This window comes from Pinus tabuliformis, chromosome 8 (genome assembly GCF_031772625.1).
Source record: "Pinus tabuliformis cultivar Carrire ecotype Pingquan chromosome 8, CPIR1, whole genome shotgun sequence".
NCBI classification, from domain to species: Eukaryota; Viridiplantae; Streptophyta; class Pinopsida; order Pinales; family Pinaceae; genus Pinus; species Pinus tabuliformis.
Genome location: NC_142294.1, coordinates 1,722,169,856 through 1,722,241,944, shown reverse-complemented (window position 1 = coordinate 1,722,241,944; position 72,089 = coordinate 1,722,169,856). Strand labels below are relative to the sequence as shown.

General features: G+C 35.5%; 2 protein-coding genes and 2 pseudogenes across 3 annotated transcripts; 2 read left to right on the top strand and 2 right to left on the bottom strand.

Moving 5' to 3' along the window:
* Positions 1 to 45,197: 45,197 nt before the first annotated feature.
* On the bottom strand, positions 45,198 to 50,948 carry LOC149242953 (uncharacterized). The gene is made up of 2 exons (XM_089371076.1): positions 49,566 to 50,948; positions 45,198 to 49,430 (listed from the first exon to the last, which is right to left on the bottom strand). Exons 1-2 carry the CDS (start codon positions 50,946 to 50,948, stop codon positions 45,198 to 45,200), a joined length of 5,616 nt encoding a protein of 1,871 aa, XP_089227202.1.
* A 2,697-nt stretch (positions 50,949 to 53,645) lies between these two features.
* LOC149242952 (protein CDC73 homolog) lies at positions 53,646 to 56,046 on the top strand (annotated as a pseudogene). The gene is made up of 3 exons (XR_016245753.1): positions 53,646 to 54,627; positions 54,815 to 54,897; positions 54,995 to 56,046. The product of XR_016245753.1 is annotated as a protein CDC73 homolog (transcript).
* A 7-nt stretch (positions 56,047 to 56,053) lies between these two features.
* On the top strand, positions 56,054 to 57,547 carry LOC149242951 (protein CDC73 homolog). Its single transcript, XM_089367732.1, has 2 exons — positions 56,054 to 56,458; positions 56,664 to 57,547. Exons 1-2 carry the CDS (start codon positions 56,357 to 56,359, stop codon positions 56,763 to 56,765), a joined length of 204 nt encoding a protein of 67 aa, XP_089223858.1. The 5' UTR covers positions 56,054 to 56,356; the 3' UTR covers positions 56,766 to 57,547.
* Positions 57,548 to 72,032: 14,485 nt separating this feature from the next.
* Positions 72,033 to 72,089, bottom strand: part of LOC149242950 (uncharacterized) — a 763-nt pseudogene continuing 706 nt past the window's right edge.

Below are 72,089 nucleotides of genomic sequence, written 5' to 3'. Positions count from 1 at the left end.
CTAAGAAATTTTAATATAAGAAGGATTTTATCATGTTTTTTGTTAATGAACATTTATTATATTATAGATATATCTTAATCATAGATTTAACATGTTGCAAGAGGGATAAATCTCTTTGGATGCAAACCTCTTTTAGAATGTAAAATATGAAAAAAGTTACATCGTTTTATAGATCCCAATGAATTTGGTTTTCTCTCTCTCTATATATAATGTGTATTTTTTCATTGTTTAAATTGTAATTTTGAATGCTATATTAAACTCATTACTACAAATAAAAATTATTGGATTTCACGGAAAATTGGCAAAAATATATATACACCTAAAAAATATGAAAATGTAAAATAGTGAGACTACTTCAAACATTTTACCCATAAAATTTATTTTTTGTTGTTGTTTTATAGGACATATACAAAAAAAAAATAACACATTTTATCTATAGACTACATTGTCCACATTAGCTTTTTTTGGTTATTAATATATTTTTAAGTCTATGTCAATATTACTTGATCTTAGATATTAAAATATTTTATGAGTAACCCACAATAAATTTGTTTATTATTATGAATATTTTTAAATGTCACATATTATTTTTATATTAAGAATTGAATGAATCACATATCTCCTTATTATTCTTATTAGGAATTATTTGATATTTTTAATTTTATTTATCAACTTTTAATTACTTATTTCTCTGAACATTGAATATCTTATTTTGTACAACATTAAAATATTTTCTTTATATATATATATATATATATATATATATATATATATATTCAAAAAATTTATTTAAATCCTTGCGTGAAATATTTTAGAATGTATAAGGTTTAAATATTTTATTTACATTTTTTTTCACTTTTAATTATTTTATATCTTTTTAAAGTTGATAAGAAATTATGTTACGTCTTATGATTAAGTGTGAGTGAAATAATTTACCACATTGGGTTGTAATATTAACAAAAGGTTGAGTGAGGGTAGTGAGGTTGGGATTATTGATGGGTAGTGAGGTTGGGATTATTGATGTTTTGTAATGCTTTCAATTAAAACTAACTAAACATGTGTTTTTGTTTTCTATTATAATTGACATTGCTTTCCTATATAGAGAATATTTTATTTTTATTTTAAGAGGAACACATGTCAACTACAAATTGAGCACAAAATCACATATTGCTCGTGTAATTCACTTCTTGGATCTAGAATACTTGAGCTAACCTTTGGGGCAATAGAATTTTGAGCATTTAGTATACTCACTTAACATCACAACATAATTACTCTATTCTAGATTGTCAACATATTAACTTACAAGATTTAATCTTTTAGAACGAATAACAATTATTCCACCTAATTACTCAAGCTAAACTCAATTTATATTGCATATAAATAAATAAATAATATACCTATTTTGTTAAGGAGTTGTCTATAATGCGACTTTTTGAGATTCCGGTGACGGAATCCGGCGGAAGAAATTGAGCTGAAATCATGATTTGTTGCAGTTAAAATGGTTTTTTAACTGCATATTCGGATTCAGCACCCTGAAAAACCCCTGGGACAGTTTCATTGTGCAGAAATTAGTTATCAAACTTGGATTTCCATAAATCACGGCCGGATTTTCACCGGAAAAAATCGCCAGAAAAGCTTTCAAAAAGTCGCGTTAAAGACTACGGCTTTTGTTAATTTTGAATTGAATATATATAAATAAATTTATTAATTTATTTTGGTTCAAACTTGAATTTATATTTTTTATTAAATTTTTTTTTTAATAAAAAATATAAATTCAAGTTTGAACCAAAACAATAGTCAAATTAATGTGCCCGAAAACGCTTCCACGAAGGAAAACAAAAGATGTAGTTATACCTCCCTTTCTGTGATTATCGGAGGGATGAGCGGCGCAATCAGTGACCAAAACCCCAAAGTCTCTGGCGTGCTGAGACAGAACGGAGGATTGGGAAGGGTACGTCAAAGTTGTAATTATTTACGGAAACTCCATAGTTTCGGCGGGGCGGACACAAATGTAACTGGAAGGATGAGTGGAGGGTTTTCTTTATTTTGTATAACATTAAAATATTTTTTTTCTAAAATTAATTAATATAGATTTTCCAATAATTTATTTAAATTTTTATGTGAAATATTTTAAAATATATAAAATTTAAATATTTTATTCACATGTTTTTACTTTTAATATATATATAATTAATATAGATTTTCCAACAATTTATTTAAATTTTTATGTGAAATATTTTAAAATATATAAAATTTAAATATTTTATTCACATGTTTTTACTTTTAATTTTTTTTTTTAAATATATACCCCAAAGTCTCTGGCTTGCTGAGACAGAACTGAGGCTTGGGAAGGGTAGGTTTGGGCGTGTCGGACACAAATGTTTCGTCCGCTTATTGGAAGGATGAGAGGAGGTGTAATTCTTGACGGAGACCGCTGAAGACGAAGTGGTGTCCTTATTCGTCCGCTTCTGTGATTGTTGGAAGGAGTAGCTTTAATTCTCCACGGGTTCCAAAGTTTCCGCGAAGTTTTCTGCGTGGTGAAGAAAACTGTACAGAGGTGGCCTAAATGTAACCATTCGTTTCCTATCTTACAATAGGAAGAGGTGTAATTACCACATCTACATTAATAAATTTGATAGGCCATAAAAGTATATCAACCATATATACAACCATATTCATAAATATAATTACAGCAAATATATTAATAATTATTAAATATCTCAAAATAATTTAATATATATTAATATATAATTATAATAATTAGATTTTAGTATTATATTATAAATAGGATTATAATAAATTAAATAAAGTCTTCTTTAGAAATTATATAAGAAAAAATTTTGGCGGACGCGTTTGGAACCAAGTCCAACAAGTGTGGTTCATCATCAAGTATAATATCAGTGTTAGGTTTTAGGTATTAATACTTGGTTTTAATATTGGGTTTTAGTATAGGGTTTTAATATTGTGTTTTAATATTCAGATTTTAATATAAATAAGAACAAGTAAAGATTCATCTAAATAAGTAAGTTTTAATTAATATTGAAATTGTATTATTAAATCTAATATTATAAATTCTAATATTACAAATTTAAAATTAATATTAAAGTCACGATTAATATTATAAGTCAGTTGAGCGCAATCGTTGAGGATGGTTGAAGGAGACATGCAAAAATCCAGTCAACTTAGGGTTGGGCCCTTAGAGTTGGTGTGACCCACGAATGCGATCCCAATTTGACAGGTTAAACGCATTATTTATTTTGACAGTTTAGATGCCCAATGTCAAACCTAGATAAATACATATCACTTACAAACAAAACATTAATATTAATATTATAATATTAGTATTAGGTTTTATTGTAATATATTAATATTAATATTAGGTTTTATTAGTATTATATTAATATATTAATATTATATTAAGTATAATATATTAATATTAAAATATTAGTATTAGGTTTTATTATTGGGTATTAGTTCTTGGTTTTAATATTGGGTTTAGTATAGGGTTTTAATATTAGATTTTCAATACTGTATTTTAATATTTGAATATTAATATAAGTAAGAATAAGTTAAGATTCGACTAAATGAGTAAGTTTCAATTAATATTGAAATCTTAAGATTAAACCTAATATTATAAATTGTAATATTACAAACTCAAGATTAAGATTAGAGTTCCAATTACTATTATAAACAATAAGATTAATATTATAAGCCAGTTGTCAAGTCCCACTAGTACCATGGGTTGAGGATGACCTTGCTAGCAATGGATAAAACCTTAACTTCATGGATGTTGTCGCACCCTTGCTAGGAGAAGGAGACATGCAAATATCCACTCAACAATTTAGAGTAAGTAGAATATAATAATAAAATAAAACAACCTTATGCTCAACCCCATAGTCCACAAGATCCCTTGTTCTATGGAACGTTTTACATAGAACCAACTAGGAGATCCTTCCAATCCCAACTTAAAAAACACATGGCTCACACCTACATAATTTCATATCCAAATCCTCCATGATCAATCAAGATATCCTTCCAATCCCAACTTAAAAAACACATGGCTAATGCCTACATAACTGTATATCCAAGTCCACCATTACTAAATACTCCCATAAAACTAAACTCCATATTTGTTTTGATAAGATCTTGGTCTCTGCCCATTTTCATTCAAACTGAGTCATTAGGTAAGCCCTTGAAATCCAAACCACCGTGACAACTTTAATCCAGATAATAGATATCAGTTAAGCCACTCTTCGAAACCTACTATCCATTTTCTGTATTCCAAACCACCTTGTCATTCAAACCTTATTCTCTGAAAATTATAATCCTTCCCCCTAACCTTTGTTCCATTCCCTTTAAATGATTTTCTTTCTTTATGATTTTTAATTATTATTCCTAAAAGAAATTAATACTATCTTAATCCTAATTAATTTAATATTTTCCTTAATAAAATTCAAATTTAAAATAACCTCTAATCCTATATTAATCCTAAATTCATTCTACCCATAATATTCCTTCTATATTTCACTCCGCTTTCTTAACCTATTTAATTTTAATTTTATTAATTTTTATTCACACCATTATCATACAAATTATTAAATCTCTTTAAATTAGTATCGTTAACGCTTTTAATTCAAATTATTAATTATCCACTATCAATTCCCTTTAACCAATCTATTAATTTTTATTATTCTATTTTTCCTTTCCAATATTTTATTATACATAATTAACCATGGTAAATTATTCTTTTAGTTTTTGAATTTGACCTTGATTCATTTTCACCTGTAATCTTTGGATTTTATTTATTTAGTTTAATGAAAATATTTTGTCTTATTTTATTAATATTTTTGTATTTTATTATATCAATTTATTATTTTATTAATAACATTTTTATCATTTTAAAATTATATAATTAATTCTAATCTCTCTAATATGATATTTTTTTGACCTAATCTATTATTTTTTATTATTATATTATTATAGACTATTCTAAATTATTGGTTCGCAATTTCAATTTATCTATTTTTTTAAAAATGTTTTTATTTTATTCATTTATTTACATTATATTTTTATTTTATTTTATTATTTTATTATTGCATTTTGCTTATTCTAATCCATTTATTTTATTTTATTTTATTTTATTTTTTTCAAGTTTTGATCCATAATGAATTAAACAGAACCTTTCGGTAGAAATCACGCGAGATTTCAAAAATTTCTCTTATGTGATTTCTACCGAAAGACTTTGTTTAACTAATTCATCTTTCCTAAATTATTAATTAATATAATTTTAACATTTTCATTTTTCTCACATTTCCTAATAGTCATATATTTTTCTAATGGTCATATCCTCTCTACATTTAATCCTAGTCTTGTACTCTTTGTATCAACATTCTTATATTTTTTCGTGAAGTGAAGTGTTCGCCCAAAACATCACACACCTCAATGAGAACACACACTGTTCCAGAAAAATCTCCCAACATCAAAATGTTAACTATGAAAATCTTCATGCAATTTTTGTTTTGTTTCTACATAATATTTATCTTAACATGTGATTGAATTAGAAAATACTACTAACTTTATGTAAATGATAAAGAAATAATTTTGTTTTGAAACTTAAAACATATACATCTATTTAGCCCAATGGGTGTGAATCCCACAAACCGATATCACAATTCATGATGAGCCACAAAGGAAAGTGGAGGGAGGGGCATGAGACACCCAAAAATTTCGAGTAGAAACTTTGGCTATTTATATTTTAGATGGTGGCTTACCTCCAACAAGTAGTCCATCTGGTTATGCCAAAAATTGGAAGTTGGTGACAGGAACATTGTGTATGCACAGGCCGCCAACTTGTGCATGCCTGTTAACTTAAGCATTGTAGGGAGGAAAATGCATGTTGTATGGTGGAGTGGTTCTCCTAGTGAGTTCGAGACACTGAGTTGCAAAGTTTGAGACCCTAGTGAATGGTTATTAGCTTGTTGGGGCCTGACCTAGGTTCGTAGTTAATTAGCCAAGCAAATCCCTATACTATTGGCCCTTTCCGCAACAGTCCATGGAGCGCGGACTGAGGTCTCACGCGAAGTAGTATGGGGGGTGCTAGAACCAGGTATGCGCACCCTTGAGATGTCGGAGAGGTTGAATTGGTCCCTGCTAGTCCCTGTGGGGCTTCCGCACTGCTGGAGCAATGCTCTGTATTATTCCCATAAATCACACCCAAGATCTTACCTATCTTCTTTTGCGTCAATAAGAGCCTTGTGTTATATTTAATTATACAACACATTCATATAAGTTCGCACAGCAAATAAACAGTAAACTTGCAAATTATACCCAATAATACATAAAGCAGGAAAATATACAAAGAAATAGGGTAAAACTTCTCTTTATTATTTCTTCCCACGGTTACAGACTCGACTTGCCCTGCGCACTCAGCTACAGGGGTCTGCGCACTCAGCTGCAAAGCCTTCTCCTACTCTACGACCCAAGACACACTTTACACTTCGATTCAATTTCTTAGACTTATCATGCCTATCTTCTCTATTCCTCTATTCCCTTCGCTATCTTCTACACTTAGAGCCTCACTCTATTTATACAATCCCATGGTCTACAGACCATGAGTGGATCTTTCAAGCCGACATTACATTTACAAAAACAAGGGCAGACAACCCTATGACTCTGTTATGACTTCGCGCTCCGTGCCCACAAATTGCAGAGTCTTTACAAAGGACTTGGTCAAAACTTGGGCTTTAAGCCCCAAAACATGCCTTGGGGGGGATTCCATGCCCAACAGGCCCCCAACACAAACATCGTGACTCGCCCTCGAGTCACTCTGTTGATGCAAAGATCTATGCGCGGAGTCCCTCCAACTCTGCTCAAACCGATGTAAGGTCAGCAATGCACTGAGTGACTGCCTACTGAATCTTCTGTACCCACTGTTCCAAGACCGCAGTGTCGGAACTGCTTCCCTGGATCTATCCCCTGTCTCCGTTTATAGTCCCGCGCCTTCGTCCGACTATTTGGAGTGCGAAGACTGTGCTTCTATGTAGGGCTTCAATCGACTGCCATTTACTTTGCCTGGGAAAGGTCCCCCATTTAGTCTTACCAACTGGACCGCACCTCCATTTGTGACCTCCTTAACAACGCATGGTCCTAGCCAATGCATTCTGAACTTTCCCGAGAATTTATCTAACTTACTGTCATATAGTAACACTAAATCATTTACCTTGAAGGTGCGCAACTTAATATGGCGATCATGCCAAGCCTTCTTGCATTGCTTTTGTACCTACTGATGGAAACCAGCGAGGAACCACTCCTCTTCCAGTTCTTCCAACTTTGTGATCCTCTCTTCCAGGGCTCCACGGTCCATCATGCTTGTGAGTGCTGTGATGCGCAGACTAGGCACGATATACTCCATTGGTATGACAGCTTCCACACCATAGACCAACCAGAAAAGTGTCTGGTCCGTCAGTTTCTTGCAAATTGTCCTATAAGCCCATAATACTGCAGGAACATGTAAAATATTTTATTCAATTTTGTTACTTTTAATTTTTTTTTATATTTATATATATTTTTTTAAATATATACCCCAAAGTCTCTGGCATGCTGAGACAAAACTGAGGTCAAAGTTGTAATTATTTACGGAGACTACAGAGTTTCGACGGGTCAGACAAAAATGTTTCGTCCGCTTATTGGAAGGATGAGAGGAGGTGTAATTCTTGACGGAGACCGTTGAAGACAAAGTGGTGGAGAGGGGGCGTTGAACACAAATTATTCGTCCACTTCTGTAATTATTGGAAGGATGAGAGGAGGTGTAATTCTTGACGGAGACTGCCAAAGTCTTGGCGTGGTGAAGACGAAGTGGTGTACTTATTCGTCCACTTCCAATAATTACAGAAGTGGACGGATACCCAAAAATTTGGCCGTGGTGGAGAGGGGGCGTCGAACACAAATTAATCGTCCATTTCCGTAATTATTGGAAGGATGAGAGGAGGTGTAATTCTTGACGAAGACCGCTGAAGACGAAGTGGTGTACTTATTCGTCTGCTTCTGTGATTGTTGGAAGGAGTAGGTTTAATTCTCCACGGATTCCAAAGATTCCGCGAAGTTTTCTGCGTGGTGAAGCAAACTGTACAGAGGTGGCCTAAATGTAACCATTCGTTTCCTATCTTACAATAGGAAGAGGTGTAATTACCACATCTACATTAATAAATTTGATAGGCCATAAAAGTATATCAACCATATATACAACCATATTCATAAATATAATTATGGCAAATATATTAATAATTATTAAATATCTCATAATAATTTAATATTAATATATAATTATAATAATTAAATATTAATATATAATTATAATAATTAGATTTTAGTATTATTATATTATGTTATAAATAGAATTATAATAAATTAAATAAAGTCTTTAAATTATATGAGAGAATTTTTTCGGAGGACGCTTTTGGAAGCAACAAGTCCAACAAGTGTGGTTCATCATCAGGAATAATATTAGTATTAGGTTTTAGGTTTTAGTACTTGGTTTTAATATTGGGTTTTAGTATAGGGTTTTAATATTCAGATTTTAATATAAATAAGAACAAGTAAAGATTCATCTAAATAAGTAAGTTTTAATTAATATTGAAATTGTATTATTAAATCTAATATTATAAATTCTAATACTACAAATTTAAAATTAATATTAAAGTCACAATTAATATTATAAGTTGGTTGTCAAGTCTTACTAGCACAATAAGTTGAGGATGGTTGAAGTAAACATGCAAAAATCCAGCCAAATTAGGGTTGGGCCCTTAGAGTTGGTGTGACCAAGGAGTGTGATCCTCGGGTCCCAGTTTGACAGCTTAGATGCATTATTTATTTTGACAGTTTAGATGCCCAATGTCAAACCTAGATAAACACATATCACTTACAAACAAAAACATTAATATTAATATTATAATATTAGTATTAGGTTTTATTATAATATATTAATATATTAATATTAATATTAGATTTTATTAGTATTATGTTAATATTATAATATTATATTAATTATAATATATTAATATTAAAATATTAGTATTAGGTTTTATTAGTGGGTATTAGTACTTGGTTTTAATATTGGGTTTTAGTATAGGGTTTTAATATTAGATTTTTAATATTGTATTTTAATATTTGAATATTAATATAAGTAAGAATAAGTTAAGATTTAACCAAATGAGTAAGTTTCAATTAATATTGAAATCTTAATATTAAACTTAATATTATAAATTGTAATATTACAAAGTCAAGATCAAGATTAATGTTTCAATTACTGTTATAAACAATAAGATTAATATTATAAGCTAGTTGTAAGTCCCACTAGCACAACCAGTTGAGGATGACCTTGTTAGCAATGGATAGAACCTTAACCTCATGGACATTGTTGCGCCAGTGCTAGGAGAAGGAGACATGCAAAAATCCACTCAACAATTTAGAGTAAGTAGAATATACTAATAAAATAAAAAAACCTTATGCTCAACCGCATAGTCCACAAGATCCCTTGTTCTATGGAACCTTTTACATAGAACCAACTAGGAGATCCTTCCAATCCCAACTTAGAAAACACATGGCTGACACCTACATAATTTTATATCCAAAACCATCATGATCAATTGGGATATCCTTCCAATCCCAACTTAAAAAACATGCAAAAATCCACTCAAAAATTTAGAGTAAGTAGAATATACTAATAAAATAAAACAACCTTATGCTCAACCCCATAGTGCACAAGATCCCTTGTTCTATGGAATGTTTTACATAGAACCAACTAGGAGATCCTTCCAATCCCAACTTAAAAAACACATGGCTGACACCTACATAATTTTATATCCAAATCCACCATGATCAATTTCGATATCCTTGCAATCCCAACGTAAAAAACACATGGCTAACACCTACATAACTGTATATCCAAATCCACCATCACTGAATACTCCCATAAAACTAAACTCCATATTTGTTTTGATAAGATCTTGGTCTCTGCCCCTTTTCATTCAAACTGAATCACTAGGTAAGCCCTTGAAATCCAAACCACCCTCACAACTTTAATCTAAATAATAGATATTAGTTAAGTCACTCTTCGAAACCTACTATCCATTTTCTGTCTTCGAGACCACCTTGTCATTCAAACCTTATTCTCTGAGGGTTGTAACCCTTCCCCCTCACCTTTGCTCCATTCCCTTTAAATGATTTTATTTCTTTATGATTTTTAATTATTATTCCAAAAAAAATTAATACTAACTTAATCCTTATTAATTTAATATTTTCCTTAATAAAATTCAAATTTAAAATGACGTCTATCCTATATTAATCCTAAATTCATTCTACCCATAATATTCCTTCTATATTTGACTCCCTCTTAATCTAATTTATGCTTTCTTAACCTATTTAATTTTAATCTTTATTAATTTTTATTCACACGATTATCATACAAATTATTAAATCTCTTTAAATTAGTATCATTTTAATGCTTTTAATTCAATTATTAGTTATCCACTATCAATTCCCTTTAACCAGATCTATTAATTTTTATTATTCTATTTTTTCTATTTTTCCTTTCCAATATAATTAACGATAGTAAATTATTCTTTTAGTTTTTAAATTTGACGTTGTCCCTTTAACCAGTTCTATTAATTTTTATTATTCTATTTTTTCTATTTTTCCTTTCCAATATAATTAACGATAGTAAATTATTCTTTTAGTTTTTAAATTTGACGTTGATTCATTTTCACTTGTAATCTTCTGATTTTATTTATTTAGTTTAATGAAAATAGTTTGTCTTATTTTATTAATATTTTTGTATTTTATTATTTTATTATATCAATTTATTATTTTATTAATAACATTTTTATCGTTTTTAAATTATATAGTTAATTTTAATTTTTTTAATATTATCTTTTTTAACCTAATCTATTATTTTTTATTATTATAGATTATTCTAAAGGATTGGTTTGCAATTTCAATCTATCTATTTTCTCTTAAAATGTTTTTATTTTATTCATTTATTTACATTATATTTTTATTTTATATTTATATTTTATTTTATTATTTTATTATTGTATTTTACTTATTTTAATCTAATTCATCTTTCCTAAATTATTAATTAATATAATTTTAACATTTTCAATTTTCTCACATTTCCTAATAGTCATATATTTTTCTAACAATCATATCCTCTTTGTATTTAATCCTGGTCTTGTACTCTTCGTATCAACATTCTTAGTTTTTTTCCCTGAAGTGAAGTGTTGGTCTTGTATTCTTTGTATTAATGTTCTTAATTTTTTCCTAATGTGAAGTGTTCGCCCGAAACTTCAGACACCTCAATGAGAACATACATTGTTCCAGAAAAATCTCCCAACATCAAAATGTTAACTGTGAAAATCTTCATGCAATTTTTTTTTTTTGTTTTTACATAATATTTATCTTAACATGTGATTGAACTAGAAAATACTACTAACTTTATGTAAATGATAAAGAAATAATTTTGTTTTGAAAATTAAAACATATACATCTATTTAGCCCAATGGAGGTGAATGAATGCGTTGAATTAAATGAGGAGGGTGGGGGTTGGTTAATCCCACAAGCCAATATGACAACTCATTATGAACCATAAAGGAAAGTGGAGGGAGGGGCATCAGACACCCAAAAACTTCGAGCAGAAAGTTTGGCTATTTATATTTCGGATGGTGGCTTACCTCAGACAAGTAGTCCATCTGGTTATGCCAAAAATTGGAAGTTGGTGACAAGAACGTTGTGTATGCACAGGAAGCTAACTTGTGCATGCATGTTAGCTTAAAGCATTGCAGGGAGAAAAGTGCATGTTGTATGGTGGAGTGGTTCTCCTAGTGAGTTCGAGAGACTGAGTTGCAGATTTTGAGACCCTAGTGAATGGTGGGGTGAATAATTTCTTGGAGGTTGAGTTATCAAGGTGCAAAGCGGATATCTTTAGTGCGGTCCCGCTATGGATACCCTAAGGGTGGGATAGTTTCTTCTGGTTTTTTTGGGAAGTATCATTGCACTCTATCCTCTCTCTAGGAATCCCAAGGATGTTGGATATTCCAGGGTGGTGGCCGTCAAATTCTTCTATGTTTTCTCTATTATGCGCTTGTGGATATCATATGATTTTTAGTAGTTTCATGTGGGGCATGTTTTTGATTTTCACCTGGTGGTTTCCTTGATTTTAATTGCGGGCTTTTGAGAAACTATGTCTTTGGCTCCCACCCCAGAACATATAATTCTCTAGTTGTGTGCCGGTGGTGTTTAGGGTCCCTGAAGTGCGCATGCCCTATACCATTATGTCATGGTTGTGCTGCATGGGAGGGGTTTCAAGGTTCTAAGAATTGCATGGAGGTTTCCCTAGTAAACTAAGGTGTCTAGGGGGTGGTATTTAACTAATCTTGGTGTTTGAGATCCTTTAAAGGAATGTTTCATCACAGAGGGCAAGCTTGGCATGGTGGATTTCTCCATGGGGAACTGGCGGGTTGCGGTGGCAGGGTGGGTGTAGTAGACGATGAATAAATGTGTGGACACGGGTTTTGAAGGTGAATTAGCATAAGAAAATTTACCAACACCTATTATTGTGAGTAAGCTTCCTACTTTGTAGTCAATGGAAAGACAATTGCATAATGTAACTGCACTCCTAGTGAAACTAGGGTAACAAATATATGTTGACCGGAATGAGGTAATCACCTTTATGAATGACTTACAAAACTATAAATGGGAAATATTGGATATGAGGATTCAAAGGCATATTCACAAAAGGCTGGACCTAATTGAGGGCATGATTGATCAACTAGAGTTTCATGTACATGGGGGCCCTAGACCCCCAAACCATCTTAACATCGAACAAGCTCCAACTCCTCCCTAGAATCAATGATAACAATTGGCTATATATGTATTCCTTTTGTATTTTTGAGACTTTGTGTGTTCTTTATAGGGACTTGCTATAGTTTTTGGCAGTTGGATATCAGTTTTCATTTATCTCTCCTAGCCAACAAATCTAGTTAGAATGAGGTCGAGAGAGAAGGGTGTTTCTTTAAAATCTTATGTAATATTTTTGCAAATTAATAGAAGTGGTTTGATAAAAAGAAAAAAGAAAAAAACTTAGATATCTACTTATATAAAAAAATTTGCATTGACGATGTCAAAAACATGATTTTGTTAGAACCAGCTTAGATCCATCTAACATCAGATCTATCATGCGTCGAGAGGGATCAAATCCCTCGAGGTGAAAACCTTCTTTTTGGAATGTACAACTTGAGGAAAGGTTTGCACCTCAAGGAATTTGATCCCTCTTGGCACATGATAGATCCGGTGTTAGATGGATATAAGTTGGTTCCAGTTGAAGGCAACAATCTCACATTTTTTTATTATCATTATGTATATGTTTGAGATTAACTTCAAAATTCGCATTATGTTTTCTTTGCTTGGCATGACCATATCATTCTCTTCTCTAATTTAGTTTGTGTTGCTTGAATGGTTTGTACATCTTTGTTTGAATGCTTTGAGTGGTTTGTTTGCTTACGTGTTTGGATTTGGATGGTAGCGTTTGTGAATGTTACAATTGTTATATTAAATTTTTATATGTGTATGTAATTGTCTATTAATAATTAGTTGGTGATGAAGAAAAGAGTCAATCCTTTCAATAGTTTGCAAGAGGATTGATACTACACACCTATTTGATTTAATTTTCGGTATCACAACTTCTCACATCTAATTAATTCTAATAGTGTCCCTCTAGGTATTACTAAATATATCTTGATGAGTAGTCGTAATAATTTACTCAGTTACTCTTGGAATAATTTGTTTCTTTGTTAATATTTGAAATAATTTATTTCCTTCAAGAATATTTTGATGATTCTTTTTTATCTATAGTCTATTTTGCAAAGTCAAGAAATAATTCTTTTTTGATTTTTTTAATGAGTGGCCAAATTAAAAAATATTTACATCCAAACAATTATCACATATCTTTCAAGAATATTTTGATTTGTTTTGATTTTTTATAAATATATATTTTCCTCTTATAAATATTTTGAATATATTGTTGTATTATCTATTAGTAATTTTGAATATATGTAATTGTCTATTAGTAATTAGTTGACGAAGAAGAAGGGAGACGATCTTGTCAAGGATTAATTTTGACTTTGCAAGAGGATTGGTTCTTCACATCTAATTCATTTTAATTCTAGGTATTGCAACTTTTGATAGCTAATTAATTCTTGATAGTGTCCCCTTAAGTATTGTTAAATATATCTTGATTTTTTTTTTAATAATCTATAACCCCAATGTTAACGTCAAACACATCTAATGTAAGCAACATAGTTATCGATCAATCAATAAAATTACCTAATACTCCTCAAAAAATCATTAATTTTGAAAAGTGGTGATTCAGAATATAGCCTTTTTTTTAAGCATATTTTGGCACTTTAAATTTTCTCATGAACATTTTTTTTAAATGTAAGTGATTTTCATGTTGATTTTGGAAAGTGTTGATGCAACATCAACCCCTTATTTTAGAGGGCCTATTTTTGACACTTTAAATTTTCTAATGTATTGAGTGTAGATAAATTTTTTTAAACGCTTGTGATTTGAATGAGAATTTTGAAAATCATCATTTTTTTAGGCATATTTTTTACACTTAAAATTTTCTGTTGTCCCAAGTATGCATTGTTCCAGTTATCTTATTTTTCTTCTTGTTTATCATCCTAAAATGTTTTTTTTAAAGGATTTTGAAATATGTGTTTTTTGTTTTTTTTATAATGAAATTTTTAATTATTTCTGCAAAAAAAAATCATGACATTAATATTTTGAGAATAATATTTTTTCATAAATTTGTATATAAATAAATATTTTAATACACAAAAAAAATAATTGTTCCTACAATAGTATGTATATATATATATATATATATATATATATATATATATATATATTATAAAAAATGATAAAAAATAAAACAAGAGAAAAAAAAAGGTAATTTAAGGAAAAAATTTACAAATTTAATTAAAAACACAAACAAATAAAAGTGAATTACATCATTAAAAAAATAAAATCTAAAAACTGTTTTTTTAAATGAATAAATAAAAAATATATTTAAAAAACCTTTAAAAAAATATAAATAATAAATGATTAAAAATTTAAAAGAAAATGAGTTAACAAAAAAATTAAATTAAAAAAAAAAAATTGTAAAAAAATATAGAATATAAACATTATTAAAAAAAACAATAAAAAATATTATTTAAAATTTTCTTAATTTTTTTGTTTTAAATTAAAAAAAAAAAAAAAAACTTAAATTTTAAAAAAAAATTACAAATTAAAATTTAATGAAATATAATTAGAAATTAACATCCACCCTAAAATAAATGCATTTAGTGAAATAAATCAAATAGGATTAGAAATCACCATCTACATTGAAATAAATGCATCTAGTGCAAGAAAGCTTGTCCCCTCACTACCCCATCCAAAAATATTTTTAATAATTTACAGCGTAAATATTAATAATATCTAATCCATCTAATGCAATCAATCAAACAAGACTAGAAATCATCTATACTGAAATCAACGCATCTAATCCAGGCAATCAAATAAACCTAGAAATCAACATTTGCGCACATCTAATGCAAGCAATCAAATAAAACTAGACATCAACATGTACACTGAAATCCATGCATCTAGTGCAAGCAATCAAATATAATTAGAAATCAACATCTATGCTGAAATTAATGCAATCAAATATAATTAGAAATTAGCTTCTACGCTGAAAATTTATTATTTGAAATTATGATATTAAGTTTTTTTTGTATAAATAAATTATATAAATATTTTAGTATTTTTTAATTAAATATACATTATATTTAATTTAAATGATATATATATATATATATATATCTATATATATATATATATATATTTCTATTTTGCATGGTGTCGTTTTCTGAGTCTCTTCCTTTCATGATCAATCTTTGAAACAATCTCACTTAAAAATACGAAGGAACAGTTTTACATATGTTTCTCTAGTTATTTTTAGGAGAAAAAGCAAAGCAACTCTAATGTTTAAGCGTTGACTGCCATGCACTATGCACACACAATCTTTTGTGATATATATACATATACAACAAAAGAAATACTCATTGTCATGACATCCCAAATATCGCACTTACCTCAAGGTGTCACACGCTTCGTTAACCCATCAAGAGATTGCTCCAATTTCTCAATTAAGGATAACAGTGTTAAAGATGTCTTTGGCCTTTCTTCGAAGGTTTTAACACAGGCTCATGTTTTGTGGGCCCATGGAACTTCGAAGCTCCCACAACCTAACCCTTGAAAAAGTAACGTTTCCATACAATTCCAAAGTTCCCAAAAACACTCATAAATATTTTTTTACCTGAGAGATATTTTTGAATAAAAAATTATAAATTCAAATTTCAAAAAAAATAATAGTAAAATTATTTCACAAACAGAGACAAAAGATGTAGTTATTCGTCCCCTTCTTGGATTATTGGAGGGACGCAAGGAGTTTCCTTATTCCACAAATAAAAACAAAATAGGTAGTTATTCGCGCGCTTCTTTGATTATTGGAGGGTTGAGACAATGTGTAATTATTGACCGAAACCCCAAAGTCTCGGCGTAGTGAGACCGAATGGAGGCATGGGAAGGGTAGGTGTAATTATTGACGGATACCCAAAAATTTGGCCGTGTTAGATAGGGGGGCGCCGAACGCAAATTAGTCGTCCACTTCTGTAATTATTGGAAGGATGAGAGGAGATGTAATTCTTGACGGAGACCACCGAAGTCTTGGCGTGGTGAAGACGAAGTGGTGTACTTATTCGGGCGCAAATGTTTCGTCCGCTTATTGGAAGGATGAGAGTAGGTGTAATTCTTGAGGGAGACCGCTGAAGACGAAGTGGCGTACTTATTCGTCCGCTTCTGTGATTGTTGGAAGGAGTAGGTTTAATTCTCCACGGGTTCCAAAGATTCCGCGAAGTTTTCTGCGTGGTGAAGAAAACTGTACAGAGGTGGCCTAAATGTAACCATTCGTTTCCTATCTAAAAGAGGTGTAATTGGAGAGATGAATGGCGTAATTAGTGACCAAAAACCCCACATAATTGGAGAGATGGATGGTGTAATTAGTGACCAAAACCCCAGAGTCTCTGGTGTGCTGAAAGTGATTATTGGAGCGATGAGAGGCGTAATTAGTGACCAAAACTCCAAAGTCTCTGGCGTGTAATTCTTGACGGAGACCGCCAAAGCCTCGGCGTGGTGAAGACGAAGCAGAGGCCCGGGAGGAGATGTAATCAGTGATGGAGAACTGAAAGTTTGGGCGTCGTGGAGGCGGGGCGGACACAAATGTAACCAGAAGGATGTGTGGAGGGTTTTCTATTTTCACTGTTTCTATTATTGGCCAGAAAGAAAGTCAAGATAAATCGTGCGGAGCTTGGTTCTTAATGGAGGGTTTTCTTTATTTTCTTTCTGCTCCAACCGAGAATCTAAGAAAAAGTCAATATAAAGTCTCCATAGTTAAGATAAACTTTAAAATCAAAGAAAAAATCAATAAAGTCAAAGATAAATAGTACAAAGGTCGCCCATGAAAGCTTGAGACCTTTTGTCTTAAAAAATACAGATCTGTAATAAGTTGGAGATGATTCCTCCTGAAATTATAATTCTCCCAGATGGTCAGATTCTACAATAAAGAAGAGAAGTCTTAGAAATAAATATTCAAATTAACAAAGTTATGGTTGAAAATAAAATTCATTAAATAAGTCTTTTTTCATTTCCAATTAAATATATATCATATTTATATTAATTTTTACATATTATTTTCATAAAGTATTAATTATTTGTTGAATTTAAGTTTTTGTGATCTATATCAAGTTTTTGAGAAGATTTTTTTCCCAGAGATCACATTATAATACTTTTGTCACACACCAATGAGTGTGGTTCATATTTATTAAAAAAAAATATTTAGATATTTATATAAATTATTGCAAAAAAAATTAATTAAATAAATATTTGAATAATTTCCAATTAAAGATATATCATATTTATATTATTTTTATAAAATATTAATTATTTGTTAAAAAATATTACATAGATATTTATATATATTTAATAATTATTTATTAAAAAATATTATTTAGATATTTATATATATTTTTGTTATGGATATCATTTTTATATTTAAAAAAAATATCTAAATAATATTAATATTATTTAAAAATTTATAAAAAAACACTATTAATTATAAATAATTTATTATAATAATAATTTTAAAATATTTGTAGCTTAAGAGGGCGGTGTAGTTGAGAAACACAATGTTATGAAGTATTATGTAAATCATGAAATTCATAAGATTCAAGGTTCAAATCCCCATAATCAAGCTCACTAGCAATGACATGCTGTTTTGTTAAGGCACCCCATGGTGAAAATGTGACCGGTTCAAAACCTCGCAGGCAAAGATCTAGGGTGTTCTGTTAAAGCACTCTGTGGTGAAAAATTCACCACTTCAAAACCTCATGCGTGAAGATCTAATGATGCTAAGGGTTGGTGTAACCTGGTCTAGGTGCGATCCCTAGGTGATTTTGATGGCTTAAATGCCCCTAGGTCGTGGCTATTCAAGCCACAACTTAGGTCCCTAGTTCAAAACTTTGTGGACAAAAATTCATCCATGGTAATGGTTGGTGTGTCCTACGCTCATTTCAATCCTCGGGTGATTTTGACGACTTAGATGCCCTTAGCGTTGGAAAATGTAACTAGTTTTCAGTCTTCATGGTTGTCATTTGACTCATGTATCTATCAAATGGAGAAAGAAAATGATGTAATAACAAAATACAAAACTATTTTTGTAAAAGCATTGATTTCATGCTCAAAACATTTGTCATTAAGTCTCTTAGGGTTTCCATGAGTCAAAGTTTCCTAGTCATAATATAAAAGACCCTTTCTGGCATTTGTATCAAGAAAAGAAAAATGGTTTTTATTTGGAAGTGTCTAGAATGCTCCCAAGACCAAGTCGACCAACTAGGAAGAAATCGGCCTAGAGAGGGATATGGAGCCTTTTGGAAAGGCTATAAAAAGAAGAGCTTCGAGCTTATTTAAAGAGAACAAGCAAGAACATCTTAGGTTCAATCTACAATAGAAGGAGACATGTGAAATTCATGGGAAAGTCAGAAGAGCCTAGCGAAGGAGGAGTCAAGCTCTATTCTATTCAAAAATCTATATTATCTCTGTAGCAACTCACAAGTGCGAGAGGGCTAGGTTTCTAGTCTTGCAACAGGTCTAAAAACTTTAGGAGGGTGTTGCAGAATTTGTTGATGAAATGTAAAGGCTATTATGCTTTGCTTACATTGAAGAAGGAGGAAGGTTGATTGGCTTGGTTCTTGGTGGTAGCCTCGGTCTAAGATTTGGTCTTGGAAGTCTCCTTTGAAGTTGATTCTATAAGAATAGTAGTTCTTTATGGGTTTTTCCCTAGCTTGGAGCCTATATATTGTGTTCATTTTTGTATGGTTGTGATCTTTATTGTTCTCGCACTTATTTGATGATAATAACATAAACATAATCATGAACAATAATAATATAATATCACAAGTGAATGTCATGTAAGGAAAAGTGAATTAAATGTTTCCCTTATGGATTTTCCAACATGGTTTTAGAGCTAAGGTCAAGAGTATGGGCAGTTGGAAGATCACAGGAAGAGTTTTTACAATGCTCTAAAAGACAAAAAGAACAGAATTTTTTTGAATACCTTGAACGCCAAAAAAACCACCAAAAGTTCATACATCATTTGAGAAGACAATATAAAGCAACTGCATACTTCGAGAAAGAAAATCAAGTAAGGAAGGAAGATGTCTTAGCATCTTTCTAAGGTTTTTTATTTCCATAGGACAAAGAGGAGAAAGGCTAAGTTTGAAAGGGTTGAACTGGGCACCTTTATGTGGAGAAAACCTTCAAAGAACAGGAGCACGGTCTTTTATACTATGTTAGGAGTATCCGAGACTTATTTTGGGTGCTAATATGTGGGTACAACAACTATTTAGAAGGTTGCAGTCATGGGCTTGGATTCCAAAATTTCTGAGGTATCTAGAAGGGTTGGATAAGTTCATTTCAAGAGGTATGAGGTACATAGAAAGAGACCCATTCTAGGCCGACATTTCCCAGAGTCTAACACATAAAAAAAATGGATAAAGAAGGAGGATTTTGCACAATTTTGGAGATTAGATATGGCTGAATTAGGGTAGACCTATAGAAGTTATAAGCCTAATAGGGGGCCAAAATCCTTAGAGTATCATGCTTAGATCAGAGTTGGTTTGAATTTCTAAAAGAAGCATGCCGCCTGTCTTCCAAGGTTTTAGTGTTAGAATGAAAGACTGAAGTTGGAAGAAGGATCCTAGACTAGTTTTGGAAAGTTGTTATAGTGAGTATGAACCTCTAGAACTAGTCCAAACTCCTGTGCAAGAAGTTCATGGTTTCTGAGGTGATTATAGAAGCAAGTGTCTCATCTGTACAATAAGGCTATTCTAGGCACATCTATGATAACATTGGAAGCAGATTTCTTAAGGAAGCAGGTCAAGAGGTACAAATATCTATGAAGGAAATGTCAAGCTCATGTGGTAACTGTTGGGAGGGATGAATAGGCATAAATAAGGTGTTGGAAATTTCTTATAGGGAAACGAGTTTCATAATCTTATAGAGAAAAAGAGGCCGTTGATTTTTGAAGGAGGTTTGACCATAGATGGAAGATTGATGCAGGAAACATGTGTGCCCTAACCAGCAATCAAACTTCAGAAGGTACACACAACAGTTTGTAAGGTATGTATTTTTTTTATATAAATAAAGGGTATGCAATGCATTATGTTTTTGTTGCATGTTTTGAATGGTAAAAGAATCTAGGGTTTAGAGTCTTCACCTTGTTGAATATTTTTGGTTTCTAGCGATTGTAAACCTTAGATAGGTATTGGATATGAAAACCTAAACTAAGAGAAAAACCATAACCCTAATTTGTGTGTTCTCTCATAGAAACCATAGATTTTAACATCTAGGGTTTGTAAAAAGAATCTAAGACTTGGTAAAGCCTAACGAGGGTGGAGTTGGATGAAATCTAGGATATGACATTAAAATCCTAGGGTTGATGTTTCCTAGGGAAAGATCAAGGAATTTAGGGTTTGTACTTGAGAACCCTAGGAGTCTACCCTCTCATAAAACCATGGAAATGCTATATTGACAAAATAAATTCCATGCTCTTGTATTTGTATATTTTTCTTGGTTGTACTTGCTATTAAAGATTGCATGTAAAAGGAAGATGAGAAGGAGTAAAGAAGAAAAGAAGCTATCATGCTTGATGATTTCTCCTTGGAGATGATGAGCATGATGGAAGGATAGAACTGTAAGGACCTTGAAGGAATTGATGGTAACAAGTTCAAAGGAGTAAGCATGCATCATTATATTTTCTAGAAGAATCTTGACTAAGTATGGCATCAAAGATAGAAGCATGTAATAGTAGCATATTTAAATTCTACTTGTTTAAATTGCTTAGAATAAATCATCTAGTCCTTTAAGAATTCAAATATTGGGACCATTCTGAATATGTTTTCATCCATAAATTGTTTAACATTATGTTAGAGGAATCCATTTTGCTAAGTTGGATCCTCAAGATCCTATAAGAACCATCATTATGAAGGTTCTTGGAAAAGGCATTATGACAAGGATTAGTATACTTTCGATATTGTATGGAAACAATACTACGAAAATGACGAAGGAATGCATTTGGTCAAGTTGAAATCACATTGTAGGATACAAATAACTAGATGATTGTGTGAAATATTAAGAATGCACGTTTAAAGTAACCCTATAAGAAAGGTTGTTCATATAATCCTATAGGAAAGGTTAGTCATATGCATAGTGAATCTTTCATTTGGTTATATGATGCCTAAGAAGATAAATTTGACTTACTCTAGAATGGATAAAATTATAATACTTTCTCGCTAGAATATATTTATTAATGATCAATATCTAGTATAATATCTGAAAGCAAATGGTAACTTGGAAATCAAGTTCAATCCCTGGGAACTCTGATGAAAGAAGGAAGATTCAAGTGGAGATGGACCATGAGGATGTTGATGATGAGAAATTTGTCATGATGAGGTAAGTTTGATGTTAATATTTTTGTTGGTTATCTAATGAACATATTTTTTTTTCTACCTAGAAAGATGTTGAAAGAATACATGATGACAGTTGAAGAAAGTTCAATTATATGGAGAATGTTGATGGAAACTCAATATATGATACATGAAAACTATAAAATATATACTCATATTGGGATTGAAAGGTAGCAGTGTGAGAAGATAACCTGAAGGTCAAAGAAGAGCACTTTCATGAGGAAACTATAATTAGCTTGAAGTTTGGGAAGGCTCGATATAATGCCTTCATTGATGATAACAAGATGAATGTGATGTGTAAGACTGATGACTTGGAACCTGTCACAGATTAAGGAGAAAGATGGCTCAATGAAACCCATTAAGGAATAAAGTTTAATATAATGAGATGCGAAGGAAAGTGATATCCATTCAGTTATCAAGAACATGTAGTTTATACTTTGATGGAAGAAATATGGAAATATTGTATGACTTCTCAACTAGAAGAGGAATTCAAAAATCTCCTTTGGATTTGAGAGGGTGTAAAGGAGTCTCCTTGAATAGGAGGATGGATCTATTCTCTGATTAAAAGGAGAATAGGGATATCCTCTCTGGGAGAGAAGGAGTGATGTTCGATATCACATAACCATTCTATTCTTCATGTGAAGGACTTGGATATAGAATGGTAGAGGATTGGATAAACATGTGTGGTTTCCTTGAGGATAGAACATCTAGGAAAGGAAAGGTATTGACACTCATTCAGGATAGGACAGCTGTCCAAGATAAGAGTGGTCAGAGAGGATCAATATTCTTTGAGGACTCAAGTATGAAAATCCAACATAATAATAGTCCTAAAAGGACATAACGGTGAACATCCACATGGGATATGTTCCTTAGAGGTAGTTCTATATCACACGTAAATTCTCCCACCATAATGCTTTAAAATGAAGTTTAGCTTGTCTAACTAGGTCTCATAGATAATTTTTATTGATCATAATGTTGATGCTTACATATGTCTTACCAATCCAACTCATCTTATGAGAAATTTTCAAAGGGAGTGTTGCCCTTGTACGGTTGGAAAATTATGAATACCTCCCTAGTTAAGATAGAGTGTTGGAAAATGTAACTAGTTTCACTCTTCATAGTTCTCATTTAACTATGAAGAAAAAGGCAAAAGAACCATCCAAGAAGTTTATTCATCCCCTGAGCAATCCATAGAAGAATATTATCAGCCTCTGTCAGAAAGATTAATAGATCTTCAAGCTGCTGCCATAGCCAAGAAAAAGCAAAAAGGAAAACAGAGTGCACAAGAGAAGAGTACTAGTTCATACTTAAGAAGGAGCACTAGGCTAAAAGGGAAGGGGAATAAAACCAAAGAAAAACAGTCTCACTTTATTGATTTAGGTGAAGAGACACTTGAGAAATCTCCAGCTCAACCAAGCATTGAATCAAGTCCTCCACGTGAGGAAAGCCCTTTTCGGCCGGAAAGAGAGAACAGTCCTCCTCCACCAGATTTTGAGTTTAGGCCGAGAAAGACACCTAAGGTAGATCCTAGTCAGCAAGAGGTATATAACTACCTAGAATCCTTAGAACAATCAACTGCAGGACCAAGTACCTCTCTGCCACTTGATGCACAAGTTCAGTCTTTGAAACAGGAAGTATTTGAGTTAGAAGTCCTAAATAGGCATATCATACAGGAAAATGAAGCACTCAAAGAGCAGAGTAAGGTAGACAAGATTGTCCATGATAACACTATGCTTCATTTAGGACTGTGGCAAAAGAAAAACAGAAAACTGAAGAAGAAGTGCAAAAAGTTAAGCAGAGCATTGATTAACCTCAAGTTCAAATGTCTAGTCAGGAAGCCAAGGATGATGTTAGCATCAAGGAAGAAGAAAAGAGGGCTAGATGTCCTTGCAGAAGCATCAGAACATATGGATTAGAGGGAAATAACTCAATTTTGGTTGCATGAGGACATGCAACACCTTCACAGTGGGGGTATGTTGAGCCTCAAACCTGCACCTTCCTATACACCCTCTCAGCCTTCTTTTTCCACTTACTTCATCCACCCAGTTGTTAAATCATTGCATTATAGTCTAAAAAGAGCTTTTTATATGGTTTTCTGACTATGCTTATGACTGTTGTTTGGTTTAGTTTTTTTTTTCATGCAGTTGCGGAAACTTGTCAGTTTCCGCAGCCAGCACAGGTTTCCGCAGCCAGCACAGGATTCCGCAGCTATTTTGTTAAAAGTTGTGCTACAGGTGTCCTATGAAGAAACGAGCCACATGGGCAAGCTCCAGGTGACGGATACATGGAACGTGTCCCTTCAAATCAGCCAAATCATCCATGGAAGGTCACGGTCAACGAGGGTCAAAGACAAAGCCAACTAAGGAGTTCAGCGGTGGCATGTCTCTGTTTTGAGCACGTGAACGTCTACGTGGCACAGTCCTCAGCTCACGAAGACACCACACACCTGGAGATCATTCCCGTAACCTGAATCCAACAGCTACCACTCCGGAGATTTAATAGACATAATGACAATTACGCTAGATCTCGGCTGAAGGGATCTACGTGTCTTTGGAAACACAGTCAATAGCGTAGGAGTTAGTTAGTTAGTTTCAGCATTTTGTCATTATAAATAACGCGTCGATGAACACTGTATAGAAGCTTTTGGATATGTAAATTCTGAACTGTTGTTATCACCCCATTGTTTTATATATGTTGCTATTTTAATACATGAGAAGACTTTTCTGAGTTTATTCGTGTGACTGCTCGTTGACTGGCTGAAGTGGCAAAGGGCCCCTGCGCGCTGAAGCCTTGTAAAATTTTCATTTGGTTTTATTATGTTTCTGTTCTTATAATCATTAGCTTGTACATAACGCGCTGCTTGATGTTTCTTAACTCACTGTTGTTTATATTTTCACCTCTGTTTTCTTATAGCTGTCAACTGATCAGTGCTTTTCCGCAGGTTTTCTTAGGCAGCCCGGGCAAATTTTCATCTTTTTGATAACTATTGACATATGAGATCATCTTGTCCTTCCTGCTAACTTTCATTTTCTAAAGTTTAATTCCAGCACTGTAGTTTCAAGTTGTGATTTGCTTATTTATTTTTCTGTTATTTAGATATCATACTGCTCATCAGTTTATGGTTTCTTTCTATAGTCAAGTGACTCTATTAGCAAGAAATCAGAATATTACTAACTGTAGTGTGATTTAGTTATCATATTGCTTAAACTTATTCATGATTGCTTCCCACAAAGTAGATTGAGCTGAAGGGTAAAGGATCAGAAGAGTTGAAGTAGTGTGATTAGTTTCCTTTCTGCAATAAAATTTCTTGCAATTTAGTTATCATACTGCTTAAACTTATTCATGGTTGCTTCCCACAAGGTAGATTGAGCTGAAGGGTAAAGGACCAGAAGAGTTAAAGTAGTGTGACTAGTTTCTTTTATGCAATTTAATTTCTTGCCATTTAGATATCATATTGCTTGACTTGTTCATGATTGCTTCCCACAAGGTAGATTGAGCTGAAGGGTAAAGGATCTGAAGAGTTTAAGTAGTGTGAATTGGTTGCTTTGCTTTTAGTTTGAGTTGCTTTCAGTTTTTACTTTCTTTTCATTCAGCAGCAAGGATACTGGGCCATTGTCATTAGTTCACTATTTGATGCATTTACTTCCTCTTAAGAATTGATTTCAGTTTAGTTGTTTTAAAGCTTTCTTTTTGAGCACTTTCAAGTTTGAGAAAATCACTGTAGAAACCACCATCACCATCCATACTCCATACTTCACTTTCATTCTCGCCATCACACATTAGGGAAAGATAAATCCAAAAACAAACTAAAAAAACTCAAAAACGACAAAAGACTAAGGAAATGGTTATCTAGTACATATAGTACACTTCACTTCGTCAGTTTACGAATCCCGGATTGACATTTTAAATAGCAATTTAGATCACACTAAATTGACCAAACAGATTCACAACTAGATTTCTTCAAGCCTGTTGGCTGATTATAGAAAAGGACTTGCTCAGAATGGTGCAAAAATCTCAGAACACTCAGAAGATAGGAGGCAGCACCAATTCTGCTTTCTTAGCCCTTATCCCCAAGGAAAAAGGTGCCAACACCTTCAGCAGATTTCGCCCGATCTCACTTTGCAACATTGGGTACAAAATAATTACCAGAATCATAGCAAATCGATTGAAGCCCATACTTCCTAAAATAATTCCTGAGAATCAAGGAGGCTTCATCCAAGGAAGGCAGATCGTGGATAACTACCTTCTCGTCCAAGAGGCAATTCACTCAAGTCTTCGGCGAAAAGAGAAAGGTATGGCTATCAAACTCGACTTAGCCAATGCATTTGATAGAGTAAATCATAGTTTTCTGTTAAATGTTATGAATAAATTCGGGTTTGGAGAAAAGTTCATCAAATGGATCCGGGCATGCATCTCGGAGCCATGGATCGCCCCTCTTGTGAATGGAAGAGCCACGGATTTCTTCAAAGCTTCGAGAGGACTAAGGCAGGGGTGCCCCCTATCCCCTCTGCTATTTGTCATCCAAGCTTCCGTCCTCAGTTTCCTGCTAAACAAAAGCATGCAAGATCATGAAATCAACGGACTGTGCATCGCAAGAGGGGCTAAAAATATAAACCATGCACTGTTCGCGGACGATACACTTCTCCTGGGCCCTGCCACGCTCCCCTCTGCATCAAAATTCAAAGGGGTTTTAGATGAACTCAGCAAAGCTACAGGCTGTGTTGTAAATAAGAGCAAATGCCATATTTACAGTTGGAACATTACTCCAAGGGCGCTGTCTGATATCTCTAGATGCTTGGGCTTTGCAGCCTCTTCTTCCTGGGCATCGTTCAATTACTTGGGTCTACCTGTGCACCTCAAAAAACTTTCATGTAAGGACTGGCTCCCACAATTGGAAAAACTCAAATCAAAAATCCAAGCTTGGGGCTACACTTGGTTAAACACTGCTGGGAAATCAATATTAATCAAATCAGTGCTACACAGTCTCCCTCTTTTCCAGTTCACTGCCCTCCTTGCTCCGGTAACTATCATCAAAAAAATGGAAGAATACATCAGGAGATTCTTCTGGCAGGGAGGAAAAAATAATGGGAAAAAAATTCCTTTAATCAGCTGGGAGATCATAACTAGGCCGCTCTGTGAAGGGGGCTTAAATTTCAAAAAACTCAGCCAACAGAATGTGGCATTGGCAGCTAAGATCCTCTGGAAAATCACTGCACCCAACCCGGGATGGGCACAAACTGCAATCTGGAAGAAATACTACAGGGGCCCTCGCACCAGGTGTCTAGAAAACGCCATTCAAATGCCAAATTCGTCCTTTCTGAAGCTCCACGCTAAAGCTGCTCATCTGATTACAGATCACGCATTCTGGATACCTGGTAGTGGCAAAAAAATCAAGATCTGGAGCGATCGTATAATGAACCAGCAGCCGATCGAAACCAGAGCCAACCTGAACGAGTTGCGTCGCTGGATGGACAGCAACTCTCTGCGCACGGTGTGGGATATATCCAAGTGGCACGATGGCTTCTGGGCAGGCTGGATTCATTTCAATGGTCCGGCGCAGTTGGGGAAAGAATGGGACACGCTCCTCGACTGTCTCCATGGAATCGCGCCCATCAGCAGGAGATCTAGAGACCAGAAGGGATGGGGCACGAGCCTTAAAGGCTACACAGTTGATCAGGGTTATATCAAGCTCAGCGAGATCCCTTACGCACCTCCTGACCCTGCTCCATGGCGCGGCGTTTGGAGTACTCCATCTCTGCCGAAGATAGACTTCTTCGCATGGCAGTTATGCCACACCAAAATTCTTACATTCGATATCCTGCAGAAAAAAGGAATTAATGGACCCTCCATCTGCCAGCTATGCAGAGAAAGCGCTGAGACAGCGGCCCATTTGTTCCTCGAGTGTCCATTCTCCAAGCAAGTATGGTCCTCCCTCAGCCCTCAACCAAATCTCAAGCTCCCCGGCACCACGGCAGGCCTCTTCTCTACCTGGGCTCACAATTATCCAGGTCCTGCCCCTAAAAACCAGGTTATCAGAACTGCGTGGGCAATTCTACCCAAGATCACAAGCTGGCAGATTTGGCTTGAGCTTGAGTCCTCCTCCCTGTCGGAACTAAGTTGAAGGACGGAAAAGAAACTTGGGAACCAATCCCATAATCTGATCTTCGCCATGTTTTATTGCTGGTTATTAAACAAATTTGTTTGCATCTTCAAGTGGGGGAAAATTTCTGATTTGGAATTCATGGACTCTTTAGCAATTAGGAAATCTGCAAGCTTCAATTGTACTCTCTGTCTCTGCAGAAAGCAGCAACAAAGCATGGAGCTTTCAATTGTAACAGCGATTTTGGCATTCACGCCAAGAGGAATATAATTAACCCATAGCCGTTACTGTTAAAAAAAAAAAAAACTAGAAAGTACAAACTATGATGTTGATTCCAACAATTTCATTTTTCTATTGATAAGTTTCAAGCAACAAATTTAGGAAGGGAAATTTCAAAACCAAGTTAGAAACTTCAATTGTCTAAGCTAGACTTTTATCATTGGTGTCTAGCTCAAAATTTATGCATATTATTTTTTGATGGAACATTGAAAGGAAATCACAATACTTCTGGCATAAGAGGGATCCTCCAAGATCCATAGGGGAAAAAAGAAATTCATTATGCTTAGAGCATTGTTTTTTTCCTTTGTTACAATCATTGTAATTGGCTAGAGCTCATTCTAACAATTAAAAACTTGATTTGATTCTTTTAAAGACTAAACCAAAAGGTAGATTTTTTCCAAAATACATAATTTATCTCAAAACTTGCACACTCATCAATTAGTTAACAGAGCTATAAGGGAAAAAGATGGGTTGTTAAACATAATGGATCAATAATTTAGCAATCCATTCCATAGAAATTTGCTCAAATTTCCATTTTTATATGGTTCTATGGAATCCCAGGTGCATTACGAAATAATATCAATATCAAAGGTTGCCTTCATCACTAAAAAATCTAAGGCAAAAACACCAAATGTTATAGATCTTAAAACCCTGTCAGTGATGTCATCACTTCTGGGGTTTGTGTAATAAGCCTTATCAGTGGTAAAGCAACCAATCCCCTACATCTCTAGCTCTGCATGAATCCATTTTGTGAAGCGAAGAAGAGATGTCTTTTGTCCACGTGTTCCATTGTACACATCACAACTCTCGAGCCTTGCAAAGGATGCCAAAGGTTGAGGTCCTTGTAAATGAAATATTCTTTGATGGGTTGCTTGCTTGCAATATATTTTTATGACTTTCAACATTGTCAAGGTCTATTGGGCACCTGTCATTATGTGATATTGAATTGTTTTATGCGTTGTTCGATGAAGACTCCTTATATAATGACCTAGACTTTTGAGTATCATCCAACTGATTTACTCTGATGAATGAAGGGCCATATGATGAACTTGGTATGTCATTAGTGTTGTTTAATAATGAATTCTGAGGCAACGATGAAATGGATTGTGAAAATTTGTTCCTTCTGATACTCAAGGGACGAGAGTCATTGTTGGAGGAACTCTGCATATCATATTTGTTGTACTCAATTAACAAAGTGGACTAAGACTCATCATTGTTCGAAGGAAGAGGATGATATTTTGGAGAATAAAATGAGGACTGAGAGGCTGCAACAAATATTGTTACCTCTTTAGCCACTTTCCCAACCTCAACAAAGAATTTCTACTGAATATATATCTTCATTTGTGAACTTCAAAGCTTGTTCATTATCTCTAATGGCCAGTGTCACTTTAGAGAAGAGGGAAAACCATTTGAATGTTATCCAAATAAATGGAAACCCATTTCAATTAAGTTAAAACAAATGCCACCAATTTCAATCAAAAAAAATTATTTTTAGTGCAATCCAAAGAAATTAATATCACTCAAGATACCATTAAATATATACATACTGTTGTTTTAAAAATAGGGATAGGACCAAACCTGCCAAAACCCAACATTTATACAATATAGGACAAGATAAATAAAAATAGTCTAATAAAAACATTTTATAATGCTATGTATAGGAATTTTTATAATTAGTAGAGTAAGTTCTTGCTTCCAGAACCCTTGGTCCTCACAGGAACTTGAGAAGACAAGTGATTAAATTAATAAAAAAAGAAGGCCCGAACTATAAGCCAAGACAAAAATAAAAACCAATTTCTTTATCCAAACAATTATTGAAACCCAAATTTTCTTTTTAAAGAAATAATTCATATTAATTTAAATATCGAATTAAATCACATAATATATCACATCTTCTTTCTTCTTTGCTACTCTTTCTTATGCTACCACCTTACGAGGTTTCCTCTCAACATCTCCTGTAATTGCTAGTAATAATAAAACCAAATATTTATTGGACCAAAAGGCATTCTATAGTCTAGTATACGTTGCATTGTTGGGTTACATCAAGAGGCCTTAAACCTAAAATTAAATTTCAATTAAAAAATAAAATAAAATAATGTGGGTTCCATTACAGGAGGAGAGACGTTTTAGGGAAGTATTAGATAAAAGGTGATAATAAAACATAACATCTACAAAATTAAAAAGTAATAAAAGTAATACTAGAATGACTATATTCAAATTTTTGTATTGCAATTTTTTTATTAATAAAATTATAGACAATTTATTAAAACAAAATCATTCTATACATATTACATAATTTAAATAATGATGTCCCGGATGCGGGTGAACAATCTGGAGTGTAGTACGAAGATGGCTTGGCGGGTGGGCGCGTGGCCGCTTACCGCAGCCAGATGGAGCTGCAGGACGCAGGAGTTAATGGTTCATACAATTACCTTTATTGCTGCATTAATGCAGCTCTCTCAGGCGCGCCAGTTTGATAGCTTAACTGCAATGGTGCTCGGCACGGTTCTCATTTTTACTCTTCCCATCTGCTCATGCTGGCATAGCAAGGTTGACGCTTCTTGTGCTAGAGATAGTTCAGGGCACTGTCTGGCTCTGGTTCGAGGAGCTAACACTCTTCCAGGCTTTCATGCTCCAATTTATCCGTTTCGCATTCTCCTCTGTCGCCACTGCGCATTCCCCTCTTTGACTGTTTGTTCTACTTCCCTAGCTCAATTCAACATGCCCAGAGAGCGCACTAGAATGGGCTGCAGAAGAGGCAGCTCTCGTGGCCGGGTCCTCCACCAGGCGTCCTCAACAACCTCAGACCCTTCGTCTGAGGCTTCGGATTTCAGTTTTTACTGCTATCCTGTGACCAGAAGTGGTCGTGGCAGAGGAAGGAGGCAGTTTATGTCAGAGGTGAGCTCTCAGCACTCCAGTACGCACACGGCTCGCTTCCGCCTCCCTTGTAGTCTTGGCAATTCCTCCTTCATTGTATCGGTCACTGTAGAACTGAGTGAGCATGCTGGGGGTTCGGAGACAGTCGGTTCAGGAGTTCCTCAGCACCAGCGGATGGAAAACCAGAATGTTCCCTCGACGAATGTGACTTCGCAGAGATGGGACATTGGGGGCTTTGCTATTCAGGATTCGCCCACTCTTGCTGGCCCGAGCGCTCCTGCAGCAGAAGAACTTGCAAGAAAAGAGGGTCAATCCGCGGAGTTTGAAGAACCAGATCATTATGGGTGCCGCATTATTGAAGAGCAGCCTCCAACACAGCATGAAGACTGAACAGGTTTGCGTTTTTTTGGTTTTGTTCAAATGATGAAAGCGGTTGTTCAATCCTCTCAGGATACAAGGTCATCTTATGTTTGTAGCTCCCAGTATCAGGTTTTTTCAACTTTTTGAGGGCCGGTTTCCCCTGCGTGGGCGGCATTTCCCTGTCTGTTGGTTACTGTCTTGGCTTAGGTGGTTTACAAGTCAGATTTTGGTCACTGTCCGGACACTAAGTCTTTCGTTATGGATTTCAGTTATTCCAAGTCTTGAAGCTAGTCTTTATGTAAGTCCTCAAGTTAGTTTGTCAAACGTTTTTTGTCAGTATGCCGTTTCATGGGCTAGAACTCTCAAGGCCTTTGCCTCGCTGTAAGCATATTTTGTATCAATATAGAAGTAGACCAATTCAGAAAAAAAAAATAAATAAATAAATAAATAATAACAATAATAATAATAATAATAAATAAATAAAATAAAATAAAAAATTAAATAATGATGATTCATATTCGTAACCATGATATTTCAAAATTTCATGTTTAAATTTAGTTTTTTTTTTGGTCAAGTAAGAGTGGAGCCTTCTATTAACCGCAAGAAATATTACATATATTACATGTCTTTACAAGTGTAAAGACCAACAAGGGCTAACCCAATGAAGATTAACTCGAAACAAACCCGAAACCTTATACCTAAATCTTACATCTAAACCTTTGCCCATTATCTAACCCGATGGCCATTCGATAAGACCCCCAGTGATCCAACGGTCGTTAAGGAATTGCTTCGGAGATATGCACGACCTTTACCAGCTTTACGGAGTCGACAAGGTAAATAAACTGTCAATGTATAAGACGTTGGGTTTGTTCTTGGACTTAACCTCCTCCCATGTTGAAACCCGATATCCTTTCGATCCAGATCCCGTAAGATCCGATGGTCGCGACCACTATCACCTTGGCAACATGCGCCCCTTTTACCCGGTTCACGGGTCCGATGAGGATTATGAGTCATTGGTTTATAGTTAGTCATGTAAAAATTAAATATTTACAACAATCTCTATATATAATTGTACACATAATCTAGGGTTTTTTTTTTTTTAATATCTATATATATATATATATATATATATATATATATATATATCTATATATATATATATATATCTAATACTACCTAAGCACCCATGGGGGATTTGAACTGGTGACCAATCGCAAGGAGTGCCTTAACAGTACACCCATTCAGCGTCAATCCAAAGCCCGTGGGCTACACATAATCTATGTTATGCATATCACATTAAAATATTAAATTGTAAAACTTATGAAATATGTCAAAATGTACATGAATTTAGAGATATTTTGTAAGAGGATTTTAATAGAATTATAAGCAAGCATATTGTTGTATATAGAGATGTTACATTTATATGTAATATAAATAATATTATAAAGGACAAATTTATATCTATTTTAGCTATAATTCTACGAAGTGTCGTAAGCATCAAAACTTTAGAGGTTGAATTTTTCTTCAATTTTTACACTCAAAAAAAGTTTGCATCTTCAAAAATTTAACCCCTCCATACTTAATAGATCTAAAATTAGAATAGATTTATGTTAACTAATAATTACAATTATGAATATTAATATTACATTTGTTTTTAAATTTTATAATTATAAAAAATTATGTCATTCATATATTGTTTTGTTATTCTTTTCTTCTTATTCAATAAATCTTAAACCATTTTTATGAATATATGAAAATAATTTTAAAAATTAAATATTATTTATCATTACTTCATAATGAAAATTTGTAATAATTTTTTTGTTTGGTTTCACGAGTTAATAAGTTATACAGTGTTACCATATTTAACTTAGAAAAACTTATAAGAGTTTGTTTCTATTTTTTTAATATTATTTTAATATTCAAAAAATTTTATTATCTATTTATGAGATGTAGAATAATGAGTGATAGTGTGTTTTGTTAAGGCATTTTTTGTGTGAAGGTCTCTGATTGGAAATCTTGTGGGTAAAAAATATTCATCCATGTCAAGGGTTTGTGTGGCCTTGGTGCAATGCTATTTCTAGATGACTTGCATAACCACTTACACAAAAATAAGGTTATTGATAAGACAAGACATCATCACAACAACATCCTAGATATGAGCCCAACATGTCACTTATGAGAATTGGATTTGGATGGGAATGATATCAATCATTCATCTTAATCACCCAAGATAAATCTAATTGACATTAAATCATTTTATATTTATTTTTAATTTACATTGGATTTATTAAATATTGATAAGTACCATAAATTTTGAAATATAAATTTTAAGGTTTTGCACTTTAATTAAAAAAAAATAAAAAATTAAATTGATAGTTTGATATTTTCTATTCTTGATTTAAAGCGAAAATAATTTTACATTATTTAGTATTTAATACAAATACATTTATATAACAACAAAATATACAATTTAATGTACCTAGGTCCACAATTGGATTGGGCCTAATAGCTAGAAGCATGTGCTTCCTCTTAAATTGTTTCACAAGTTTAAAGCAGAACACCTATGTAGGCATTGTTTTAACCATGATGAATGGCAATTGGTTGCGTAGGCACTCTCTAGCCAGTAGGGTAGTGATTTTGTAATGTAATGTTTAACATTTTGACTAAATTAAATTACATAAATATAAAATAAAATATGAAGAAATAAAATTAAATAAAAAATTTTAATGTAATGTAATGTGAAAATTTTAACTAGGTAAAAACAAAAACCCTATAAAAAAATAAATAAAAATAAAAATGGCCCATGTTGTTGATCCATGGTATTGAGAACTCAGGGTATTCATGTGGAATGTAGTCTAGTTAAAGGGAGAAACTATATCAACCTAAATCCATCTTAAGTCTGGATCTACCAAGGGCCACAAGGGATCAAATCTCTTGATATGCAAACCAATTTTAGAGTGAAAATCCTTTAGGCTTTGGTAGATCCAGAGTTAAGATGGATCTAGGATGGTTGTAACAATCAAATCACTATGTAAAGATTGGTCTCTTGTCTTAAAAATAAGAGAGTCTCATACACCAATTTATTATGTGAATTGTCTAGTTATCTTAAATTTATATTATTATTACTAGCAATTAAACCAAATGTTGTAAAGGAAACACTATAAGGCTATAGCATATGAAATAACAGCACATATGAAAAAACATGTGATATGTTATGTGATCTAGCTGTTCTCTAGTTTGGAATTGTTTCCTTTGTAACATAAATTACTTGCTAAGAAAATGTAATAAATAAATTTAACTTTACAACAGGTGCATCTTGAATGGAGACCCCGTTTCTATTTAATAATTAATAATTATTAATTTATAAAATATTTCCAATCAACGAAATAAATTAAAATAATGAAATTTAAAAGGTAAACCTTGAACTTTGAAAGTGATAATTGAATCTTTACAAATATGAAATTTACAACAAATTTATTATTCGACATTGCAATTGTCCTTCAACTACTATATCATATCCATTTAATATAACAACTCTCTTATACATCTTCAAAATTTGTATAGCCACATATACCCTTGGATCTGCATGAGCCACAATGGAACTTGTTCTTTTGCCTCTAACATGCCCCACCCACATTATATCTAGATATTCAACCACAATTATGTAAGTTGTCATATAGTTCTCCAAAATGTTAAGGTTATTAAAACCCTGTGAGCTTTCCTCATGTTCCAACGCAGTAGGTTGAATATTTTTGTCATTGAAGGCATGAGAACCAAAGCTCCAAAGGATCCTAGACTACTTGCATCCTCTCTCCTTCAAACATCAAATACTTGAGCTTCATGGTGATGGGTAAAATTCAACATACAAGTTGCTCTACTCCAACATCTCCCCTCATCCAATCTTAGTTGACACAAAGAACAACATACAACCCTAGGGACATCCCCCTGAAACCGGAAAAGCACTATTTGAAATAGAGAGACATCCGGAGATGGTTTAGTTGTCTAGAGTTGGTCCATAGCTCTGTTGGAACAGATTAAGGGAGAAGGGGCAGAGGTTCTATTCTGAGAATGTTCAATATGTCAGTGCACCCATTAATGGTTCAATCTGGAGTTGACTGGCTATGGTGACTCAGATTGGGCAAGTTTCATTGATGAAAGGAAGTCCACTTTAGGAAACTTTATGTAGCTAAAGATATGTGAAACACATGTTAGGTCTTCCAAATCAAAATAATCCTTCTAAGATTGGGGTATTGACTAATTCACTGGGCCAACCAAATTCAATGGATGAATGGTAAGTTGATAAAACAAATTATATAAATATGTGGGGCCATCTTGGAAAACCGCCTCTCAATCTCGCTCTTCAACTGCACCCGTTCTTGTATATTCTATGGGTTCTTTCCTTTGGACCACCCATCTCAACTAGCTATAAATAAAATAAATCACTTGATCTTCTGCATTTACTTATGTCGCGGTGATTAACCAACCTTTCGATATGGGAGCTTGCTTAATTTCCATGGGGAGAGGGGATGGGAAATTATTATATAAGCTGTGATTAGCTTGGGGACTATTTATATAAGTTAACAGCTCAATGCATATGGATGAGAGGGAGGGTCTAGTGAGTTGTCCCACTCCATTAGGAGTATTAATCCTTTGTGCCTCATAATCTCAGGGTTCATGAGAGCGTTGGAAACTGCTTCGTTATGAAAGCTTAATCTGGTGTGCTTATGCAAGCCTAATATGTGCTCTCAATTATGCTACTCAATTGGGTGGAAATGTTTATTTGATGTTTTGGAACCGATAGATAATTTATTCTTTGTTGCCAGGAGAGAGACCCTTGACTATTTACTTTCTGAAGCCCACCTTGATTTTGCGGCTATTTCAGCCATAGGTTTAGGATTTGAGAAAAAAACAAAACCCCAGAAAGGGAATTTCATGGCTTCAAAGATCTAATGCATCCAACAATTTTCGGTTGCATTGATTTTATACAGAGAGTTTTGTACCTATCTTGTTGGACTAGGGTGTCTTATCTTTTAACATTACCCTAGAAGACATGTTAGGTTAATGTACTGTGAGAGATCCTTTGTCTCTTCTATGGCCACAACGATGTTATCAAACATTGCTAGCATACTTCTCAAAAAAAATTCAATTATTCTCATTTCCTCAAGTGTCTCACCATGAGACCTGATTTGAGTAACCAATCCAATTACATGTGTAAAAAATTAGTCTACATTCTCAAACTCTTTCATACAAATTGTCTCAAAGTCTCTCCTTAGCATTTGTAGCTTTGTTGTCTTCACTTTCGCCATGCCTTGGTAGGCTGTCTATAGGGTGTCCCATGCTTGCTTGGACTTTGTTGTTGTTGCAATACTTAGGAAAATACTTTCATGGACTACTTGAAAGATGTAGAAGAGGGATTTTTCATCCTTCTTCATGTTGTCTCTCAACAAATCCCTTTCTGGTTGTGTCAAGGCATTGTATGTTGCTACATATGTTGGTTGTTTACACAAGCACCGAAACCTTCCGATACCATGTTTACGTTGCTGAACCTAATTTCCCCCTTCGCCGCCTACTGATCGGGTGGGATATAAAGTAGATTCTTCTCTCCTTTCTTTCAAGCAAGACCTGCCATAATTTCCTTGGCCTTGACTTCTTCTTCGGGATGACAGGACTAGGCAACCCAACTAAGAGTTTCCTTGGCCTTTGGATTGGGAATTTCAAAGTCGGGAACCTAAGTTGTTCAATATAAATTCCCCCCACCCAATAAGTCAATAAGGAATTTTTGATTTTTCCCATTCAAATATTTGATAAGCTGGGTGTGTTGGAACCATTCTCCACCAAATCCCAAATTTCTTGAGAAGAAAAAGAGCTTTCATTGTTATAGCCCAGTAGTCATAATGTTTGCCATTAAACTGAGGTATCTGAGGATTAGTCAAGTCAAGCTTGTGCTTGATGTTACCATTTCTCAGTGTAAACAAATTTCGAATTAGTCAAGTCAAGCTTGTGCTTGATGTTACCATTTCTCACTGTAAACAAATTTTGGATTAGTCAAGTCAAGCTTGTGCTTGATGTTACCATTTCTCACTGTAAACAAATTTCTCACTACTGGTAAATACGCTCCAAAAAAAATCTACCTTCAAAACAATTCTTTTAACTTCTAGTAAAAACACTTGTTTTTACACTAATAGAGTTTAAGTGGCTCTGATACCATGTTAGGAATTTTACAGGGGTAGAGGAGAGGAGTCTCCTTCAACAAATCACTTGCAGAAGTCAAATCTCTAGTTGCGGCAAGCAAATTGGAACAAAGGCTTAAAAAAAACACAAAAACTTACTCACTGCACAAAAATTTACTCACCCCAAAATAGAGTAAAACAAAGTAAAAGCTTGGAACAACACAATAAGACTTTAGATTATATTTCTAATGCATGAAAATACATTCATATGAGATTGAGGCTCATTCACCATGTAAATAAAAATTCTTACCGCGATTTACACTTCATTGGGGTTGCAGAGTAACACACACACACACGGTTGTTTTCACGCATCCACTAATATTTGATCCACAATTTTCTCCTCTACCTCTCAGACTTTCACCTCGACTCTCTACATATTTACCAACTCTTCATTAAGTGCTTTAACTATTGATGTGTTACGAAATAGTCAGTTTGTACTTGTGCTCAAAACTTCATATTTATCAAAACATACAACTTCACTCATTATTACCAACTCTTCATTAAGTGCTTTAACTATTGATGTGTTACGACTTCTGCTCAAAACTTCATATTTATCAAAACATACAACTTCACTCATTAATACACCACAGAGAAAAAATTTAAGACAGGGGATGGGCCATTATACAAAATGAGTGCCCACAGAATGGTCAGCTTGTACTTCTGCTCAAAACTTCGGTCCTTTAGTGTGCAAACAAAATAGCAACGTGCATTTAAGGTGTACCACACTTATGGTTGTTGTCACTCTAATTAATTGCCCTAGTTGAGATTAATATTTCCAACGCATAATGCCATAATTATGTTGCAAGTAAGCTCGTCACAGAAATCACCAAGGCACATTTTTGTGAATACTAAAGTTTTTAATGACTTACAATTTTTTTATTTTTTTTTTCATTTACACTAGACCTTTCTATTTGAAAAACATGTAAATTTATAGAAAACACTACTATGCTTAAATCTTTTGATTTTCCTTTAAACTGTTAAATAAATCTCGTTTGATCGTTGTATTGCATAAAGCGCCACATCATATTTGCTAAAACCCTGAATTTACTCGAGAAATTACCTGCTCTTTGATATTTTTATTTGTCAAATCCTAAGTGTCGCCAAATTTACCAACTAACATGTCATTCATTATTGGGAAATGACTCTTTACAAACATTACAATATTTCATAAATTATTGGGATTTTTTTTACATATATGTGCCAGTTTTACCATTAATAAATCTTTTATCATACCCATTTTTACTATCAAATGTCAAATATCACATTTACAAATTTGACATTTACAAGTATTTCTTATGCCCAATGTTTTCTTCAAATAAGGTATAGAGTCAAAAAAAAAAAAAAAAAAACAACTCTATGTTGCAATTCCTTCCACCAGCAACTCATAAATTCCTCAAACGTTGGGCATTTCTTATGCTCAATGTTGTCATTTTTGTGAATATGGATATTTTTAGTTTTGTGAACAACCGTTCTTAAGCTTATTTTGATAAGCATACACCCATATATTTGATCGTTTCCCTCTTTTTAACTGCATTTCTCATAAAGCATGGCAAATTTTCTGATTCCTTTATGTTCATAAATCTATCAAATTGCTTTATAAGTCTTTTTTTTTAATATTTTTTTTTGGATAAGTTTATTTTCTTTCAGATATTTTATTTTTATTGAAATAAAATCATGTTATATGAAATAATTTAAAGAAAAGGTAATAATTGGAAAATTTTAAAAAGTGTATTTTTATTTGTGTAAATTATTGATTTTATTTGATGGGAAGAAAATAAGTTTTAATTAATTAAAAATATAAAGAAATAAATTGTTCAAGATCTATAATGAAGTGTTATAATTGATATTTTATAAGAGAGTATAAGTTTATGTTAATCATATTATTATTTTGTGTGTTGGATTCTTATTTTATTTAAAGAAGATGGATTTTTCATTAATTATAAGTAGTTATAGGTATGTGATTTTAATTTATATAATATTAGTAAAAAAAGACAATTTACTTTGTAATTATAATTTATGTCATTTTTAGTAAAGTCAAATGTGTTCAATAACATTTATATTAAACTATATAATGTGTTAATTGCAATTTAATATTTTTGTTATGCAAAATTTAAATGGCTTAGTCGAATTGTTGAATTTATGTTTTTTTTTCTTTTTTGGCTAGAACTCAGCCATACAATTCATGGAAAAGGTGTAATTTTTTATTATCTAAATCTCATTTTTAAATGAATAGATGAATTCAACAACTTTTCTAGAATTATCTAGATTCCATAGTTTAAATATAGGATTCCATTGTTAAAATTGTTTTTTTGAATGCATAAATAGATTCAACACCCTCTAAAATCCTTAGAAGCACTGAGATTATGCAGATTCTATACTTCAAATTTTGGATTCCAACAATTTCCTACCAAATTTCAAACAAAAAAGACCAAAAATTTTACAAAAAAAACAAATTTAACATAATACCCACTAAAACACCTAACTCAAATTCCCTCACATTGGTATTTTTGCAAATCTTGTTGTTTATCACCTACTTTCTTCACTCTCGATTACCTTATGAATTTATAATACTACACGGGGAGGAATGCATTGAATTCAAATTAATGAAATGGAAATGGATGGTTCTAGCATGTTGCAAGTAACATATTGTCATACCAGAAATGTCAGTTATAAAAGAGAATAGAATTTGTGTAGACTCCATATGCTTAAGTAAAATATTATCACACCACTAATGTCAAATCCATGATGCTTATGTAAAATATTGGCACACCACCAATGTCTACCCTAAAAGAGCATAGTATTTGTGTAGATACCATAATATTCCTCAAAGAACCATAGTCCCATGGATTTCAAAAGGGATTTCCAAACTTTTCTTGTAATAGAACCACAAGTTCTAAGTGCAAACATAAATCTTAAATGAAGATTTTAAAAACATTATAGAGAAAAATCACAAGTCTTATTTTGTTTTCAATTGGGTATATTTGACTAAATTACTCTTTATTTTGAATGATTTTAACTTACATGAAGTCTTGTATAGGAAATCAAGACTTTAGCCAAATACACTGTTGTTTTGGTTGTTTTTTTTTGTTTGTTGAAAATGTCAATTTATAAGTAAGAAACATGTGACAAATGACCAAAGCATGTGTCACATGAAGTTGAGACATCATAGGAGAGATCATCAACTAACAATCCTAACCTTCTCTAATTTTGTGATGTGGTTGTGGTTCTTAATCTCTTCCCTATTAGTCCCAGACATTTATAATGGCTTAACATAAAGTGTATACTATAACATGCATCCACATTAGCATGAATGGGAATTATATAATTTTTCTTTTCATTTAACGTTTGTTCTAATTTTTTTTACGAAACGGTCTGAGAATAGTCAGGTGCGAGGAAACGGGGCGGGCTCTGAGTGATCTGGAGTTCCTGCGAAAGGGCTGTAGCGTATACCGCGTTCTCAGGCCCTGCCTCCAGTGGATAAGCACGGCAGAGTCGCAGGCGAGCGCCACCATCATTTGAGCAAAGTTCTACTGCCGTGCGGGGCTGGTGAATCTTATTAGCAGCGGCCCATAGCATTTGAGACCCGGGAAGGGAGCGACGAGCAGCGGCAAGCAGGGGAGATGGGTGATTGATGCACGGCAAGCAGGGGAGGAGCGGCGAGCAGCGTGGAGTGAACCCTCGCGGCAAGCAGCGGCGAGCAGGGGAGGAGCGGCGAGCAGCGTGGAGAGAACCCTCGCGGCGAGTAGCGGCAAGCAGCAGCTAGTAGGGGAGGAGCGGCGAGCAGCGGCTAACAGGGGAGGAGTGTAGAAGCGGAAGGGGCGGAGCAGGAGCACGAGCAGGAGGGCGAGCAGGGTTTTGAGCGCAGGAGGGCGAACAACAGCGGTGAGCAGGGGAGGAGCGAGAGCAGGAGCGGCGAGCAGGGGAGGAGCGTAGTTAGTTTTGTTCTGGCTTCATCTTCTGGTCTTTTAGTTTTCTCTTAGCGGGGGCGAGGTGGCTCCCCTTGCCGCCTCTGCCCCCGGTGACGCCTCTGCTCCGGTGGGTCTTCTCCTTCTCGGCGGCAGTTAGGTTTTTCTGGCCACGGCATATCCTTTGGAGCGTTGAGGGAACAGCGGTGCTTCTGCCCTGTTTCGTGCCGCTTCTATGGAGGTCTCCGTTGGTCTTTTCTGCAGGCAGATGCAGATGTTTGTGGCAGCGTTCTTCCTCTGTTTCTCGTCCGATTCGGGTGGAGAGTTTGAGGGGGCGGGGAAGGAGTGGCTTCTCTTGCTGCTCTCTTCCTCATTTCGTGCCTCTCCTTCCATATTGGGCGGACAGATCTTGTTGCTCTTTCTTCAGATGCTTGTCTGCTTGGTTTTCTGGTGCCTCTTCTGCACCTTATAGATGGGTTGCCTTGTCTGGGGGGCAATATTAGCCCTTCGGGGCTTTATTTGGGATCTGTTTTAACAGATTTGTGCAGATTTGCAAGTGGCTCGGTCCACGTTTCTGCATTTGCTTTATGCATTTGCTCTATGTAATCTTCTTATATGACTGCATATGCTTCTTGCATTTGCTCTATGTAATCTTCTTATATGAATATATTACACTTTTCTTCTGAAAAAAAAAAATTGTTTACTAATTAATGGACACTTTCACCCATGTTAGCATGTTTTTGTTCAACTTAGCTTTAAGTAAGCTTAGTGGCTAAAAATGATTTTCTTAAATTCCCAAATAAAGATAAGTGACTTAAGCTTTAGGTTTATCATGATGGAGAAATAAATCTAAATGTTAGTAAATTAAGTCCCACATTAACGAAACTTCAATTGGATGAAAAAATTAATTGTAACATCAAAGGGAAAAAAGTAGGAACCATGACTAAATTTCAATGAGATGGGAATGAAATGTACCTACTACATAATATCAAATCCATCATTTTAGTATGCAAATTGGAAGTATAATTTCCATTTAATTTCTAAATAAAAATGACATTTTCTTTTTGAACATTAAAACATCAACTTTTGAGAAGATCAGTATAATAAAATAATTTTAAAAAATGTAATAACGATAATGTAACATACATAACCTAAATCATCTACATTGTTGTTCTTATATTGGAAATAAATATGAAATAGAAAAAATGGAAAAAGAAAAAAAAAGGAGGAGGAAAGAAAGAAGAAGTAAAGTGAAGAATTAAAAATGTTGCAATCTCTCACCATCAATTGGTCTTGTAAATCATCTTCAGATCCACAAATTTTTTTTTTCAAACTAATTTTAACTATGTAATAGCGTTTTCTCTTTTAAAGTGGACACTACTCCATGCTTCACTAGGATAGATAACTTAAAAGATTGACAAAATTAGTTTATTCTTTTACCTTTACCTTGTGCCATGGATAACAAAGAAATACACAAAATTTCTATATAATTCTATTCTTTCTTATATTTTTTTATTATAATATTTGTAATCTTTAGTAATTAATATGTTGTTAGCTTTACCGAGTTATTTTTTTTTTTTTGTAAGCTCCGGTAGTACTCATTCTATTTCTGAAAATTTTTAACAAAAGATACATCGTTCAAACCATAGATGCCCGCCCTCAAGGGGAAACCGGGTAAACCCATCTATAATTTTTCAATCCAGCCCAAAAGTAATAGGCTCTCCGTCTAACCAAAGTAGCCAGCACAGCATAACTGTTTTGAAATTTACAGTAAACCCTATTCAGAACTATGTTATTATATCTACTATTCATTTAAAACGCTATAAACAAAATCGGGACCATCAGTAGTCAAACTAAACATATCTGTCTTCATGCATTTGCCGTGTCCACCGGGCGGTCGTCTCCTTGCGCGGGGTGCTCCACACCATCTTCCTGAACCGGGTCTTGACGCTCGCCCTTCAGTAGGCAGAGTATCTCGTCCAGTTTCTCCTCTTGCTGTGACTGGGTTCTGCGAATATGGGTTAGCTCCCTGCTCATCTCTGGTTTTTTCTGGAGCAGATCCGCCATTTCTTTGGCTACCTGTTCCAGGGCCTTCGCCATCAGGCCTTTCATAACCCAATACATATGGAGGGATTGTTTAAACAGGGTCCTGCGCCCACGAGTATGTCCCGGGTCATGGAGGATTGAAGCCCACTCCTCCATTTCGTCTGCTGATTGTTCTTGGATGGCCTCCTCCTCCAAAAATTGCATAATTTTGCGAATATCGGGGTCTGCATTGTTCTGAAACGCCCTTTCTGCCGTTCGTATCTGGTGCATGACAGTCCTTTTCTGCTTTGTTTGTCGCTGTTGCCGTCTGCCCGAGTTTTCGCCAACCTCAAACTCGGTCTTTCCGCAGTCTCCCTCCTCCTTCCTCGTTCTGCTTTGTCCGCTGCTCGGTGGTCGACCCCTCTTCCGGAGCCCCGAGCGTTTTTCCTCAGAAACTGGCTGCCTGGGCGGTTTCATCTCCGTTTGGGGCGTACTGCCCTGATAACTCCTCCTTTGTGTTTCCTTGGGTCTTTTTCCAGAGCCGCCTTCGTCATCTCCGTCTGAGTCATCCTCTGTATCCCAAATTGTGATTGGGGGATCCCGATTTAGGAGGCCTTTGCCCCTTCCTTGCTCCCGTTCTTCCTCAATTTCCTTCCGCTCCCTTGCTTCACGGCCTCTCGGACGGGGCTCCATCTCTCTTACAGCTTCGCCGCTCCTTCTTCTCATAATACTTCCTTTCTTCGACTGCCTCCGATGGAGACTCTGCAGACAATTCCGAATTATCCCGTAAAGGTGGTTATTTCCCTGACTCCCGTTCTCTATAATTTGCCTGTTTCTATTGTGGTGAATATATAATGGTGTCCAGATTTGGGTTCTCGGCCTCGCCCTATCTGGATCCCGTACTCCACTATCGCCAAACGTTCCATCTATACTCATATTTGCTTCTCTGTGTCCGAGCACCTCGTTAATTTCTCCGTTCATCCAATGCGTCTTAATGACCGCATCGACTGCGAATTCCTTGGTACTCATCCCCTCTGCCGCCACTGTACCTTCTTTCACATCGTGCTTCATCATTGTGTGTATTGGTATGCCATTTAGCACCTGATGTAATCGAGCTTTGGTCATGGTTCGATCATAACTTTGCCAATTGGTCCTATCTTGCATTAATTGAAGTGTGTTCCCCGATAACACCGTCACCTTCAGCAATCGAACTTCGGCTGTAGTTCGATCGTGTCTCTGCCGTTTACTGATGTCCTTCATTAATCTGAGTGTAATCCCCGATGGCGCTATCATGATCGGCCTTAATGAGCGTGTTTAGATCTTTCCATTCCCTGTTAGCCGCCGAATTCCTCCATTGGCTATCAATCTTGCTCTGTTGTCCTTTGCTGCCCCAGTTGGCCAGCCAGTCGGCGGGTTGATTACCATTTCTTCGGACATGCTTGAAGATGCAGTAATCTATTCTTTTGATCATACCCTCTATCTCCTGAACGATACCTGCTGTGCGCCAGCTCTTAGTCACCTTGTCCCATCCTTTGCCATTCCTGAGCTTCTTGACCATTTCAATGGCAATTTGGGAATCCCCCGAAATTTCTAAGTTAGAGTACCCATTTCTGATAGCTATTCTCAATCCAGTGTGGAGCGCCCAGAATTCTGCCTCATTGTTAGTCATATTGCCTCCCCAGTCGGCATATATCCATCTTACTTGTTTGCTACTGTCACGGAATATACCCCCAAACCCTGCATCTCCAGGATTACCCTTAGAGGCCCCATCGAAATTTAGCTTGACGAATTGATCCCTGGGATAAGTGAACTTGTCTGGGCTTTTAGTCTGCATGTTCTGCCCTTTTCTGAATTGGTGTTGCACCATTTCCAATTTCAGATTTAGTCTGCGTAAAATTTCCTGTTCTTCTAAATCTGCTTTCCAATCTTCATCCTGCCATCTCTCTACTAGAATGGTTTCTCGTAGAGCCTCTGTCACCTGGTCCCAAATTTTCTCCGGCTCTTTATTAATGCTTTTAAAGATTCTAGCATTACGTTCCTTCCATACCAGCCATATTACAAAACCTGAAGCAAGATTCCAAGCTCTCTGTATGACTCTGCATTTGAATGTTTCCTCTTTCCAATGAAGAACCAGTTCGTTGAAATCGCTAATCTCCACCCCATGTTTATTAAAGGTATGTTTGACGCAAGACCATAGATGTTTGATAAACGGGCATTGAATCATGATATGATCTCTACTTTCTTCTTGTTTGTTACACAGGTAGCAGCGCGACGGTCCCGAGAATCCCCGTTTCCGGATGCAGTCCCAAGTAAGAATTTTATTTTTCAAAGCGATCCAAGCAAAAATGGTTACTTTGGGCCACCAGTTTAGGTCCCAAATTTTCCTCCATCCCTGATGTCCGTCATTGATATTGAGGGGATTTGCGAGATAGTAGGCTTCCTTTACTGAGAAAAGTCCTTTCATGGTGTTACCCCAGCGTAGTATATCTTTTCCTTCCCTTACCCTGATTTTCCGTGAATCCATTTCCTTTTTGAAAGCTATCTGTAGGTCTGGATTGAGGCTTTGATCCCACTCTGTGGGATCCTGCCATGATCTCCAACAGTCATTCATGGTGACAGGTTTCCAATAATCCTTGACACTTGATCTATTCCCCTCAATACTATCCCTAATTGATTGAAGGCTCTGTATATTTGTCAATCTTTCCCTTTGCTGCCATTTGTCATCCCAGAAGTGAGCCTCATTGCCTCCTCTGATTTCCCAGAAAGCATGTTGTTTAACAATGTCTCTATTCTGGCTGGCCAGCTCCCACACCGCAGATCCGCGAGGCATTTCCTCTTGCCTTAGAATATCTAACTGAGAGTCTGACATTCTATATTTTGTTCTCCATATTGATTTCCAGAGGTCGTTTCCCCCTTGTACCCACCTCCACCAGAGTTTAGCTCCCAGGGTTTGATTAAGCAGTTCTGGGTCTTTTAATCCCAATCCACCTTTCTCTTTTCTCTCTGTTATTTGATTCCAGGCCACCAGGGCCCATTTCCTTTTTTCCTCCGACCCTCGCCAAATGAAATTTCTGATGATTTCTCTTATCTTCCCATAAACTCCTTTCGGGGCCGCCATTATTGATAGGGGGTAAATAGGTATAGCCTGTAATACTGATTTAGCTAAAACAATTCTGCCCGCAATATTCAGGACCCTGAAAGCCCAGCTCGAGACTTTTTTCCTCATTCTGTCTAAGATTCCTTGCCAGTTTTTCAATCTTTTTGTCGTGAAGTCTAACATGTTCCCCAAATACTTGGTAGGGAGTTCACCCTTTTTGAAGCCAAGAATTCTGATGAGATGAGTCTTCACTTGATCCACCGTGTTGAAGATAAAAACACATGATTTCTCCCTGTTAATTTCTAGTCCCGATGCTTCAGCAAACAGGTCAAGGATTTTCTTCAGATGTCTGACTTCCCTAACAGTTGGCTCCCCAAAGAGCATTATATCGTCAACAAATTGTTGATGCGTGAGGGGGAGTCTGTCTCCCCATAAGCGAAGGCCTTTTAATCTGTTGGCTACTTTTTCCTTAGTAATATACCTTCCTAGACCCTCTGCTGCCACAATGAACAGGAAAGGAGACAGTGGATCCCCTTGACGAATACCTCTGGAGGCATTAAACGTATTCGATGGGTTTCCATTGACTAAAATTGAAAAGTTTGGAGACGAGATGAGATTATGGATCCAAGTAATCCATCTCTTGTGGAAGCCGAAGCATGCAAGCACTCTCTCAAGATATCTCCAGTTGAGCCTATCATAGGCTTTGGATAAATCAAGCTTAATCATCATTCCTTTCCGTTTTTTATCTTTGAGGGAGTGGATGACTTCTTGAGAGACAACTAAACCATCCAAGATCTGTCTCCCCTCCACAAAACCAGTTTGCTCCGCCGATATTAAGCTCCCTAGCAAGGGTTTTAATCGTCTGGCAATAAGAGAAGTTATGATCTTATATATTACATTGCAGAGAGCTATTGGTCTAAAGCCATTAGCATCCTCCATGTTTTCACCCTTAGGAATTAGAGTAAAGAAGGTTGAGTTAAGAGCTGGCCATACCTTCTGTTGCACCCTTGATTCTTCTACCAGCTCTAGTATTTCCTTCCCAAGAAAATGCCAGCCAGCTTGGTAAAAATCGACTGTAAAGCCGTCCGGGCCTGGCGCTGTACCTTTCCACATTGATTTCACTGTCTCCTCCAGTTCCTCCAAGGTAACCATTCTCATTAAGGCTTTGTTCTGATCCTCCGTAACTAGTCTGGGAATAGCAGTGCAGATTTCCTGTATAGCTCTCTCTCTATCTACTTGGGGTTCGGAGAGAATTCCTCTATGATGCTCGACTAAAGTTTGCTCGATTTCCTTTTGTTCTACAACCCTTGTACCATTATTCCTTTTAATGGAGAGAATTCTATTCCCCTGTCTGTGCTTAACCATTGCCTGATGAAAAAACTTCGTGTTTCTTTCCCCTTCGCGCAGCCACTTAACTCTAGATTTCTGCCTCCATAGGATTTCCTCTTGTTTTCTTCTTTCCTCCATTTTGCCCAGTAGAGCCCCTTCTGTGGCGATGCTTTCCTCAGTCCTGCCTTCCACAATTATTTTCTGTTGGATATCCTCCATTTCCTTTTCCAATTTTTGCTTGTCTTCTATGATATTGCCAAATTCGTCTTTGTTCCACTTCTTAATCTTTATCTTCAAGTCTTTCAGCTTTAGATGAAACGTGTGCATCCTTCCTCTACCCTGCACTCGGCTTTGGTTCCACCATTCCTCTGCCTTTTTGATGAAGTTCGGATCCCTTAACCAGAATGCTTCGAAACGAAACGGTCTCTTACCCTGGATCTTTTTAATGTCCACTTCCAATCGGATTGGCCAGTGATCTGAGCCCAAAGAGGGGATGATCTTGGCTTCGACAAAGATATCTCTGTTCAGGATATCTTCAGATATTAAAAATCTATCTAGTTTTGTAGCAATTTGATTCTTACCTCCTCTTCGGTTATTCCATGTATAGATTCCATTGATGGTTTTCATGTCCACTACTCGTAGATCTTCTATCAGTTCATTGAACTTATTCATGAATTGATCCAGCCTTCGGACTCCCCCTTTTTTCTCGTCCAGGGATCGGATGAGATTAAAATCTCCTCCAATGATCCAAGGTTGTCCAGAAAAAAGTTGTCGGGTCGCTTTTAGACTGTTGATAAAGTTTTCTTTTTCAGCAGGGTTTGTGGGTCCATATACCCCTGTGACGGCTACAGTTTCCTTGGTCCCCACTATCCTTCCCATCCCGGTTAAGATTCCATGCATGCTAGTCCATTTTTCCAGAAGTACCTCATTTGGGTTCCACAATATTGCTAATCCTCCAGCCGCGCCTATGGCATCCTGTCCCATGACTTTGTAATTCAATCTATTTCTCTCAATTATTTCTTCTAACTGGTTTGCCTCAATTTTAGTCTCCTGCAGTATTATAATGCTGGGTTTTTCTTTTTTGAGTTTATCTCTCAAATATCTTTGCTTCCCCTTACTGTGTAGGCCCCTAATATTCCAACTAACAACAATCATTTAAAACTTTTGGAGGGCGGGGAAAAATACCTCTGACAGAGGTATCACTTTACCAGAGTTGATCAGTGTTTCACCCACTGACTGTATAGTTTCATTTAGCGTTCTCCGGCCTCTTTTCCTGCTGCTTTTTCCCAAATTTCCCATTTCCTGTATTTCTTTCTGCTGTTCCCCAGCCTCTGCAATTTGTTCCTCCATGTTTTCCTCCTTCCGTTCCTTGTATTTCTGGAAGGCCTCTTTGAATAACTGTTTTTGTTTCTCCGGTATAAATCTGCTATCTAAATACTTCCACTCCTGTAGCAGTCTCTTCATTAACTTTTCCTCTTCAGCCTCATTTTCCATTTGGTTTTCAACTTCCATGTGCGACTCCATTGTTTCCTCTGTCTCTTTTTCCTCTGTTTGTTCCTTGTTTGGTTTGTATGTACTTTCTGTTTTCTCTTTCTCTTCTCGGGCAACCTCCATTGGCGAGTTCTCTGGCTCTTCATCGTCATTCAGATTTACTTCGAACCCTTCCGCATTATCTTGCAATACCTGGAACTTATTTTGGCTTTTGATAGTGCTGGGGGTTTCTTGCGTTTTGGGTTTCAGGTTTTCCTTATTTGGTCGCTTCTTTCTAAAGACTTGTTGAAAGCCTTCCTCTCTATCTGCTGCTCTATCTTTTCCTGGCCTCTCTCCTTCCTCTTTGTTCAATGGACAGTTCCTAAATAAGTGGCCATATTCATGACATTTCCGGCAACGGAAGGGGATGTGTTCATAGTCGAGCGCTTGCGTCCAGACTTCATCATGGTATTCCAGGTCAATATTTTCCGGGAGAGGTTCAGCTAAGTTCATGAAGACACAAATTCTAGCAAAGGCATTGTACTTCCCTCTTCTTGTGGCCTCTGCAGTCTTCACGAAACTACCTATTGAGTTTCCAATACCTTCCAAGATTTCCGGGTCCCAGAACTCATCCGGTAACCCAAACAGCCTAACCCATACCGGAGCATCCATTAACTTTTCTTTTTCAGGGTTATACCGCTCCTCCCAGTGTTTCATAAACAGACCAGCATTATTCAGGAAGTACGGTCCTTCCTCAAAAATTCTGTTCTTATCTTCCAGATTCGTGAATACGGCCGTAAAGAAACCCTTCGCTCCTAGTTTCAGATCTATATGGCCTCGGGGTTTCCATCGCAGTTCTATCCATCTGTTCAGCTCCTTTTCTGAAGGCCAGTAGCCAATAAATTTGCAGATTAATGCATGGTCCTTCATATAGCTATTGTATTCCTCCAGTTTATTAAAGGGTATGATATACCTAGGTTTTTTCTGAGCTCGAGGAAGGCATTTACCTTTCATCCTCTTTTGCCAGATATTGCCCATTACCGGGGCTATGTTTTCCTTGTTTCCATTGAGGTTTCCTTCTGCACTGGTTTCACCCATCACTACATTTCTGAAGGAGGGGTTTGCACCCCCCCCCAGTCTCGTCCATCCCGATCAGTATTTATCAGCTAGATTTAAAACGTGGTTTTCTAAAGAAATACCTGGGTTAAGAGTCGTTGTGGACAGAAAGGCCGAAACCCTGTCTACGGCTTCCGTCCCTCGTCACAGGGGCCGATCCCTGACACCGTCGACTCTGTCAGGCCTGCACACCCGTGAACCCTAGTTCGAAACTCTCACCGTCGCCTCGGTTCTTCGACCGCCCGTCTGAGCTTTACCGAGTTATTACTTTAATATGAAAATTATGATTTATTGGTTGAAAGTTTGAAAATGCATAAGTATATAGATGTGTAATTTTTTTGTTTTCAATATAGAGTTGACACATGATCTTTAAAAATATTAATATTAAAATATATATTTAAATGCGGATTATAGATCGAATATTTCAATATCAATTTTATATATAAGAAATTAATAGGTACAATGTAGGAAAAATATTAATAACAAAAAATATTTTGATGTGAATTAAAATAAAATATTTCAATGTATAATTCCTTTTGTATTGAAAATGAACAAGGCTCTTAACATTTAAAATATATTAACTAGAAAAAATTAATATTAGTTAGAAATAAATTATTTCAATGTCTTTTTTATTGTTCCCTTTAAATAATTATTTGTATATCAATTCATTGTTCTCCTTCCCACCTTGGTTCATGTGGTTTTCTCAATTTACAATAAGTGTGTCTTGTAATGCCTTCAAGCCTTGTTATCTAAGCAATCCCTCTAAGAATTTACATATTCCTCATATATAATATAAATATATTTTTTATGAAGCAATGTAGCTCCATCTTAATTTTAGATCTATGATGCATAAAGAGGGATCAAGTCCCTCAATGTACCCATGCATCATACATAAAATAATAATACTTATTAGCATTAAGCATAAAAAACAATAGTTCATCATCATGTGAAGGCTTAAAAGGGTTGAAGATGAAAATGACATTCTCTTAAATTGTCAGACTTATACTCACACGCTTTCTAATTTTCAATATATCTCTTATAGTACCAACCTTCTCTTACTTCATTATGAACATAGAAATAAAATGCTAAAGAATTTTGACTAATTTCTTACCATTTTAAGGTCTAGTAAACCATATAGTTTTTAATAGATGTAAATCATCATCAATATCATTTGCTAAAATATTTTATTTATAAATTAATTAATTTAATAATAAATTAATTAATTTAATAATAATTTATTTATTTATTTACTTATTTTTATTTTTTTCTCTAGAAAATATCTGGGTAAATCCACCCAAAGGGATCACTTCCCACCACCTTATTATCCGAGCATAATCGAGAGGGCATCAAGGAGAATTGACCCTATGACCTCCCATTAACAAGGTGCTTTGAGTGAGAGAAACTGAACCAATATCAACATATCTCTCATAGAACCAACCTTATTTTACTTCTTTTTTAGCATAGAAATAAAATGCTAAGGAATCTTGATTAATTTCTTACCTTTTTAACATCTAGTAAACATACAGATTTTACTAGATGTAAATCATCATCAACGTCATTTGTTAAAATAGTTTATTTATAAATTAATTAATTTGACAATAATTTTATTTATTTATTTACTTATTTTCAAATTTTTTTTCCAAGAAAATATTTGGACAAATCTAGCCGAAGGGGATTACTTCCCGCCACTTTATTATCACTTCCTAACCCAGAAGCCTTGAGGGGAATTGACCCGCCATTTTATTGTCACTTCCTAACCCATAAGACTTGAGGAGAATTGACCGAGTGACCTCCCATTAACAAAATATTTTTAGCTAGAAAAACACAATCAATAAAATTAACCAAAAAAACTCTTTATTATTAATTTTATAATATAATAAATGTAAATTTTATTTGATTATTTAAATAAATCTAATATTTCATGAAATACAAACTTGAGTAACTAATTTTGAAATTTATTTATTTTCCTGTATACTATATTATTTTTATGTTTAATAAATGTTAATTAGATTTAAAAATATCTCAAACTTATGATTTAGATTTTTAAAAAAACCATTGTTTTTCAATATCGTTAATCACAATCTAATTTAAATAAAAATTTATAAATAATTTAATATTTCAAAAAAAAATATAATCATTAAAAGATTCAAAATATATATCATTGACATTTGTTTTCTTTGTCATGACATAACCTAACTTAAATAGATTTTACAGACTTACATCACATGCTCATTTAAAATTAAACAAAATATGTGTATATAAATTCCTAATAATAAGAATAATGAAACAATACATATCTAAATCTGTGGATCCGGTATTGGTTGAAACATTTAATGTCTCAGTGACGTGGAGGATAGAGGTGCAACCTTCATCGCTCGTGTCATTACCTCCTAGGCCACTTCATTGAGGTCTCATATCGAATCTTGTAAAGTCAAAAACTACAACGAAGGCGCATGCCGAATCCGATTCAATGCAGGGCAGGGGAATAAGAAAAAATCTCAATATGTGTCTTTCCTTCATTGGGTATGGACAGACGACGAAAGGGCAAGGGCAACCCTCCTTTTATAAAACACTTTTCGGTGTAATTATAAATGAGATAAAAGAGATAAAAATAAAAATGATCTTTAATTTATAAATATCTTTCCTTTTAGGCGGATAGGCCTTCCTATGTATCAAGAATCGTCTACACTTTTACTCTCCACCTGACATCTATGCGCCGAGCTTCGGGAAAGTTCGTGGACTTTATTGCACAATGCTCAGACTCCCTATTCAAATTCGCGCGTCCATATTCAATCCAGCAAGCCCGCGTTCACAGGTTCCAGATCGTCTCCTTACTCGACCGTAAACCGCTATTGGACTATCTACAGGGCAAAATCAACTCCATCGATGCCATACAGCCCGTTCTGAAACCTGCCATCGAGGAATACCACCCTGAGGATCCTCGATTGTTCAACAAAAGGTCCAAGGAAGAGACAGACGGAAAAGGGTCTCCAGAAAACCAGATTAACGCAGATAACCACGCTGGGATTGACTCGATTGAGCTGATTAGGGTTTTGGAGAAACCCTTGTAGGACAGAGAAGCCCTTCTGGAGTGCAGGAATAAGAATTTTCAACACGTTATTGCGATGGCAAATAAGAAGGACGAAGAAAGAAAAGTGCCAGAAAAGGAAAATTTACAGACACCCAATAAGGGCATCAAGAGACCCTTTGAAGAAAAAGGGTTTGAGAAGGATCTTGGGATTGATATTGGGGAAAAATACAGTAAGCAGATGGGTTGAAGGGAAATCTCAGGCTATCCTCAGCATTTAATGCTGGCATTAAGTGTAACAGCAGTAGTGTTGGTGAGGGTGTGCCTATAATTCTTGTTCCCAGTGCCTTCCAGACCCTCTTGAATATGTACAATGTCAAGGAATTTTTGGAGGATGGGGTTTACCATACCCCTGATGCCAAGGTGAAGGGGATGCTCAAGAAGCCAAAGTGTATTACTATCCAGAGAAAGAGTGGCCGTGACAGGACAAGGTTTACGTTTGAGGTGAGGGATAAACCATCCGCGTTGTCACCCAGTGACTGGAGTCATGTCGTTGCGGTGTTCGTGATTTTGGGAAGGAATGGCAGTTCAAGGGTTGGCCTTTCAAGGACCATGCAGAGATATTCAATAAAAGTAAGTTTTCCTTTTCCTATTTAATTTTCCTGCGTCCATTCGACCCCACAAACACCATGGGTTGAATTCTCAAAATTAATGCTTTGTGCAGGAGGTAAGGTGATAAAGATTTATCAGATTTTCTTTTCAATTGTAATGTCATGCATATGTTATGTCAATATCTAATAGATGGTGTTGATGTTTACAGTCCTGGGGTTTTACATTCGCTTTGAAGATGACAGTGTGGAGTCTGCTAAATCTGCGAGGCAGTGGAATGTGCAGATATTTTCGGTATGAGATTTAGACTTTTCTGTTACTGTTTCGAGTATTGTCAAGTTTCTGAGCTCTGCTTCTATAACACGCTGCTTATGGATTTGTCTTGTTCCAGATGATGGGATAAATTTCAGTCTATTAGAGTTTTTGTATCATGTACGCTCATTAGAGCAACTGAAGGTTGTTTACACCACGACGTAAAGGTAGAATATACTTTTTTTCCTGGTAGCAAAATGCGGTATAGTATCAGACACTGTTTGGAATTTGCTCTGTACATCCTGCTTGTTGAATTGTATCCACTAAAAGGCCCTTGTTAGGTGGGGCCGACATTTGGCGCATGTAAATGTCAGGTAAAGGTTTTAAGGGCTTACTTACCTCATAATGTTGTTTAGAATGATGTAAAATTTGAACTTCTATGCACTGAAGTCCTGAAACAATTTTCATAGGCGAGTTAGAGGCTTCATCGCTATAAATTGAGAGGGTTTGGTAAGATGGTTAAGTCTCTATCTCGCTATAAATTGTGAGAAAGTTTTTGGTAAGATGGTTTTGTTGGCTGAAACTTTTACATGCGAATTCACTGTAAATTGAGAGTTTTTTGGTAAGATGGATCTGTTGGCTGAAAACTTTACATACGAACTCGCTATAAATTTAGAGTTTCTGATAAGATGGTTATGTTGGCTGAAATATTTATATGCCCTTTTTTCCAGGGTTATCCCATACTTGATTGCTTGGGCTTGTATCCAGTATTTTCCGAAAAATGCTATTCAAAAGTGCCTGACTACGTCTTGTCCAAATTCCTTTTTCTTTTGTAGGGTGTGTCAGGTTCCATCTGACAAGCATAAATATTCTCACCGAAGACATCGTTTACTACTTGATTTTACAGAGTTTAATCTTCTATATAATGCACAAATTATGTGAACTTCCTATCGTGTTATCACTTAATTAAGATTAGCATAAGCATGTTGTAGCATTGATAGTGTGGGGATTCTTTTAGACGTTGTAAAAGATTGAATTTTGTTCTATAATAATTATTTATTATTCAATAAGTTCAAATATTTGAGACATTCGTAGAAGGAAGGAGGACATAGGCATTTATAAAAGAAAGGGAGACATTCCAGAGATGGGATGAAGAAAGGGAGACATATTTAGATTTAGTGATATGAGGAAAGGGAGACATATTTAGATTTAGTGATATGAGGAAAGGGAGAAATATAAGAGATATTTAGATTCAGTGATATGGAGGAAAGGGAGAAATATGAGAGATATTTAGATTCAGTGATATGGACCATGCAGAGATATTCAATAAAAGTAAGTTTTCCTTTTCCTATTTAATTTTCCTGCGTCCATCCGACCCCACAAACACCATGGGTTGAATTCTCAAACTTAATGCTTTGTTGCAGGAGGTAAGGTGATCAAGATTTATCGGATTTTCTTTTCAATTGTAATGTCATGCGGATGGTATGTCAATATCTAATAGATGGTGTTGATGTTTACAGTCCTGGGGTTTTACATTCGCTTTGAAGATGACAGTGTGGAGTCTGCTAAATCTGCGAGGCAGTGGAATGTGAAGATAGTTTCGGTATGATATTTAGACTTTTCTGTTACTGTTTCGAGTATTGTCAAGTTTGCGAGCTCTGCTTCTATAACACGATGCTTATGGATTTGTCTTATTCCAGATGATGGGATAAATTTCAGTCTATTAGAGCTTATTGTATCATGTACGCTCATTTATTTTGCCATTAATTTTGTCTACTTATTGTTTAGCTCGTGTAATTTACCTGCAGATTAGCAAACATAAGCGGCATCAAGATAAAGCTGCAGCAATAGAGATTTGGGAGAAGCTGGATGCATACATGCGGGCTAGGAGGTCCAACTCAACATTCTAAATACCAGTGTTCATAGTATTGTCTAGAGGCTGCCTTTATGAATGTATTTGCCATATATATTAAAATGCCTTTAATGGGAGATCCTTGAGCTACCACAATATTTGTTGCAGCCAGAGATTCTCACTGTTGAAGCACATGGATTAGGTAGTTTTCTATCCCATTATTATAATGTTGCAAATTTCAATTGACAGATACTCTTGAGCTACTCAGCTCAAAGCAGATTGGAATGGTCATATGCAACTGAACGCTGTTTACACCACTACGTAAAGGTAGAATATACCATTTTTTCTGGCAGCAAAATGCGGTATGGTATCAAACACTGTTTGGAATTTGATTTGTACATCTTGCTTGTTGAATTGTATCCACTAAAAGGCCCTTGTTAGGTGGGGCCTACATTTGGCGCATGTAAATGTTAGGTAAAGGTTTTTAAGGGCTTACTTACCTCAAAATGTTGTTTAGAATGATGTAAAATTTGAAGTTCTATGCACTGAAGTCCTGAAACAATTGTCATAGGTGAGTTAGAGGCTTCATCGCTATAAATTGAGAGTTTTTAGTAAGATGGTTAAGTCTCTATCTCGCTATAAATTGTGAGAAAGTTTTTGGTAAGATGGTTCTATTGGCTGAAACTTTTACATGCGAATTCGCTGTAAATTGAGAGTTTTTTTGGTAAGATGGTTCTGTTGGCTGAAAACTTTACATACGAACTCGCTATAAATTTAGAGTTTCTGAGAAGATGGTTATGTCGGCTGAAATCTTTATATGCCCTGTTTTCCAGGGTTATCCCATACTTGATTGCTTGGGCTTGTATCCAGTATTTTCCGAAAAATGCTATTCAAAAGTGTCTGACTACGTCTTGTCCAAATTCCTTTTTCTTTTGTAGGGTGTGTCAGGTTGCATCTGACAAGCATAAATATTCTCACCGAAGACATCTTTTACTACTTGATTTTACAGAGTTTAATCTGCTATATAATGCACAAATTATGTGAACTTCCTATCGTGTTATCAATTAATTAAGATTAGCATAAGCATGCTGTAGCATTGATAGTGTGGGGATTCTTTTAGAAGCTGTAAAAGATTGCATTTTGTTCTGTAATAATTCTTTTTTATTCAATAAGTTCAAATTTTTGAGACATTCGTAGAAGCAAGGAAGACATATGCATTTATAAAAGAAAGGGAGACATTCCAGAGATGGAATGAAGAAAGGGAGACATATTTAGATTTAGTGATATGAGAGGAAAGGGAGAAATATAAGAGATATTTAGATTCAGTGATATGGAGGAAAGGGAGAAATATGAGAGATATTTAGATTCAGTGATATGGAGGAAATGGTGATATTCCAGATATTTAGACTTAGGGGTATATATTCTAATTAAACTTCCTTTTTTTTTCAAAGCAATTAAATAATAATATTGGACACAATAATATCTATGCAAGAAAAGATTGAATTCGGACAATCAAGAGTATTTCTTGTATTATAAGCAAAATGTTCTCTAGCATTGAATTCAGACAATCAACCAATGCACTGCACTTCTCTTTAAACGACCGAGAATCTCGGGTTTATGAAGGGATCAAAATCATTTAGTGCCACCATATGTGCGATTTCGGGACTAGGGAAAGAAACATTAGAATGAAAATTGTAGAGTTTGATATGTTTAGGTTTGTCGGAAAAACAAATGTCTGGATTAGTTCGTCGGCAGCCACAGCTATTGTCCCATTCTGTGGAAAAATTGAAGCGTAATGTAGATTTTATGGTTAAATCTGTGGGTCTTTCATTGGATGATTTGGTGAAGTATCCGGTTTTGCCTTTATTCAGCTTGGAGAAGAGGATAATTCCTCGGTATAAATGTATGAATGTATTTTAATCGGCCAGAAAATTTTTCCTTGGATAAATATGTGAATAATCACCCTGAATCCTCAATTCTGCTGAGTATTTACCATGGTGGGAAAGTTGGGGACATGCAGTGAGTTACCTTAAATTCAAGGACGAGAATTTTAATCAACAATGATGTTTTTGAAGGTATGCGATATCATTCCAATGCATTGTTGAGATTTTCTGTTTGTAGCAAAATAGGAAAAATCTCAGCTGATGACAACAATAGGAATTCAGTTCCTAGATTAGCTCCAGGTTGTTGGGAGGGAGTTAATGCCTCCTATATTTGATGTGAGGGAGTTATGAGGCTGTTAGATTCTCTATGCTATATAACAGGCAATGATTCGGATGGTTTGCTAAGAGTGTGAGAGTTTTGTGAGGCTTTCATGATGTAATCTCCAATTTTATTAATAAATTCCTTATGCCTATGTTTGGTGGACGTAGCCCAAATTGGTTGGGTGAACCACGTTAAATACTGTCTCTTATGTGCTTGATTGTTCTGCTATTTATTTAATTGATTTGTTGTGCCTCTGAATTCCAACAATTGGTATCAGAGCGATGTTGGAGCACAGCTGAGCGCTGGTCGTGGATTAGAGCTGGTGCGTGGATGGTTGCTGCGTGTGCGTGCTGAGCGCTGTAATACTTGTGTGCGTGGAGCTGTTGGCGCGTGGTGAACGCTGTAATACCTGCTGCCTTGAGGGTGATGTCCAGGAGCGCTGAGGTATGATTTACGCACGATAAGATTTTATCTGTTGTATGATATACGCACATATGTGGGCAGTTCAACAACAATTCCATCGTAAGCAATCCCCACAGAGTCTTGAAATTATCTGACGACTTCTTTACTGTAATATCAATTATTCTAAGATTTTGCACACTGTATCGTGCAAATATCTAAATAATGGAAAATGGAAAATCGAACTGTACTGTTTATAGTTCACACATTTAAATTTTACAGTATAGTATACAACGTCGTTAGTCTAGATATCTGTCAGGCAAAGAACAATTAGCAATGTTAAAATTTTCGGTGGATCGAGTAACTCATTGAATTGTCCCTTTGATTGCAACCGAGGACTATTGTTTTAACAAAACCACCCAATTTCTGGGTGAGTGGTATTGAAACTCACGGGTTAAGTGTTAAATCTGATCAGCATTAAAAGTCCAGGGCGCATATATCTACAGAGGAAGTTTTATAAACCTTATCAAAGAATATCTATTCTCTAAACAAGGAAATTTGGAGACCGCCTGCGTGCTGACTACATTGGTGTAGGTGCACGCTGTAGCAAAGGTAGGTGCATTACTTTCCGCCCGCTCCATAATAAAGATTATTCGACTTCTCATTATGCTGATTTCGCTGGTGGGGATATACTGCTGAGGTTGTTTATCTGTGGCGCTGAGGTCTTTATATACTGTAATTTTGCACAGTAATAAGGCAGTTTTTTTTTTGTTGTGTAAAAACAAAGGGCAGTTTTTGTTTTAAAGGCAAAGGCAAAAAGGCATAGGCAATTTTTTTTTTAATTGCTGGTTGGATATTGGAGATTATTGTGTTTTTTTTTTATACAAATGGCGAAAACTCAAAGTGCCCAGTTTGAAATTGAGAAATTTAATGGCAAGAATAATTTTGAGATCTGGAAGGTAAAGATGCACGATCTGCTGGTTCAAAAAGGTGTGGCGAAAGCACTGTTGGGGAAAAACAAAAGACCTCCTTCCATGACGGAGGATGAATGGGATGAGATGGACGATAGAGCTCTTTGTGCAATTCGGTTATGTCTGGCGGACGATGTTCTGTTCAACATTGTGTCAGAGAAAACTGCCGCAGGCTTGTGGTCGAAGCTTGAGAAGCTCTATATGACGAAATCTTTGACAAATCGAATTCTCCTGAAACGGCAGCTTTACGGTTTGCGGATGAAAGAAGGTACCTCAATTGCTGATCATCTGAATGTTTTTAATACCTTATTGGTGCAATTAGACAGTCTAGATGTGAAATTTGATTCAGAGGATAAGGCAATAACTTTATTATGTTCATTGCCCGAATCCTGGGATCACTTTGTTACTTCCATAAGCTTTAGTACATCAGATATCCTTGAGTTTGACGATGTTGTTGGAGCCTTGTTGGCTGAGGAGACGAGGAAGAGGTCGAATGCAGACACCTCTACATCAGAGGTAATGATAGCCAGAGGTCGCTCACGAGAGAGACACTCCGGGGGAAAGCATAGCGACTCTCGTTCAAAGTCCAAAGGAAAGAAGCCAAAGGTGAAGTGATGGCATTGTGGCAAGGCTGGACATCTGAAAAAGGATTGCTGGAAGCAAAAGCAGGCTGTTAAAGAAGGCTCTTCGACAGAAAAGAAGGAAGCCAACACCACAGATACAGGTTCAGTATCTGGTTCAGGTATGAGTGATGAGGTATTGTCAGATAATATGTCAAAACATGATCAACATTGGTTGTTAGATTCCGGGGCATCTAACCACATGTGTATTCATAAAGATTGGTTTAAAACATATAGATCAGTTGATGATGGAGTCGTGTACATGGGTAATGATGTCACTTGCAGTATTGTTGGAATAGGAAGTGTACAACTAGAAATGTTTGATGGCACAACCAAAATATTAACTGATGTGAGGCATGTACCAGATTTAAGGAAAAATTTGATTTCATTAGGAGCACTTGATTCAAATGGATATAAAACTGTAATTCAAGGTGGAGTAATGAAAATTTACAAAGGCATCTTACTAGTTATGAAAGCAAAGAAAGTAGGAAATCTATTTCAGTTAGAAGGTAGAACTGGGTCAGATCATGTATCTGTGTCTGAACATGACAGTAGTTCCATTCACTTATGGCATCAAAGATTGGGGCATATGAGTGAAAGAGGATTGAAAATTTTGGCTGACCGAAAGTTACTTCCTAATCTAAGATCTGGAAAATTGGATTTCTGTAAACATTGTCTGTTTGGTAAACAAAGTAAACAAAAGTTTAAAACAGGCAAACATACTAGTAAAGGCATACTTGATTATATCCATTCAGATGTTTGGGGTCCAGCCCCTACAGCGCCATATGGTGGTTCGTCTTATTTTGTATCATTCATTGATGACTTTTCTCGGAAAGTTTGGGTCTACATGTTGAAAAAGAAGTCTGATGTTTTTACAGTTTTCAAGCAGTTTAGAGCATTGGTAGAAAACAACACTGGTAGAACTATAAAATGTTTAAGAACTGACAAAGGTGGTGAGTTTTCCTCCAAGGAGTTTGACAGCTATTGCAAGGATGCAGGGATCGAAAGACATAAGACCACGGTTTATAATCCTCAGCAGAATGGAGTTGCTGAACGCATGAACATGACTCTTCTAGAGAGAGCAAGGTGTATGCTGAGTAACGCCGGGTTGCAAAAGGAGTTGTGGACGGAAGCAGTGGCAACAGCTTGTTATGTGATAAACCGATCTCCATCAACGGCAATAGGCTGCAATATTCCGCAAGAGGTATGGAAAGGACACCCTTGTGACTATTCTAAACTCAGAGTGTTTGGCTGTGATGCATATGCTCTAGTGCCTAAACATCAGCGAACTAAATTAGATCCGAAGTCTAAAAGGTATATCTTTGTTGGGTATGGTGATGGAACAAAGGGATATAGATTGTGGGATCCTACTACCCACAAAATCATCATCAACAGAGATGTAAAGTTTAATGAATCCTCTCTTGTACAGTGTAAATAGAAGATTGAAACAGGATGATGTATCTGATTTCCAGCATATTCAGTTTGACAGCATTTCTAATGATAGTCATAACGACCATAGTTCAGATTCTAGTCATGAACAGGTTTCAGAATCAGATTATGAACAGGGTTCAGATGGAGGACATGAACAGGTCTCAAATGGCGATCATGAAGAAATTCCTACAGATGATAGACAGCCAATTGTGGAAGCACCAGAAACATTCTTAAGGAGGTCTACAAGGATCAAACGCCCTCCAAGAAGGTATGATGATCATGTTACTTCAGTTGCTTTGATCGCTAATGATGATGAACCTTTGTGTTATCAGGAAGTTGTAGAAGGTTCAAATAGTGACAAGTGGAAAGCAGCTATGAAGGAAGAAATGATGGCCTTAGGTAAGAATGGCACGTGGGATCTGGTTGAACTTCCCCAAGGCAAGAAAACTGTGGGATGCAAGTGGGTGTTCAAGGTGAAACGGGGTGTGAATGATACGGAAGACAGGTACAAAGCGAGGCTGGTTGCAAAAGGGTTTTCTCAGAAAGCTGGCATAGACTTTCATGAGATATTTTCACGAGTGGTTAAAATTGTTTCAATTAGAATTGTGTTAGCATTAATGGCTTTGTTTGATTTAGAGTTGCAGCAATTAGATGTTAAGACTGCATTTCTACATGGAGACTTAGATGAGGAAATATATATGGAACAACCGGAAGGGTTTGTTCAGCATCACAATGAGAAATTTGTCTGCAGGCTCAAGAAGTCATTATATGGCCTGAAGCAGTCGCCTCGGCAGTGGTATAAGAAGTTTGATTCTTTCATGTTGAGTCAGAAATATGTAAGAAGTGAATATGATCATTGTGTTTACTTTAAGCAGTTAAATAATGGCATATTCATTATCTTGGTATTGTATGTTGATGATATGCTTTTAGCAAGCAAAAGCATTGAAGAAATCAACAGGTTGAAGACTCAGATGGCAAGGACGTTTGATATGAAAGATCTGGGAGCTGCAAGACAGATTTTGGGCATGGAGATTTTCAGAGACAGGAGTAATGGTAAGCTGTGGCTATCACAACAAAAGTATATTGAGAAAATACTTTTGAGGTTTGGTATGAATAATGTGAAGCCTGTTTCAGTCCCTTTAGCTTCCCATTTTAAGCTTTCTTCGAGTTTATGTCCTAATACAGATGAAGAAAAGGATTATATGTCTCGAATTCCATATGCCAATGTAGTAGGGTGTTTAATGTATGCGATGATTTGTACTCGACCAGATATTTCTCATGCAGTTGGGGTTGTCAGCAGGTACATGGCAAATCCGGGTAAAGAACACTGGTCAGCATTGAAATGGGTGCTTCGGTATTTGAGAGGCACAAGTAGTTATTGTATTTCTTACAATAAGAGTAGTGAATTTGTTTGCGGATATGTTGATTCCGATTTTGCAGGTGATTTGGATAAGAGAAGGTCAACTTCAGGGTACGTCTTTACTCTTGCAGGTGGAGCTCTCAGCTGGATGTCAAAGCTACAGAACATTGTTGCTTTGTCCACTACTGAAGCAGAATACATTGCTGCTTCTCATGCTTGCAAAGAGGCGGTTTGGTTGAAAGGTTTGCTTGGTGAGTTTGGTAGGTTACAGGACAACATCAGGTTACTTTGTGATAGTCAAAGTGCAATACATTTGGCTAAGAATCCGGCCTATCATAGTAAGTCAAAGCATATTCCAATCAAATATCATTTTGTAAGACAGGTTATCACTGAAAGGGAAGTTTCTCTTGAAAAGGTGCATACAAAGGAGAACTGTGCAGACATGTTCACGAAACCAGTTTTGTTGGAGAAGCTACGCTGGTGTTTGGCTTCTCTTGGCTTCCAGAAAAGATAAAATAATAATAACAGGGCATCAGGCGAATTTTTGTCAAGGTGGAGATTGTTGAGATTTTCTGTTTGTAGCAAAATAGGAAAAATCTCAGCTGATGACAACAATAGGAATTCAGTTCCTAGATTAGCTCCAGGTTGTTGGGAGGGAGTTAATGCCTCCTATATTTGATGTGAGGGAGTTATGAGGCTGTTAGATTCTCTATGCTATATAACAGGCAATCATTCGGATGGTTTGCTAAGAGTGTGAGAGTTTTGTGAGGCTTTCATGATGTAATCTCCAATTTTATTAATAAATTCCTGATGCCTATGTTTGGTGGACGTAGCCCAGATTGGTTGGGTGAACCACGTTAAATACTGTCTCTTATGTGCTTGATTGTTCTGCTATGTGTTTAATTGATTTGTTGTGCCTCTGAATTCCAACATGCATGGTAGAGAATCTAATAGAGTATGTCAAAGCTTATGCATGCTTACACTAATGACCAAATAATTTTCTGGAGAAATTTCCAGCTGATTTGCTTTTCATTGAGTATGTATTTACAAATCAATGATTTTGGGATCAAATCCCTCAAAGCAATTCTATACATGCTCTTCAAATTCCTTCAAGCTTTTGAAAGTAAAACCAATGAATTATCAAATTTTACTATAATAAAAAACAATTAGAACGTCGTTAGCCATCCCAAATTGCTCATCCTTTAGGGTTGAACCAACATTTCTTCTAGAAAAATTCAACAATTCCAATTTAATAATCCTATCGGCCTATCTTTGTACCTTTTGGGACTATTGCTAGTTTTTAATAATATGAATTATTGAATTGAGGCTTCTGTGATTCATATTTCATTTGTCGAAAAATCTATCGTAAATATGAATTACTCTTTATTCAACAATTAAATAATTAAATATTTAAAATAAAGATATTGATAAATTATTTAAAAGGAAGATATTTAAAGTAAAGATATTGATAAACTTTGTAGTCATGTTGTAAGGAGTTCTTTTCTGAAATTAACTCTCTTCTTATTACGCGGTTACGCGGCCAGGGGTTTCCTCTGAAATTAACTTTCTTCTTATCACACTTGTCTTGCTATAATCCGTTGATTGAGATGTTAGACAATTCAAATAGTTGCCATCGTTGGATTAAACATATAATTATAACTGAAACAACACTGATCTTTCCTGGTTGAAACCATATGAAACCCACTCCTTGGAAACCTAAATCAATTGATGATGCCCCTCCTCGGAAATCCAAATCAGTGGATGATCTCCCCTCCTCAGAAACTCAAAAACCCAGCTCAACCTATGCTCGATGCCCCTCGTCGGAAACTCGACGCTTTCCCTGCGGAAGGAAACATTCTTCCTCAATGCCCCTCCTCAGAAACCCAAATTAGCAGAGTCCCATCCCTCGTTTCAAGAGTCCTTGCAATAGGAAGAAAAAGTCTCACGAAGAGGATATTAACAATGGGCTCAATTCTCCTTCTGTTGCCATTGCTAGAAAGAACAGTGATCCTAATTTTAGTGCAAAAACATCTAATGGGCTTGTGAAAAGCTCTTGTGGTTCTCTGAAATCCAATATTTCAGAAACGCCTTCGTTGGCTAATGCCTCTGAGATTTATTCATGTAAATTTAGGAGATGTGTTGCTAACTACCCAGATTTGGGTTCGATCAATTTCAAGGCTCAACCCTGCAAATTCCTTGTTGCAAAGAGGCATGATCGGCCCGAGAAGGAACCTATTGAATGCAAATGCAGTGAAAGGAAAGCAGATGGAGATATATCTAGAAAATGTGCTTGTGTTGCTGCTAAGGAATTGAGGGTTTCTCAGGAGGAGTTTTGCAAGGAGAATCTGCATTTAACACCTTCGAATTGTGCGAAATAAGAAGAACATACAGGAAGAGGTAAGGACTGCAAAACCCAAGGCTCTAATGTGAATCTTGAGATTGCAAACAATGATAAACGTCATGAATTTGAATGCAATGTAGATGGAAGATATGGGTTTGCTGAGAAAATGGAGATACTGTGTGCATTGAAGATAACAGAAATGAGAAAATTCAATATGCAGAAGAGGGCATTAATGGGTTTTGGAAATATGACAACAAAAAATGTTGTGAAGAAGGCATGAATGAATTTTGTGGGGACGGGAAACATGAGGGGGTTAATTGTGGTGAAGAGTGTAGAAATGGGTACTATAGTGAAGGGAAACATGAAGAGACCCAATTTGGTGAAGTGGGTACCGACTTTACTTGAGATTGTCAAACACATTCTTGCTCAATGCCCCTCCCTGGAAACCCAAATCAGCGGATGATGCCCCTCCTCAGTGACCCACCTCAGTGGATGCTCAATGCCCCTCCTCGAAAACCCAACTCTTTCCTTGCTGAAGGAAACATTCGTACTCTCTCTTTTTTGACAGCGGCAAAAGATTCACACGACAGATCGAATCTCTTCGGTTGGTTTTCTGAACAGACGCGTGGTTTTTTCTGAAAGGTATCATTCTAGGTTTTGTCACAAAGATTTCTGCTTTCAGGAGTTCAAATATTTTTCAAATTGTGATTGTATAAAATGTCTGTAGCAGAATTGACAGATGAACTTCTTTTCATTGATTGAAAGAAGAAAACATTATTTGTTTTGTGCCCTAAGTGTGCACTTATGGCACTGAGTTTCAGTACTATGTACTATGGTGGGGGTAACATATACTATGTAATCATGACAGTTTCGTATGCCCACATCATCCTGTTCACAATTTGTAGCTTGCACTTCCGGACATATTGAAACCCCCGCCATGTAGCTCACAAAGAATCATGTGTATGATCTGAAAACTATTAGTTTTGGTAATTGGAGTGAAAGGAAACCAGATGGAGATATATCTATAAAATGTGCTTGTGTTGCTTCCAAGGAATTGAGGGCTTCTCAGGAGGAGTTTTGCAAGGAGAATATACAGTTAACACCTTTGGATTGTGCGGAAGAAGAAGAACGTACGGGAAGAGGTAAGGACTGCAAAACCCAAGGCTCTGATGTGAATCTTGAGATTGCAAACGATGATAAACGTCATGAATTTGAATGCAATGTAGAGGCAAGATATCAGTTTCCTGAGAAAAATGGAGATACCATGTGCATTGAAGATAGCAGAAATGAGAAAATTCAATACGCAGAAGAGGGCATTAATGGGTTTTGGAAATATGACAACAAAAAATGTGGCGAACAGGGCATGAATGGATTTTGTGGGGACGAGAAACATGAGGGGGTTCATTGTGGTGAAGAGGGTAGAAATGGATACTATAGTGAAGGGAAACATGAAGAGACCCAATTTGGTGAAGTGGGTACCGGCTGTACTCATAATTGTCAGAAACATTCTTGCTGAATGCCCCTCCTCGGAAACCCAAATTAGCAGATAATGACCCTCCTCAGAAACCCAACTGTTATTTGTACTCGTCTGAGGCTTCTAGCAATTCTAGCTATATTAAATAAGCATATTGCAATTTTCTTGAGTTTGGATGGCCCTTTGTTTTTTTTTTAACCAAAACAAAAATTGTATTACTAAAAATTTGTGCCGGGAACACAACATATACATATGATGCCAGCGAAATCAAAAGCAAGTCTCAATCTATTTTAGGACTGTTCTTATGAGTGTGAGATCAAATTTTTTTGTTCATTTCTTCCTATTCTGTCTATTATGTCTAACTGTGTAGATTTTGCAAAAAACATAGTATCAAACAACATTTCCAAGGCATCTATTAAGCATTTAAGCAAGGGGGACTCTGGTTCTGCCCTATTTTCTCTCTTGGAGGTGAAATTGTTGCGTTGAGGTCCGGAACAAGTTGAGCAAATTGTGGCCGAGTCTTTGCTAGAGGTTAATGCATCCAAATGCCATATAGTTAACCCTATTTGGATCTTCTCTCTAGTTGTTGACCCAAGCTAATTAACTGATCTTCGTTCCTCTGCATGCTAGACTTCTGATCTACTAACAGCACCATCATTGTGATCAAGCTTGAGACTATTCGACTATGTATGATGATGATCTGTAAGGCTTGTTCACAATTTGTATCTTGCACTTCTGGACATATTGAAACCCCCGCCATGTAGCTCACAAAGATTCATGTGTATGATCTGAAAACTATCAGTTTTAGAAATTGGAATTTCAGGTTATTTATTTTGTTTTAATTTAAAATCTTTTAGTTATTTGTGCTCGTTATTTGTATTCATAGAGGCTTCTAGCAATTCTGGCTATATTAAATAAGCAAATTGCAATTTTCTTGAGTTTGGATGGCCTTTTGTATTTTTTTTAACCAAAACAAAAATTGTATTAATAAAAATCTGCCCTGGGAACACAACATATACATATGATGCCAAAGAAATCAAAAGCAAGTCTCCATCTATTTTAGGATTGTTCTTGGGAGTGTGAGATCAAAATTTTTGTCCATTTCTTCCTATTCTATCTATTATGTCTAACTGTGTAGATTTTGCAAAAAACATAGTATCAAGCAGCATTTCCAGGTCATCTATTAAGCATTAACAAAATTTATCGTTTACATGTGCTACATTTATTGTTTACTGTCATTCAAAATTTATTGTTTACTTCATTGTTTATTAAAAGATAAATATAAAGATATCTTGGTATGGAAAAAATATGAAAAGACCATGAAAAATAGGAACACCAAATATCCAATGCTCAAAGATGTAACTTTAGCTTGAGACATGTTGGAACCTCTTCTCAATTAAGATGTTTGATGTGATCTGTATGTGGCGTCATCAGTAATTCAGCCACAACTTTGCATTTCACAGTTTTATAAAATCAACTGACATATTCAATAATATATAACAAAATCCAAAAATATATAAAATCTCGAAATTCAAAATTATATACAAATTTGATAACCTTTTGTTTAACTATAGAGCACCCATCGATCAATAAACCTCAAAGGACATAATACCTGCAAATAAGTCCATTCTTAGCAGCAAACCTCGTTTATTAATAGATTGTGCATAACACGTTAACATAGTGTATTGTTATAAGTATGTTTGAGCAGGCAGGATGATGCAGCATGAACCTCTTCAATCATCTGGCCAGTCCAAACTAAAATGTTCTTCGACCACATCCACTCTGAGATTAGGCATGGCATAGGCTTTGATATCCAACCATTGTTGTCCGTTTTTCTCATCACATATTACATGTTTTAAAGACCTTAGTTTGGTTAATGCCTTAGGCAGGATCTTCAAACCAGAGCGCTCTCTCATGTCCAAAACCTTTTGGTTTGATAGTTGATCAAATTCTAGGGGAAGGTCCTTCAAAGAGCTGCACAGTGAAATATCAAGAAATTCTAATTGTTGAATTCTTTAAATGGAAGGAGGAAGCATTGGCAAGCTTGGACTTGCAGATAATCTCAGCGACCTAAGTGACCTTAAATTTCCCAAGTGATCCAGTAACTTTTGGATAAGATGGAAATTACTGACAGACAACCTTTCCATGGGGAAATTAAACTGCATATGTTTGCTAGCAATTCCTCCAAATCGCTACAGTGATCAAAGATAATTTCTACAAACTTAGGAAACTCTAGGACTTTCCCCTTGTTAAATAGAGTCATATTTCCCAAGCCCTCACAAAGGCATACAAAGAATTTTTCCAAGTTCTTCCAGGATGTATAGTACTCGTAAAGAGGAGGTAGTATCAACTTCTCAAGGAATACATACTTAATCTGGGTAACTGACAAAAATATTGATAGGCCTTTAAGTACTGCATGCTTTGAATTGTAATTGTACATGATAAGAACCTGAAGTTTTGGCATGGTATGTAAAAGTTGGAAGACAGTATTGACTTGCATCAAAGAACAAAGCCAGAGCTTTCACCTAAGAAAAATCTATTTGAGACCAACTTTGTTTTTCCATTGAACCTATAGTAATGTCCCAGAAATGTAAAAGTTAGAAAGATGAGATGCTATGCTGATAAAAATGCTTCCTTATTAAATTTGAAAATTTAGTAAATTGAACAAATAATTATTCAATGCTTATGCAGGGAAAAGAGAATAAGTTTCAGGGATGACCTATATGAATTGAAACAAATTGAACCTTAGATGTATGCTTTAGTGCCAACCATTTTGTGGGAATAACATCCTCTTTGGTAGGCATGAAAAGCCTCTTATCAATGGCACTATCCCGGCTTGCCAGAGGCAAAGCTAAATCATGCATCACATCATGTTGATTAGAGTAAAGCTCACTAGCATAATCAAATGAGATGGCTAGATTCGTGATACATCAAAACTTGTATTAACCAAAGGTAATGATCTGAAAAACACCTTTATCTTTACCAGCTAACACATTGATTTATCTTACCTTCTTGATTTCTAATTATTTTTTTGCCTCTACTTTTTTGCAAAGCTGGTGCTCATCAAAGAATTTGACGGACAACACCGCTTAAAATTAAGATGAGATACTAATATGAAAAATGAAAAGAACAAAACAATCTGCACTCGGAACACAGCATATACATCTGATGCCAAAGAAATCAAAAGCAAGTCTCCATCTATTTTAGGACTGTTCTTGGGAGTGTGAGATCAAACTTTTTTGTTCATTTCTTCCTCTTCTATCTATTATATCTAACTATGTAGATTTTGCAAAAAACATAGTATCAAGCAACATTTCCAAGTCATCTATTAAGCATTTAAGCAAGGCGGATCCTGCTTCTGCCCTATTTTCTCTCTGGGAGGTGAGATTGTTGTGTTGAGGTCCGGAACAAGTTGAGCAAATTGTGGCTGAGTCTTTGCTAGAGGTTAATGCATCCAAATGTCATATAGCTAACCCTGTTTGGATCTTCTCTCTAGTTGCTGACCCAAGCTAATTAACTGATAGCTAACCCTGTTTGGATCTTCTCTCTAGTTGCTGACCCAAGCTAATTAACCGATCTTCGTTCTTTGCACGCTAGAGTTCTGATCTACTAACAGCTCCATCACTGTGATCAGGCTTTATTCGATTATGTCTGATGATGATCTGTAAGGCCTGTTCACAATTTGTAGCTTGCACTTCCGGACATATTGAAACCCCCGCCATGTAGCTCACAAAGATTCATGTGTGTGATTTAAAAACTCAAAGATTCATGTGTATGATGTAAAAACTGTCAGTTTTGGTAATTGGAATTTCAGGTTAGTTTATTTATTTTAATTTAAAATCTTTTAGTTATTTGTACTCGTCGAGGCTTCTAGCAATCTCGGCTATATTAAATAAGCAAATTGCAATTTTCTTGAGTTTGGATGGCCTTTTGTATTTTTTTTTAACCAAAACAAAAATTGTATTAATAAAAATCTGCCCTGGGAACACAAAATATACATCTGTTGCCAAAGAAATTAAAAGCAAGTTTCCATCTATTTAAGAGTATTCTTGGGAGTGTGAGATAATTTGTTTTTGTTCATTTCTTCCTATTCTATCTATTATGTCTAACTGTGTAGATTTTGCAAAAAATATAGTATCAAGCGACATTTCCATGTCATCTATTAAGCATTAACAAAATTTATCGTTTACATGTGCTACATTTATTGTAACTTTAGCTTGAGAAATGTTGGAACCTCTTCTCAATTAAGATGTTTGATGTGAACTGTATGTGGCGTCATCAGTGATTCAGCCACAGCTTTGCATTTCACAGTTTTATAAAATCAACTGACAAATTAATCATATATAACAAAATCCAAAAATATATAAAATTTCGAAATTCAAAATTATATACAAATTTGATAATATTTTGTTTAACTATAGGTCACCCATCGATCAATAAACCTCAAAGGAGATAATACCTGTAAATAAGTCCAATCTTAGCAGCAATCCTCGCTTATTAACAGATTGTGCATAACACGTTAACATAGTGTATTGTTATAAGTATGTTCGAGCAGGCAGGATGATGCAGCATGAACCTCTT

Coding starts and splice junctions, on each gene's coding strand:
- LOC149242953 (XM_089371076.1), bottom strand. CDS start 50,948: ATGGGTGAAACCAGTGCAGAAGGAAACCTCAATGGAAACAAGGAAAAC. Junction 49,431..49,565: donor AAGTGATACCTCTGTCAGAG/GTATTTTTCCCC, acceptor ATAATACTGCAG/GAGACTAAAATTGAGGCAAA.
- LOC149242951 (XM_089367732.1), top strand. CDS start 56,357: ATGGTGTTGATGTTTACAGTCCTGGGGTTTTACATTCGCTTTGAAGAT. Junction 56,459..56,663: donor GGAATGTGAAGATAGTTTCG/GTATGATATTTA, acceptor ATTTACCTGCAG/ATTAGCAAACATAAGCGGCA.